The sequence below is a fragment of the Artibeus jamaicensis genome, unplaced genomic scaffold (genome assembly GCF_021234435.1).
Source record: "Artibeus jamaicensis isolate MK-2021 breed Jamaican fruit bat unplaced genomic scaffold, CSHL_Jam_final contig_240, whole genome shotgun sequence".
Classification (NCBI taxonomy): Eukaryota; Metazoa; Chordata; class Mammalia; order Chiroptera; family Phyllostomidae; genus Artibeus; species Artibeus jamaicensis.
The window spans coordinates 25,428,152-25,500,240 of record NW_026521506.1 but is presented as its reverse complement, the minus strand read 5'-3'; the positions used below and the strand labels follow the sequence as shown (position 1 = coordinate 25,500,240).

Below are 72,089 nucleotides of genomic sequence, written 5' to 3'. Positions count from 1 at the left end.
AGACCTCCCCTAAAATCACCACCTTTGGAAAATAGATAATACTCCTTAATATGAAAAACCCAGCACACATGTTCGTTCTTTCTTTCTCTCTTGTAGGGGTGTCCAACCTTTCCGTGTCTCTTGGTTACGCTGAAAGAAGAGTTGTCTTGAGCCACACATTAAATACATAAACACTAACAAAATCCAAAAAAATCTTGTCATGTTTTAAATAAATTTATGATTTTGTGTTGGGCCACATTCATAGCCATCCTGGACTAATGGGTTGGATATCCCTGCTGTGCCTTTCCCCACTCCGTTCTTTCCTCAGGCACATTTTCTTTGCCTTTCTTTCTCCTAATCTCCAAGGCCCCCTCTTTCACCTCTGTAACTCATTTACTTTGCCAGTGCAGCCCAGGTGGCTCACTTCCTCCATGGATCACTTCTACCTCTGTAACTTTCTAAATAAACTTCTGCTTGTATTTGCATCTTGGCTCTGAATTTCTTTTCCTCCCTCCCTCCCTCCCTCCCTCCCTCCCTCCCTCCCTCCCTCCCTCCCTCCCTCCCTCCCTCCCTCCCTCCCTTCCTTCCTTCCTTCCTTCCTTCCCTCCCTTCTTTCTTTCTCTGTCTCTCTCTTTTCCTTAAAGATCTTATTTATTTATTTTTAGAGAGAGGGGGAAGGGAGGGAGAAAGAGGAGAGAAACATTAATGTGAGAGAGAAAAATTAATTGGTTGCCTCTAATGTGCACTCTGACCAGGACTGAACGCACATCCAAGCATGTGCCCTGCTCTGGAATGGAACTGGCAACTTTTTTTTTGCAAAACAAGGCCCAACCAATTGAGACACACCAATCACGGCTGAATTCTTTCTTAGCCAGAATGCAAGTACCAAGATTACTGAATGGAAATCCAATCACCAGAAACATTTTGGTGCTGTTTTGCCACTACCAGAAGAATAAAGGCTACTAGTGAATTTCGATAAATATCTTCATGCCCTCCATAAATATGCTATTTTGTATTGTAACATTCTGTAAATGCCAGTCTTCCCATAGCCCTTCCAACAAAGTTCTCAAGTACTAACTTTCTGTGATTTTATTTTACATTTCTCTTATAAATGAACTAGAGCATTCTTTCTTAAGTTTGTGTCACATGTTGTACTGGGAACTATCTAATCATGCCCATGGTTGTTTGACTTTCTTTATTTAAAAGATTTTTATATATTAATGGAGATTAGCACTTAGTAAATGTGCTGCAAATATTTTCTCAAGTTTCTTATTTTTCTTTTGACTTCATTTACAGTGCTTTTTCACATGATTTTATTCATAAAGCTGCATGTATGAATCTTATTGTAGCTTTTGTGTTTCAAGACATAGAAAGATAAAGGTGATTTACAAGTCAGTAAGGAAAAGATGGGTCAATTAACAAATAGAAAATTACACAACTCAGGGGGAAAAGCAAGGATTCTGAGAATGCTGCAAAGCAGATGGTACCCACATCCACTTGCTCCCAGCCCCAAACCAGATTTACAGTTAAATTGCAGAGCAATCAACCTGAAAAACCAACTGAACAGCTAATATAAAATATTATAACCAAGGAGTACATAAGAAGCTACATAGAGACTGGTAAGAAGGGTTGAAATGCGGAGGGGGAAAGCTCCCACATGCAGGTGTAGTGGCAGCTGAGAAGCTGGAGAGACATGTGGTTGCAAAACTTCTTCCCCCTAGTAGGGAAGGGTCTTAACCCCACACAGGGATCCCCAACCCAGAGCAACAGAGACAGGAAGAGGAGACTGTAGTGTCTGGTGGTGGGAATCAGTGGGGATTCACCCCACCTGGAGATTCAGAGTGCACTCTCCCAGTGTAGTGCACTCATATTATTAAAGCACCAGCCTGGGGAGATCATGGTTTGGAATCCCACTGCTGGAAAGGTCATGCTGCCACACTCAGGTCCTGTGGAGAGGTCTGCTGGATACAGCCAGCAGGGACTTTATGGGGCCTTGGATTTTCTGGCAAGGCTTTAGGCAGAGACTCAGTGACATAACTGTATGGCTTGGGGAAGAGGAACCATCTTCCCCATCTCAAGGGCACAGTTGGAGCCCTTCCTCCACCTGCTGAGTTACTCGCCTACCCCATTCTGCTTTGTTTGAAAGTGCAGAGGAGCTGCACAAGGCTGAGACTTTCAGCCCTGTCCTGCAGTATCCAGGAGCATGGGAACCATGTCAAGCCGGAACTTTAGACCCCAGCCTACTGGGTTAGGATTCCCTGGGGAAGGGAGACTTTTTTTGCCCCCCAACTCCACACCCCACTGAGACCAGCCAAGCAGAAAGATTGGAGTGTGGCACAGAGCTGGGGTTTTGGGTCTTATCCTTCTTGTTTCTACTGTAGGCTGAGGAGCTTTACCAAGCTGGAATTTTCAGACTGTGTCTGACTGAGAGGCTTCTGTCCCAGAGCCAGATGGGCAAGTGCTGTGCTGCGTGGATATATTTCAGGGAGGCAAATCCAACCTGCTCTATAACTTCAGCTTGTGCTATCCCAGGAAGGGGAAGGAGTGCCTACCCCCTCCCAAGGTTTGGGGGCACCACAACAATGGGAGACTGTTTAGATCAGCCCTGCCAAGTCCCAAGTACCTCAGCTGGGAACATGTCTGCGGATGGAAAGGAGAATGACTCATAACAGAGACATTCAAAGTGTGAGACTCTCAGGTGATTATTATCTAGTAGGACCAGGACCAAGAGCTTAGCTTACCCCTGTAGGCTCCATTAGCATCATGCCGAATTGGAGACTCTTTTGATCTATCCTTCTGAACCCAGGAGGACTGATCTTGCTCCTACAAAGGGGATGGCTGGCTGTACCCATACTGAATCACCAGCAAGCCCCCTGGTGGAACTAGAGTTGGCATCTCTGGAAAAGAGTGAGGGGTTTGGCTTTCAAGAAGGTAATACTTTCCCCTCATTGAGTGCGTGACTGCATGACCTCCAAGTAGGGGACTCAGTAGCCCTATCTCAACTAGCCTGGCCTCATCCTACAGTCTCTCTTCAGAAGCCTCTTGAGGAAGACCAGGCAACCTCAGGGGGAGGCAGAGTAGCTGAAAGGTAGAGGCGGACCTCAAGGAGCCTCTGTTCTTTTACAGACCTGCCCTGGCTCTAAGCACAAAGAAGCCAACCCTTTTATACAGTTTGGCCTCCACCATGCACACCCAGGTCCAGTAGACAAACAGTGAAGTGTGGTAGCTACAGACAGGTAGCCCTAGGCCAGTTTACAGACAACATCTGACAGCGAGCTGTATCTGAATCCCATCCAAGTGGACCAGAACAACAAAACCAGTGGTGGGCTTCAGACCACAGCACAGTTTGACCCAACTAGCCACACAAGCAGAACATCCAAAGGGGGATTCCTGCAGGCATAAGACCCTGCTGGAAACAACCCCGCATGGCCCTGCACAGCGTTTCATACATGGTGATTGAGGTTTACTCTTACAGTCACTCAGCTTGAAGGATTAACTCCAATGATAAAAAACAAAAGGTAACTAGGGATAAATTTAATCAAGGAGGTAAAAGACCTGTACTCAGAAAACTATAGGACCCAGAAAAAAAACTGAGGAAGATACAAACAAGTGGAAGCATATACTGTGTTCATGGATTGGGAAAATTCAATGATCATTAAAATGTTCATTCTACCCAGAGCGATCTATAGATTTAATGCACTTCCTATTAAAATACCAATGGCATATATCACAAATCTAGAACAAATATTCCAAAAATTTATATGAAACCAAAACAGACCTCAAATAGCGTAGCAATCTTCAGAAAAAAGAACAAAGTTAGAGGAGTCACAATACCTGATAGCAAACTATACTATAAGGCCACTGTAATCAAAACAGCCTGGCACTGGCATAAGAACAGATACATAGATCATTGGAACAAATAGAGAACCCAGAAATAAACCCATGCTTTTATTGTTAATTAATGTTTGACAAAGGAAGCAAGAGCACACAATGGAGTGAAAAGAGTCTCATCAATAAGTTGTACTGGGAAATTGGACAGATAAGTGTCAAAAATGAAACTAGACCACAAAATTACACCACGCACATGAATAAATTCAAAATCAATAAAGTACTTAAACGTAAGTTGCAAAACTATCAAAATCTTAAAAGAAGACAGGCAGTAAAACCTCAGACATCTACCTGGCTGGTGTAGCTCAGTCGATTGAGCGCAGGCCTGCGAACCACACGATCACCGTTCGATTCCAGTTAGGGCACATGCCTAGGTTGCAGGACAGTTCCCAGCAGGGGACTCATGAGAAGCAACCATACATTGATATTTCTCTCCTTCCCTTCCCCTCTAAAGATAAATAAATAAAATTAAAAAAAAAACCTCAGACATCTTGCATAGTACTATTTTTGCTGATATATCTCCTGGCAAAGTAAACAAAGGAAAAATAAACAAATGGGACTACATCAAATTTAAAAGCTTTTGCATAGCTAAATAGTCTTTTTAAAATTTTTTAATTTAATTATTTTTCAACTACAGTATTCTGTCTTTTACTCCCAGCCCACCCCCCCATGCCCCCCACCTCCCTCCCATTTCCACCCCCCTTAGTTGTTGTCCATGTGTCCTTTATGCTAGTTCCTGTAAATCCTTCCCCTTTTTCCCCTGAAATTCTCTCCCCTCTCCCCTCTGGTCACTTTCCCCCTGTTCTCTATTTCAGTGTCATTGTTTTTATTTTGCTTGCTTGTTTGTTTTGTTGTTTAGCTTCATGTTAAAGGTGAGATCATATGGTATTTGTCTTTCACCGCCTGGCTTATTTCACTCAGCATAATGCTTTCCAGTTCCATCCATGTTGTTGCAAAGGGTAGTAGCTCCTTCTTTCTTTCTGCTGCATAGAATTCCATTGTGTATATGTACCACTATTTTTTGATCCATTCATTTACTGATGGGCACCTAGGTTGCTTCCAACTCTTGGCTATTGTAAATTGTGATGCTATGAACATTGGGATGCATAGGTTCTTTTGGATTGGTGTTTTAGGGTTCTTAGTATATAATCCCAGCAGTAGACTTGCTGGGTCAAAGGGCAGGTCCATTTTTAGTTTTCTGAGAAAATTCCATACTGTTTTCCATAATGGTTGTACCAATCTGCAATCCTACCAACAGTGAACTAGGGACCCCTTCTCCCCACAACCTCTCCAACATTTGTTGTTTGTTGCTTTGTTTATGATAGTCATTCTGACTAGTGTAAAGTAGTATCTCATGGTGGTTTTAATTTGCATCTCTCTGATAGCTAGCAATATTGAGCATCTTTGCATGTGTCTCTGGATCCTCTGTATGTACTCCTTGGAGAAGTGTCTGCTCAAGTCTTTTGCCCATTTTTTAATTGGGTTGGTTGTCTTCTTAGAGTGGAGTCATGTAAGTTTTTTGTATATTTTGGAGATTAAACCCTTGTCTGGGGTATCATTGGCAATTATGTTTTCCCATACAGTTGGTTGTCTTTTTATTTTAATACTGTTTTCTTTAGCCACACAGAAGCTTTTTATTTTGATGAGATCCCATTTGTTTATTCTTTCCTTTATGTCTCTTGCTCTAGGGGACATATCAGTACAAAAGTTGCTGTGTGAAATATCTGAGATTTTCATGCCAATGTTCCCCCTAGGACTTTAGTGGTGTCATGGCTTATACTTAAGTCTTTTATCCACCTTGAATTTATTTCGGTGTATGGTGTAAGATGGTGCTCAAGTTTCATTTTTTTGCACGTAGCTGTCCGGTTCTCCCAACACCATTTTTTGAAGAGGCTATTTTTAGTCCATTTTATGTTACTCTCTTCTTTGTCAAATATTAATTGACTTTAGAGAGTTGGGTTGATTTCTGGGCTCTCTGTTCTGTTCCATTGGTCTATGTGCCTGTTTTTATGCCAGTACCATGCTGTTTTGATTACAGTGGCCTTATAATACAGTTTGATATCAGGTATTGTGATCTCTCCTACTTTGTTCTTCTTTCTCAAAAGTGCAGCTGCTATTCAGGATCGTTTATGGTTCCATATAAATTTTTGAAGTGTTTGTTCTATGTCTGTGAAATGTGCCATTGGTACTTAAATTGGTATTGCATTGAATCTGTAAATTGCTTTGGGTAGCATGGACATTTTGATGATGTTAATTCTTCCAATCCATGAACACGGTATATGTTTCCATTTGTTTGTATCTTCCTTGATTTCTTCAGTGTTGTATAGTTTTCTGAGTACAGGTATTTATTGACCTGTGCCAGGCATTGTGCTAAACACTTTAGATAAATTAATTCATTTAGTTCATATATAAAACTTAACATAGGAAGTATTAGTTTCTCACTCCACAGGTGAGCTGCGGTGCAGGAAAGTAGGTAACGTCATCAAGTTTGCATAAGTAAAATCAGGGTGTTCAAAGGAGTGTCAGACTTCAGTAAGTGTTCAATAAGACACTATGTTTTATTGTTGATGTTGTTGTAAAACACACCAGAGTACATTCAGATCAGACTTGGTTTCTGAATTGTCATGAGCTTCAGATTAAATCCTGCTTCAGATAGCTATTCCCCATTTGTGATTCCAAAATTCTAAAGTAAAATTTCAAAGATAATAGGCCTGGCTCGTGTGACTCAGTGGATTGAGTGCTGGCATGAGAACCAAAGTGTCGCTGGTTTGATTCCCAGTTAGGGCATATGCCTGGGTTGCATCCTTGTCTTGTCCCTGATCTTAATGGAAAACATTTTGGTTTTTGTCCATTGAGTATGATGTTTGCTGTAGGTCTCTCATATATGGCCTTTATTATATTGAGGAATGCTCCCTCTATTCCCACTTTGCTGAGTGTTTTTATCATAAATGGGTGTTGTACCTTATCAAAAGCTTTTTCCCCATCTATTAATATGATCATGTGGTTTTTGTCTTTGCTTTTGTTTATGTGATATATTACATTTACTGATTTGCAAATATTTAACCATCCTTGCATCCCTGGGATGAATCCCACTTGGTCATGGTGTATGATCTTTTTAATATATTGTTGGATGCAATTTGCCAATATTTTGTTGAGGATTTTAGCGTCTATGTTCATCAGCGATATTGGCCTGAAGTTTTCTTTCTTTGTTCTGTCTCTATCTGGTTTTGGAATTAGGATGATGCTGGCTTCACAAAAAGACTTTGGGAGTTTTCCATCATTTTGGATTTTTTTGAATAGTCTGTGAAGAATAGGAGTTAGCTCTTCTTTAAATGCTTTGTAGAATTCTCCTGTGAAACCATCTGGCCAAGGGCTTTTGTGTAATGGGAGTTTTTTGATTACTGCTTCAATTTCTTTTGCTGTTATTGGTGTATTTAGATTTTCTGCTTCTTTTTCACTGAGTTTTGAAAGATTGTATTTTTCTAGAAATGTGTCCATTTCCCCTAGGTTTTCAAATTTCTTGGCATACAGTTCTTCATAGTAATTTCTTACAATCCCTTCTATTTCTGTGGGATCATTTGTAATCTCTTTCATTTCTGATTGTGTTTATTTGGATTCTCTCTCTTCTTTTCTTGATGAGTCTGCTTAAAGGCTTGTCTATTTTGTTTATCTTTTCAAAAAACCAGCCCCTGGATTCACTGATCCTTAGAATTGTGCTTTTAGTTTCTAAGTCATTTACTTTTGCTCTGATCTTGGTTATTTCCTTCCTTCTACTTGCTCTGGGCAGTCTTTGTTGTTGTTCCTCAAGTTCTTGTAGGAGTAGGGTTAGGTTGTTTGTTTGAAATGTTTCTATCTTCTTTAGGTAGGCCTGTATTGCTATGAACTTCCCTCTCAGGACTGCCTTCGCCGTGTCCCATAAGTTTTGGGTTGTTGTGAGTTCGTTTTCATTTATTTCCAAGAAATTTTTGATTTCGTCCCTAATTTCATTCTTGACCCATTTGTTGTTTAATAGCATACCATTCAGTCTCCATGTTTTTGAGTGTTTGAGTTTTTTTCCTTCTGGGTTGGTTTCCAGTTTCCGCCCCTTGTGGTCAGAGAAAATGCTTGGTATGATTTCAATTTTCTTGAATTTGTTGAGGCTCGTTTTGTGTCCTATCATATGGTCTACCTTTGAAAATGTTCCATGTGCCTTTGAATAGAATGTGTATTTGGCTTCTTTGGGATGAAGGGCTCTATATATATATCAGTTAATTCCATTTCATCTAGGGCATTGTTCAATGCCACAATATCTTTGTTGATATTTTGTTTGGAAGATCTGTCCATTTTTGACAGTGGAGTATTGAAATCCCCTACTATAATTGTGTTGCTGTCAATATCTTTCTTGAAGTCCTCTAAGATTTTCTATATATATTTGGGTGCTCCTATGTTGGGCAAATATATATTTACAATGTTTATGTCCTCTTGGTGGATTTTTCCCTTGAGTATAATGAAGTGACCTTCTGGGTCTCTCTTTATGGCCCTTTTTTTGAAGTCTATTTTCTCTGATATGAGTATTGCTATCCTGGCTTTTTTTTGTGTGTCCCTTTGCTTGGAAGATTTGTTTCCAGCCCTTCGCTTTTAGTTTGTGTAGGTCTTTTGTCCTGAGGTGGGTGTCTTGTAGGCAGCATATGTGTGGGTCATGCTTTCTTATCCATTCAGCTATTCTATGTCTTTTGATTGGAGCATTTAATCCATTTACATTTAATGTTATTATTGATAGGTACTTATTCATTGTCATTTTTGTACCTGTGTTCCTCTCAGACTCTCTTTACCTTCCTTAATGCAGTCCTTTTAGCATCTCTTGCAGAGCTGGTTTGGTGGAGGTGTATTCTTTTAGACTTGTTTTGTCTAGGAAGCTCTTTATTTGGCCTTCTATCTTGATTGAGAGCATTGTTGGGTAAAGCAGCCTTGGTTGCAGGCCTCTGGTTCTCATTATTTGGAATATTTCTTCCCATTCTCTTCTGGCTTGTAGTGTTTCCATTGAGAAGTCAGTAGCTAACGTTTTTTGTTTTTTTTTTTTATTTTTTAAAAGATTTAATTTATTTATCTTTAGAGGGGAAGGGAAGGAGAGAGGGAGAGAAAGAAACTTCAATGTATGGTTGCCTTTTGCGTGTCCTCTGCTAGGAACTGGCCTGCAGGGAACCAGCCTGCAACCCAGACATATGCCCTGACTGGGAATCGAACCACGATGCTCTGGTTCACAGGCCTGCGCTCAATCCACTGAGCTACGTCAGCCAGGGCTAGTAGCTAACCTTATAGCGGCTCCATTGTATGTTGCTTCTTTTTTCCTCCCTTGCTGACTTTAAGATTCTCTCTTTGTCTTGAAATTTTGCCATTTTAATGATGATGTGTCTTGAAGTGGGTCTCTTTGGGTTCCTCTTGATTGGGACTCTGTGATTCCTGGATTTGTTTGACTTTTTCTCTCATCAAAGTAGGGGAGTTTTCCCTCATTATTGTGTCAAATACGTTTTCTATCCCTTGTTCTTCTTCTTCTCCTTCTGGTATTCCTATTATTCAGATATTATTACGTTTCTTATTGTCTTGCATTTCTCTTACTCCCTGTTCATTCTTTCTGAGCCTCTTTTCATTTTCTTGCTCTTTCTGTGAGATGTTTTCTACTTTGTCCTCCAACTCGCTAATCTGATCCTCCGCCTCATCAATTCTACTTTTGAAACTTTCTACTGTGTTCTTCAATTCAGAAATTATATTCTTCATTTCCTCTTGTCCCTTGCTGATAGTTTCTATTTCCTTTCTCATGTTGATATAGTTTGCAGTGAGTTCATTGTAGCTCCCCTGTAGTTTCTGGTAGCTCATTGTGAGCTCTTTAAACTTCCTGATAACCAGTGCTTTGAATTTAATATCTCATAGTTGATTAGCCTCTATTTCATGTAACATTCTTTGTGCAGCTTCTGCTTTTTCTTTCATTTGGGGATTATTTCTTTGTCTTCCCTCTGTTTGTGAGACTCTTCTTGTTAGCCTCAGCTTCTAAAATTGATCTGATTCCCTGGGTTTATGTTGTGAACTTCTGTGGTATAATACCTGTGAATTTCAGTGGTGCAAACTCCGTCATATATCTTGATGTTCTCCATTGCCACCTACGTCTTTTTGTGTGTGTGTGTAATTAGTTGGAGGGGGAGGCAAAATGGTTTATGACAGCAGAAGAGTATTTTATGATATTTACAGTCACAGCCGGTAGAGAAGAGATACAAGATCTTTAGGCTATATATAGTGTTAACCGTATTCTTCAACCCAACTTGCCACTTTTATGAAAGGATGGACAAAAGATAAGCCTCTTGTTGAGGAGTGAAGGCTTGTGAGTTGGAACTAGAAAGCGGTGAGGTTGCAGTCAGTCAGATTTTGAGGTAAGGTGAGAGTAAGGAACAGTAAATAGTTGTAGTGTGTGAGCAAATAGAGTTAATCACTACAGTAATAGAATTCAGGGACCTGTATAATGGGCTAAGATCTGTGAGATGTGTTGTGGAGTATTTTCTGTTGTATAGATCAGCTATTATTTACACTAATATTAGAGCAGCCCTCATATAACAAACTCTATGTGATCTGTCTGAGTAGGGGGTATAGAGCTTTGGGTAGTGTGCTAAAGGGAAACAAGTGGCGTGGAGTATAGAGGATTAGCAAAACACTATGGAGGAAAGAACAGGGGAAACCTGTCTAATAATACAATATAACCACTCAAGACTAAGGACCCTATACAGAAAGAGGAGAAATACAGAGATACTATTAAAATATAAAAGAAGTGAGAATAATAAAAAAATAACAATACAAATATGCAGCAACTTGTGGCTTCTCTGCTGTAGCAAAGTAAAATTTGTTTCTCTGTCTCTACTGTTGGGAAGCCTCTTCTTTGGGTTGAGGATTCTTTTTTTTTTAAATTTATTTATTTATCTTTAGAGGGAAACAGAAGGAGAGAGGGAGAGAAATGTCAGTGTATGGTTGCTTCCTGTGTGTCTTCTGTTGGGACATGGCTTGCAACCCAGGCATGTGCCCTGACTGGGTATCAAACAGCGATCCTTTGGTTCTGAGGCCAACACTCAATCCCTCAATCCACTGAGCCACACCAGTCAGGGCCTGCTTTTGTTTTTGTTTTAGGTGTGGTCGTTAATAATTGTGAGTTTGCTGTCATTTTACTATACATGTTTTTGATCTTCTTTTTCTTAGATAAGTACCTTCCACATTTCCTATAATAAGGGCTTGGTGATGATGAACTCTTTGAACTTGACCTTATCTGACAAGCACTTTATCTGCCCTTCCATTCTAAATGAAAGCTTTGCTGTATAGAGCAATCTTGGATGTAGGTCCTTGCCTTTCATGACTTGGAATACTTCTTTCCAGCCCCTTCTTGCCTGCAAGGTCTCTTTTGAGAAATCAGCTGACAGTCTGATGAGAACTTCTTTGTAGATGACTGTCCCCTTATCTCTTGCTGCTTCTAGGATTCTGTCCTTCATTTTAATCTTGGCTAATGTCATTATGAGGTGCTTTGGTGTGTTCCTCCTTGGGTCCACCTTCTTTGGGAGTCTGTGAGCTTCCTGGACTTTCTGGAAGTCTATTTCCTTTGCCAGATTGGGGAAGTTCTCCTTTATTATTTGTTCAAATAATTTTCCACTTGTTGCTGTTAGTCTTCCCCTTCTGGTACCCCTATGATTTGGATGTTGGAATGTTTAAAGATGTCCTGGAGGTTACTACACCTCTGCTCATTTTTTCAAATTCTTATTTCTTCATTCTTTTCTGTTCAGTTATTTTTTTCTTCCTTTTGATCCACTCCATTGATTTGAGTCCCAGTTTCCTTCCCATCACTATTGGTTTTCTGTCCATTTTCCTTCATTTCACTTAGTGTAGCCTTCATTTGTTCATCTGATATGCGACCAAATTCAACCAATTCTATGAGCGTCCTGATCACCAGTGCTTTGAACTGTGCATCTAATAGGTTGGCTATGTCTTCCTCACTTAGTTACATTTGCTATGGAGCTTTGATTGGTTCTTCCGTTTGAGACATTTTTTCGTCTCCTTGTGCCTTTTACACTGTGGGGGGTGAAACCTTAGGTGTTTGCCTGGGAGGGGCAACCCACATCTGTGGGTCATGATGCTGTATGTGGGGGCGGGGTCTGAGAGGGTACAATGGTGCCAGCTCTGTCGGATTTCAGTCCATTTTGCCACTTTCCCCAAGCAACAGGGCTCTTCTGGTGCTGATTCCCGTGTGGGTGGGCTTGTATGCATTCTAGGACTCTGTGGGTCCCTCCAAGGAACTCTCCCTTGAGGCTGGGAGTCTCTCCCTGTGCCTCAACTCACACAGGTGTTTTTAATCGGTGTTTTGAGGCTTTATTGCCCAGTGCTGGAACCCTGGGTTGTGTGGTCTGTCTCAGTCCCCAATTTTGCCTGGTTTATCTACATGCAAATGTGGGACCTCCCGGTCAGCCAGCTGCTTTGCGTGCAGTGCCTTGCTTCACAATCACTGCCTCACTGGGTCTGCCCATTGCCACCCTGTGCCCAGGGTCTGCCACCCTCCACCTGCGCTCCCGGCGGGGCCCTCTCGCTGCCATTTTGCGCACCTGGTGCCACCACTTTTTGTGCTGTGGCCCCTCTCCACCCGGCTACCCGACTCTGCCCTGTCTACCAGTGTGGATGAAATTGTCTATTTCACCTCCTTGGTTGTCCGACTTCCATATAGTTCACTTTTCTGCCAGTTCTGTTTGTTATTTTGTTTCTAAATTGTTGTTGTCCTTGTTTTGGTTGTGTGAGGAGGCACACTGTGTCTACCTATGCCTCCATCTTGGCCAAAGTCCCCATTTCTTTTTTTTAAATAAATATTTTATTGTTATTCTATTACACTTGTTCCTCCATTACTTGATGGAGTTCTAGTTCCCATCCCAGAGAGACATGGCCACTTACCAGTCTTTTGATGTATTTCCAGTAAAAGCCCTATCTTCCTTATTGCTCACTATCTCTTATAAGCTTGCAAATTATGATCCCCTCATTGGAGTTACCATTTGTGTCCCTCATAACAAAAACCTTACAAAACCAGAGGCAAAATACAAAAATGTATAATATAAATCTGGCTTTTGTCCCTGTTGGTTACAGAATGCTACAAAAACCTGAGAGATGGGAATGTTCTTCTGTTATTTATAGTAAGCTCCTTTTGACCATCCTTGAGTTTATGCTGAGGAGTTGACTCAAGGTTGGGCCCCTTAGATAGTTTTGAGAGTGAAGGGATGGCCTTGCTAGAAAAACCAAGCATACAAATAGAAATTTGAACCTTTCAGCTCCAGCTCCAGGGAGATAAGTGGGTTTGGAGACTGAACTTAATGAAGTGGATAATAACATAATAAAATCCCTTAAAAACTCTGGACTCCCAGAACTAGCTAGTTGATGAATACTTTGATGTGCCACGAAGGTGACATGTCCTGAGTCCAAGGGAAGAGAACATTGAAGCTCCTTATCCAGGATCCTTCCAGACCTTGCCGCATGCATCTCTGATTTGGCTGCTCCCTAGTTGTAGCCTTTATAATAAAACTATAGGTTCTGGAAGTTCTAGAAATTGTTCTAGAAAATTAACAAATCTGAGATTGTAATGGGAGCCCCTGAATTTAGCCAGTTGGTAAGAAGTACCAGTGGCCCTAAGATTTTGTGAAGGGAAGGCAGTCTTCAGGAAGACTTTTCCCTTAACTTGTGAGAACTGGTATTAGCTCAGGGTAGTTGGCATCACAGTGAAATTGGATTGCAGGAGAGCCAAATGGTGTCAGAACAGTATCAATTTCTCATTGTGAACCACCTAACTAATTTTTTTCAAGATAGTTAATAGTTAAGAAAAAAATCAAAGAAACCAGGACACCCCAGAAGATGGGTGTTTGAGAGGCAGTGAGGCAACTGATCCATGTTTTTTTCTCACAATGATGTTTCTGTCCCTCTCTCTCTTCCTTTCCCTCTCTCTAAAATATAAAAAAATAAAATCTGATAAAAAAAGAAAACTTCCTAACTTATGAGGCTGGCTCACTGTACCTAGACTGCTTATATACATAATGTGAATCATGCTGAACGCCTACTTTTCTTCTGGAAGTCTGTAATTTTGCTATGTACCCATGTGACCATCCTACAATTAAAAACCTTCTCCGTCGAGTCTCTTAACAGGCTTCCCAGGGGGAAACATTACACACATGTTGCTGTATGTTTATTGTGTTCTGTGTGACTGCTCATGGGAGGGAGATAGGATAAGGAAGCCTGCATAGGGATTCCTCCAGATTCCGTCTATACCTTTTTCTCTAACGCTAATCTTTTCTTTTGACATTTTATTTTTCTATAAATTTTTAAATTGTTCAATTAAAACATTTTGTCCTCACTTTCCCCAATTACTCTCCTCCACCCTACCCACCCCCACCTTTCCCATTCAATCCTCCCCCCATGCTCCCACATTGTCTTTGTCCATGGGTCCTTTATACATGTTCCATGAGGACCCTTCACCTTCTGTTATGCTAATCTTAGAAAGGCTGTGTATCTTTACTATGTTGCTGTAAGAAATGTGTATACTGATTCTTATGATCTAGTTGACCCCCAATGCGCCATCTGATTTTTTATTTTTTTTATTTTTTATTTTTTATTTTTATTATTATTTTTTTAAAATTTCAACATGAATTTATTAAAATTTAGTTAAGGTTAGAGCGGTACTTTTTTTTTTTATTGATTATGCCATTACATTTGCTCTATTCCCCCCTCCCTTCCCCTCCACCCTGCATACCCCTCCCCCACCATTTCCCCCTTTAGTTCATGAACATGTGTCTCAAATTCTCTAGATTCTGTATTTCCCCTACTATTCTTACCCTCCCCCCTATCTATTTTCTATCTACTGTCTATATTACTTATTTTCTGTACCTTCTCCCCCCTTCCCCTCCTCCCACTCCCCTGTTGCTTACCCTCCCTGTGATCTTCATTTCTATGGTTCTGCTCCTGATCTAGCTATCCTCTTAGTTTGCTTTTGTTTTAGGTGTGGTTCTTAATAACTGTGAGTTTGCTGTCCTTTCACTGTTCATCTTTTTTTATCTTCTTTTTCTTAGGTAAGTCCCTTTAACATTTCATATAGTAAGGGCTTGGTGATGATGAACTCCTTGAACTTGACCTTATCTGAGAAGCACTTTATCTGTCCTTCCATTCTAAATGAAAGTTTTGCTGGGTAGAGCAATCTTGGTTGTAGATCTTTGGTTTTCATGACTTGGAATACCTCTGTCCAGCCCCTTCTTGCCTGTAAGGTCTCTTTTGAGAAATCAGCTGACAGTCTGATGGGAACTCCTTTGTAGGTGACTGTCCCCTTAGCTCTTGCTGCTTCTAGGATTCTCTCCTTCATTTTAATCTTGGCTAATGTAATTATGATGTGCCTTGGTGTGTTCCTTCCCGGGTCCAACTTCCTCGGGACTCTCTGAGCTTCCTGGATCTCTCGGAAGTCTATTTCCTTTGCCATCTTGGGGAAATTCTCCTTTATTATTTGTTCAAATAATTTTTCAACTGGTGGTTGTGCCTTTCCCCCTTCTGGTACCCCTATAATTTGGATGTTGGAACGTTTAAAGATGTCTTGGAGGTTCCCAAGCCTCTCCTCATTTTTCTGAATTCTTATTTCTTCATTCCTTTCTGCTTGATCATCTTTTTCTTCTGTCTGGTCCTCTCCCTTGATTTGAGTCCCAATTTTCTTTCCATCACTATTGGTATCTTTTGTATCAGCATTCATTTCAATTAATTTAGCTTCCATATGTTTCTCTAATTTGTGACTAAAATCCACCAGTTCTGTAAGGATCTTTATAACCAGTGTTTTGAACTGTGCATCTGAAAGACTGGCTATTTCTTCATCACTTAGGTCTATCGGTTCTGGGGCTCTGAGTTGTTCTAGAGCCATTTTTGGTTTATTTGTGCTGTTTAGTGAGCGGAGCGAAGCCTTGGTTGTTTACCAGGACGGGGCGACCCAGGTCGCTGGTTTGTGACGCTGTGTGTGGGGGCGGGGTCAGAGAGGGAGCGATGGCGTTCCTCTCCGCTAGCCCAGCGCATCCAGTCACTCAAACGCCTCGGGTTTGCTTATCCGGTCCTAATTTTGCGAGCCTGCTGCACCGCACGGGTTTCCCTTCTTACCGGTTTCTCCGCACGTAAATGCGCGCGACTGAGCGACCCACCGCGCCTATTCCCTGTGCGCTCCCGCAGCCAGCTCGCTGGCGAGCAGCCCTCGGTTGCCTGCGCGCCCCGCGCACCGCCCCGGGGATTTTTTCTTGCTAACCTGCTCTGCTTCTGGCCTCGCTCCTCGCACCGGTCCAGCCGAGTATCTAGTTGTCCTTTGGACTTCATATTGTCGATTTTCCGTGTGGCTTGGTTGTGACTGCTGTTAAAAATAGTTGTTCTTAGATTTGGTTGTGCACAGAGGCGAGGTGGACCCTCCACCTACTTCTCCATCTTGGCCTGATTTTTTAATATTAAGATGCCAAATTAGCCCTGGCTGGTATAGCTCAGTGGATTGAGCATGGGCCTGTGAACTAAACAACCGTGATTCAATTCCCAGTCAGGGCACGTGCCTGGGTTGCAGGCCAGTTCCCAGCAAGGGATGCACGAGAAGCAACCATACATTGATGTTTCTTTCCCTCTCTCCTTCCCTTCCCCTCTAAAGATAAATAAAATAAAATCTTTAAAAAAAAGATGTCAAATTATATAGGCAACATTTATTTTCTTCCTGGATTCAAGTAGGATTTTCACAACTGTGATTAAATATAATACATATTTACATTATAACTATTAGATGTGTTATAACTGTCACATTTTTTATTATTTTTATTTTTTTAAATATTTTATTTATTTGTCTTTAGAGGGGAAGGAGAGAGGGAGAGAAACATCAATATATGGTTGCCTCTAGTGCATCCCCTGCAGGCCAGTTCCCTGGCCTGCAACCCAGGCATGTGCTCTGACTGGGAATCGAACTGTGATCCTCTGGTTCACAGGCCCGATCTCAATCCACTGAGCTACACCAGCCAGGGCAATTGTCACGTTTTTTTAATTACTGAATTAGAACTATTAATGAATGAGGTTACATCTACAGAACATAACTCACAGCTTAGTAAGTAATTCTGACTTAGGACAAAAGGTCAACCTGATTTTTAAACAAAAACAATTCAATTTGGGGGGGAGGTTACCTTTCTCTAAAAAAGAAAATAAAAGAAAAGTAAAAGTACATTTGTTTCCTAAAATTGTTCCCAGTGAGACATTTTTGTTCTTTAGTGATGCATAAATCCTTTTTATACATTAACCTGTTATTACCAGTTAAAACAGCTTATATTTTATTTTTAATGGTGTTACTATCAAGTTCTAGGCTACTAAAAGCATATACTCATATTTTTTTTTTTAATATTAAATTTTATTTAGTTACTTTTCAAGTACATTTTTTTAAATCTATTTCTCCCATCCCACCCCCCCCCCCCGCCCGGTCTCCCCCCTCCCTCCCATTCCCCCCCCCCCAGTCCTCATCTCTGTGTCTTTCATACTTGTTCCTCAAAATCCCTCCCCCTTTTTCCCCTTAAGTTCCCTTCCCTCTCCCCTCTGGTCGCTGCCCACTTGTTCTCTATTTCAGTGTCTTTGTTTTTATTCTGTTTGCTTGTTTGTTTTATTCTTTAGCTTCCTGTCAAAGGCGAGATCATATGGTATTTTTCCTTCAATGCCTGGCCTATTTCACTCAGCATAATGCTTTCCAGTTCCATCCATGTTGTTGCAAAAGGTAGTAGCTCCTTCTTTCTCTCTGCTGCATAGAATTCCATGGTGTATATGTACCACAATTTTTTGATACATTCGTTTACTGATGGGCACCTAGGTTGCTTCCAACTCTTGGCTATTGTAAATTGTGCAGCTATGAACATTGTGGTGCATAGGTTCTTTGAAATTGATGTTTTATTATTCTTGGGATATAATCCTAGCAGTGGAATTGCTGGGTCAAAAGGCAGGTCAATTTTTATTTTTCTGAGAAAATTCCATACTGTTTTCCATAATGGTTGTACCAGTCTGCAATCCCACCAACAGTGAACTAAGGTCCCCTTTTCCCCACACCCTCTCCAACATTTGTTGTTTGTTGCTTTGTCTATTATAGCCATCCTGACTGGTGTAAAGTGGTATCTCATTGTGGTTTTAATTTGCATCTCTCTGATAGCTAACGATATTGAGCATCTCTTCATGTGTCTCTGGATATTCTGTATGTCCTCTTTAGAGAAGTGTCTGTTCAAGACCTTTTCCCATTTTTTAATTGGGTTCGATGTCTTCCTAGAGGGGAGTCGTGTAAGTTCTTTGTATATTTTGGAGATTAAACCTTTGTCTGAGGTATCATTGGCAAATATGTTTTCCCATACAGTTGGTTGTCTTGCTAATTCAATACTATTTTCTTTAGCCATGCAGAAGCTTTTTATTTTGATTAGATCCCATTTGTTTATTCTTTCCTTTATATTCCTTGCTCTAGGGGACATATCCGTAAAAATGTTGCTGCGTGGAATATCTGAGATTTTCTTGCCAATGTTCTCCTCTAGGACTTTAATGGTGTCACGGCTTATATTTAAGTCTTTTATCCACCTTGAATTTATTTTGGTGTATGGTGTAAGTTGGTGCTCAAGTTTCATTTTTTTTGCACGTAGCTGTCCAGTTCTCCCAACACCATTTGCTGAAGAGGCTGTCTTTACTCCATTTTCTGTTACTGCCCCCTTTGTCGAATATTAATTGACTGTAGAGGGTTGGGTTGATTTCTGGGCTCTCTGTTCTGTTCCATTGGTCTATGTGCCTGTTTTTATGCCAGTACCAGGCTGTTTTGATTACAGTGGCCTTATAATAAAGTTTGATATCAGGTATTGTGATCCCTCCTACTTTGTTCTTCTTTCTCAAAAGAGCAGCTGCTATTCGGGCTCGTTTATGATTCCATATAAATTTTTGAAGTGTTTGTTCTATGTCTGTGAAATACGCCATTGGTACTTTAATAGGTATTGCATTGAATCTGTATATTGCTTTGGGTAGTATGGACATTTTGATGATGTTAATTCTTCCAATCCATGAACACGGTATATGTTTCCATTTATTTGTGTCTTCCCTGATTTCTTTCTTCAGTGCTGTGTAGTTTTCTGCATACAGGTCTTTTACCTCTTTGGTTAGGTTTATTCCCAGATATTTTATTTTTCTTTTTGCTATATCGAATGGGATTTTTTCCTTGATTTCTGCTTCTGCTGATTCATTGTTTGTATACAAAAATGCCTTTGATTTCTGGATATTGACTTTGTATCCTGCTGTTTTGCCAAATTCATTAATTAGTTTGAGCAGTTTTTGGGTAGAGTCTATAGGATTTTCCATGTACACTATCATGTCATCTGCAAACAGTGACAGTTTTGTTTCCTCCTTTCCTATTTGGATGCCTTTTATTTCCTTTTCCTGCCTGATCACTGTGGCCAAAACTTCTAATACTATATTGAATAGAAGTGGTGAGAGTGGACATCCTTGTCTTGTTCCTGATCTTAGTGGAAAAGCTTTTAGTTTTTTCCCATTGAGTATGATATTGGCTGTAGGTCTCATAAATGGCCTTTATTATATTGAGGAATGTTCCCTCTATTCCCATTTTGCTGAGTATTTTTATCATAAATGGGTGTTGTACCTTATCGAAAGCTTTTTCTGCGTCTATTGATATGATCATGTGGTTTTTGTCTTTGCTTTTGTTTATGTGATGAATTACATTTACTGTTTTGTGAATGTTGAACCATCCTTGCATCCCTGGGATGGATCCCACTTGGTCATGGTGTATAATCTTTTGGATATATTGTTGGATGCGATTTGCCAATATTTTGTTGAGGATTTTAGTGTCTATGTTCATCAGCGATATTGGCCTGAAGTTTTCTTTCTTTGTTGTATCTCTATCTGGTTTTGGAATTAGGATGATGCTGGCTTCATAAAAGGAGTTTGGGAGTTTTCCATCCTTTTGTATTTTTTGGAATAGTCTGTGAAGAACGGGGGTTAGCTCTTCCTTAAATGCTTTGTAGAATTCTCCTGTGAATCCATCTGGTCCGGGGCTTTTGTGTGATGGGAGTTTTTTGATTACTGCTTCAATTTCTTTTGCTGTTATTGGTCTATTCAGGTGTTCTACTTCTTTTTCATTGAGTTTTGGGAGATTATATTTTTCTAGAAATGTGTCCATTTCCCCTAGGTTCTCAAAATTCTTGGCATACAGTTCTTCATAGTAATTTCTTACAATCCTTTCTATTTCTGTGGTATCAGTTGTAATCTCTCCTCTTTCATTTCTGATTGTGTTTATTTGTGTCCGTTCCCTTCTTTTCTGGATGAGCCTACTTAAAGGCTTGTCTATTTTGTTTATTTTTTCAAAGAACCAACTCCTGGATTCATTGATCTTTAGAATTGTCCTTTTAGTCTCTATGTCATTTAGTTCTGCTCTGATCTTAGTTATTTCCTTCCTTCTACTTGCTTTGGGCTGTTTTTGTTGTTGTTCCTCGAGTTCTTGCAGGCGTAGAGTAAGGTCATTTGTTTGAAATGTTTCTGTTTTTTTTTAGGTAGGCCTGTATTGCTATAAACTTCCCTCTCAGGACTGCCTTGGCTGTATCCCATAAGTTTTGGGCTGTTGTGAGATCATTTTCATTTGTTTCCAGAAACGTGTTGATTTCTACCCTAATTTCATTCTTGACCCATTTGTTGTTTAATAGCATACCATTCAGTCTCCATGATTTTGGGTGTTTTGGGTTTTTTCCTTTGGGGTTGGTTTCCAGTTTCAGTCCCTTATGGTCAGAGAAAATGCTTGGTATGATTTCAATATTCTTGAATTTGTTGAGGCTTGTTTTGTGCCCTATCATGTGGTCTATATTTGAGAATGTTCCATGTGCATTTCAAAAGAATGTGTGTTTAGCTTCTTTGGGGTGAAGAGCTCTGTATATATCAGTTAGGTCCATTTCATCAAGGGTGTTGTTTAATGCCGCAATGTCTTTGTTGATATTTTGTTTGGAAGATCTGTCCATTTTTGATAGTGGGGTGTTAAAATCCCCCACTATAATTGTGTTGCTGTCTATATCTTTCTTGAATTCCTCTAAGATTTTCCTTATATATTTTGGTGCTCCTATGTTGGGTGCATATATATTTATGATGTTAATGTCTTCTTGGTGGATTCTTCCCTTGAGTATTATGAAGTGACCTTGTGGGTCACTCTTTATGGCTCTTTTTTTGAAGTCTATTTTTTCTGATATGAGAATTGCTACCCCAGCTTTTTTTTTTCTTGTCCATTTGCTTGGAAAATTTGTTTCCATCCTTTCCCTTTTAGTCTGTGATGGTCTTTTGTCCTGAGGTGGGTCTCTTGTAGGCAGCATATGTGTGGGTCATACTTTCTTATCCATGACGCTATTCTGTGTCTTTTGATTGGAGCATTTAATCCATTTACATTTAAAGTTATTATTGATAGGTACTTATTCATTGCCATTTTTGTACCTGTGTTCCTCTCTGTCTGTCTCTTTTCCTTCCTTTCCTTAAAGCAGACCTTTTAGTATTTCTTGTAGAGCTGGCTTGGTGGCAGCAAATTCTTTTAGACTTCTTTTGTCTTGGAAGCTCTTTATTTGGCCTTCTATCTTGATTGAGAGCCTTGCTGGGTAAAGTAGCCTTGGTTGTAGGCCTCTGTTTCTCATTACTTGGAATATTTCTTGCCAATCTCTTCTTGCTTGGAGTGTTTCCATTGAGAAGTCAGTGGCTAACCTTATTGGGACGCCCTTGTATGTTATTTCTTTTTTTCTCCCTTGCTGCCTTTAAGATTCTCTCTTTGTCTTGGAATTTTGCCATTTTAATGATGATGTGTCTTGAAGTGGGCCTCTTTGGGTTCCTCTTGAATGGGACTCTGTGTGATTCCTGGATTTGTGTGACTTTTTCTTTTGTCAAATTAGGGAAATTTTCTCTCATTACTCTTTCAAATATGTTTTCTATCCCTTGTTCTTCTTCTTCTCCTTCTGGTATTCCTATTATTCGGATATTATTACGTTTCATATTGTCTTGCATTTCTCTTAATCTCTTCATTCTTTCTGAGCCTCTTTTCCCTTTCTTGTTCTTTCTGTGAGATGCTTTCTACTTTGTCCTCCAATTCACTCATCCGATCTTCTGTTTTTAATGCATCCACCCTATTTTTAATGCTTTCCACTGTGTTTTTTAATTCAGAAATTGTATTCTTCATTTCCTCTTGGCCCTTGCTAATAATTTCCATTTCCTTTTTCATGTTGATATAGTTCACAGTGAGATCATTGTAGCTTCCCTGTAGTTTCTGGTAGCTGATTGTGAGCTCTTTGAACTTCCTGATCACCAGTGCTTTGAATTCAGTATCTGATAGTTGACTTGCCTCTATTTCATCTAACATTCTTTCTGAGGATTCCTCCTTTCCTTTCATTTGGGGGTTGTTTCTTTGTCTTCCCATTGTTTGTGAGACTCTTCTTGTTAGCCTCAGCTTCTTAGATTAATCTGTTTTGACACCCTGGGTTTATGGTATGAACTTTTGTGGTGGAATGCCTGTGAATTTCAATGGTGCAGCCTCTTTTGGTTATCCTGTTGTTCTCTGCTTCCACCTACTCAAATATGCAGCAACTTGTGGCTTCTCTCCTACAACAATGTGCAATTTGTCTCTCTGACTCTACTATTGGGAGGCCTCTTCTATGGGTCCAGCTCTGGTCTTTTCATATTTTCAAGTAGATTGTGACTCTTGTGGGTAAAAGAAAGAAATGATAAGGAAAGAAATAAAAAGGAAGAAAGAAAAAATGGTAGGGGAATGGAAGAAAGAGCAATAAGTTTAGAAAGAAAAGAAAAAGAAATAAAACAGAAAATCCGGGAAAAGAGGACAAAAGTATGGAAAGATGAAACAGTAATAAAGTTTAAAAGAAATAACAGATTACTTTAAAAAGCAAAAAGATAAAGAAAAGGAATGGAGAAGGAAGAAAGGTAAAAAAAAAGAAAGAATAAAAATAAAATAAAGTAAAAAAACAAAAAATGCACAAACAAAAATAATCTCTCAAAAACAACCTCAGAAAAGGAAATGCCACTTGTTGGCTTCAAACTAGCCGAACCGGTTTTTCTGGTTGCAGTTAGCTGAGGGTCGATTGTTGTGATTTTTTTTCAGCCAGCCCCTCTCAGGATCCAGACACTTGGCGCCTCTCCCCCAGCTCCCTACAATGGGGAACTAGGACTTTCTCGCAGCGCTCCCCTCCCAGGGGTTACTGCCATAATCTGGTTTGCTGTGTTTGCAGGCACCTGCACCAGCCTAGTTGCCTGGTTCCCTCGGGATTGAGCACAGGCCTGCCCCCGTTCAGTTGGGAAGCCCCAGACCCTCTGCCCAATCCTGGGTTTGCTGCCAAGCTGGGTGTGAAGCAGACCAGGCTGCCGTGTCTACTGGATTCAGAGCCCCAGGCTGCACCTCTGAGTTCTCCTGGGCTGGCAACCACAGAGTCTTTGGTTGGGGCCCTTTGTCCTCCGCACCCCCTCTGTAAACTCTATCAAACAAGTCTCTCTTGGCCCCCCACCTTGCTTGGCCAGAAAGGGAGGGGGTTGAGGGTCTCAGCTCTTTTCCCAGGACCCCTCAGCACCCCGGGCTTCCAGATAGTCTGAGGGGGGAAGACTGGAAGCCGGGAGCCGATCTGAGGACTGGGCGCCGACCTAGAAACTCTGTGTGCTCATCATGGCACGCTGCGTGGTGTGTATTCCTTCTGCTCCTGTGTTTGTCTGGATCCCCTGTCCAACCTCTGGCAAAAAAACCCCCTAGGGATGTAGCAGCACCACGCCGGGTGCTGGACCCAGAACTGTGTGCAGGCTGAAATCTCCTCTGCTCCCCTCTGTTTGGGTCTCTGGCCGGTCCGGGCCCAAAAATCCTAGGGAGGGAGCTTTCTGGGCACTGAACGTTGGCCTAGGCACCCTCAGGCACTTGCCCAGACACACTGCGTGTGGAGCGACTAGTTCCCCAACTTGCGCGCAGGCTGAAGTTTCTTCCACACCTCTTTGCCTGGGCCACTCGGCCTGCCCGGCAGAAAAATCCCAGGGAGGGAGCCGTCCGGGTGCTGAACACTGTCCCAGGAGCCGTTGGGCTCTTGCCACTGGGTGCTGGTTCCCCTACCCTGCACCGGCTGTTTCTCCCTGCTCCGTCCCAGAGACTACTGTACCGCTGCTGTTTCCCTACCGTCTGGTTCCTCCGTGACTGATGAGGTTTCTGGTCTCTTATTTTCATATATGCTTGGCAACTGCTGGCTTGCTGGCCTCACCTCCTCCGATCGGATAGGTTTCTGTCTTTTTTGTACTAGGAACTGGTATCTGCTCCGTCCTAGTCCACCGCCATCTTGAAACCTCAGTCCATATTTTTCAATTATAACCACTTCATGCAATTCTCTCTCTACTTGGACAACTTCAAGGAGTGTAAAAATCCTTTGGTGGCCCCTTGGAGCTAACTTCCAGCAACCGTACCTCAGGATCAAGACAAAGCAAAACATGCCACTACCTTCTAAACCAGGGCTGTCAAACTCATTTTCACCAGGGGCCACATCAGCCTTGTGGTTGCCTTCAAAGGACCTAATGTAATTTCAACTCCTTAACAGTTAAGGAGAAGTTACATTTATACAGCCCTAAAATGATTTCGGCCCTTTGAAGGCAACCGCAAGGCTGATGTGGCCCATGGTGAAAATGAGTTTGATACCCCTGCTCTAAACTAAAGCAATTCTCTAGGTACAATTAGAAAATAAGCCCCAGCTGGTGTGGCTCAGTAGCTTGAGTGCCGGCCTGCTAACCAAAGGGTCACAGGTTTAATTGCTGGTCAGGGTACATGCCTGGGCTGCTGGCCAGGTCCTCAGTAAGGGGCATGCAAGGGGCAACCACACACTGATGTTTCTCTGCCTCTTTCTCCCTCCCTTCCCCTTTCTCTAAAAATAAATAAAATCTTTTTAAAAATACTGTTTAGAAAATGAGGTATTTTATCCTAACAAACTATAATCACTGATTTTTATTATCACAATCTCCTCTCTAAATACTTCCAAATGTATACTTCCACTCATGCTCTTTTTATGAGAACAAACTATGCTTCAGGGTGTTATGGGAAGAACTCAGGCAGAACACTGGAAGAAGCGAAGTGGTTCCTTTATTTATGCATGTGGACCCAGAGGAGGCAGTCGCCAAATTCTAGGCCTGGAACTGTGGGGTGCAGTTGCTTTTATAGGATAAGGAGCCAAAGGTTACTTCTGGCGCGAAAGTAAGGGGCAGAGCCTTACTTCTGGCGGGAAAGCAGCAAGCAGCTTACAGAAACAGGAAGCAAAAAAAAAAAAAAAAAGCCAAGTCATTCCCTGGGTGCTGTGCTATGTATCTTTTCTTAAAATGGCTGCCAACTTCCTCTAACAAGGGCCTGAAAAGAATTCATCACTGCTTCTGTGACTAAAAATTACAGTTGGTAAAGAAATGATAAGTAAACTATGCAAAGATAAGTTACAAGGCCATTCACTATAGCTGACATATGAGAGGTAATCTTAATACCAATTTTTAAATTTGCTACAATAAACATACCCATTAATGTAACCATGTAACAGGATATATAGGTTTAATGGGGTGTAGGCTGAGAGCTGCCCCCACAAGCCTAGGTTGGGGGACTGGGAAAAGCAGCTACAGTAGGATTGAGTTATTTTGCATATCAATAACAGCAGGGTAGCCTTGGAGATGGGTGTGACTTTGACCCCAGGAGGCAACTCTCCCAGTTATAGCACTCCTGGGAGAGCTTGGAAATGGTTTGCTCCACACCAGGGGGCCAGGCTTGCTCAGACTAATGATGGCAACCAAGAAAGGCAGAAGAAACCAGACTACTGGCAGATGTAGCTGATTATGGGAGGAGTCGGAAATGGGATTACAGAAGAAGATCCACGTTGGGATTTAAAGAGGCGTGGAAGTCTTGCTGGGGTTTAATCATGGGAGCAGAGATTTACCTCTAGTTTAGGAAAAGAATGAGGAAGGCCCACCGGCCCACCATGTGGATGAGATTTTGGATTAAGAACAGGAGTCTAGCTGAGCTATGGACTTCTATTTCTTTTCCTAAGATGCAGTACTCCTGACTGGCTTGGTTGGACAAAAGGGGGAGGCAGGACTGTGTTTGTGTTTGTGGGTGTTTTAAAGGGACTTTGGGGTTTAATGGCGACATTCCACCATTACTGTAAACTTGTGTAACTATGAATAAATAGTTCCTTTCTTTTTACCAAACTCTGGTATTAAGAGCCACAGTCCCTAACACAGTGGCAGGCAAACAACCATAGTAAAAAAAGACCCCAGGGGAGGGGGATTGTTTCTGTAAAAACCAGAACAATTGTTTTCATATGCAGAGCATATTCTTTTCTTTTTCTGTAGCCAAATTATAACCATAAAATTGCTTAATCAGCACAGAATCTGAATGGGTGGCACAATTAGAGAAAATAAATTCTCAATAACAAAGATACCCTGACATTCAAGAAGTGTATATACCAACAATTTAATTGTGGCTTTAGTTGAATGATGGGATTATAATTTATCCTAACTGTATTCTTTATATCCTTGTGATACCTGAATTGGTTATAAGTACTATAGTGGCCTGCCCAGGAGGGGAGCTAGCCACTGAATCAATAGGATGAATGTAATGGCTAATAGTCTGCCCAAGAGGGGGCTCGCAGCTGAGTCAACAGGATCAGGGAAAGTGAGTAACTAAGTAACTAAGGAGTAAGAACAAAGAAATTCGTATTAACTCTTATCAGAAGTTCCGCTTTCTTGCTTTCATACCAGAAGCATCAGTCTGAGTGTCAGACCACCCCTCACCCTATATAGACAATTGTTCCCCAATGACTGGGGCCCAGAATTTGGAGACTGACTGCTCTGGGCCCGCGCACACATGAAAATAAACTTCCACTCCATACATCCGAAAGCGGCTGAGTTGTTTTCTGTAATAGTACCTCTTTATTAGCAGGAAAAATAGCACTTTTTAAATAAGCTACAAATAAAACCAGTTATTAAAAGAAAAATCTAATTGTTACTACGTACAACATAAAATAAAGAATAACATAAAAATGTTAGGGATCCACATAATGAAAATTATGATTAGGACATAAGACTTGAATAAATGTCTCTAGAAGAGAAGAATAAATGTTGCAAACATGTTAATTCTGACCAAATGTATTTACAAATGAAATGCTATTACAATACCAAGTGAATTTTTAATCATTTTTCATTGTTATTCTATTACAGTTGTCCCAATTTTTCCCCCTTTGCCCTCCTTTGCCCACCCCCACCCCCACAGTCAACTCTCACACTGTTGTCCATGTCCATGGGTCATTCATACATACTCTTGTTACCGAACAAGAGGTCCGAGGGAGGGGCAATACAATATTCGGCCCACCTAGGGATGCCGAAAACTGCTATACAACAGGGGCCCCTCCCAAGGACAGTATACTAATATCTACTGGACTCTTCTGTCCACCGCCACTTGGAAAGATATCTCTCAATGCCAGAGATTTGTGAAAAGGAAACAAAATGTTTATTTAATGCTATTAGGCTTAATGCCACTACTAAAATATCAAAATCCTTTAGGGTATACACCTACACCCACACAGCGCTCCCTTCTCCCACTGTCCCAACTCCGGGTACCGTAAATCAGGAAAAGAGCACACGTCTGTGTTGCAGGCCACTGGCACCGTCAGCTGTGTCACCGTGCAGGCAGGATCTCTCTCTAGTTAATCCAAAGTACTGTAGTACCCTCTCATGGTCCACTGGCAAGAGTTCTTTGTACCCAGTTCCAGTCAAAGTCTCTCTTGTTTTCCAGGCCACGCGGCCAAAGGGGGCACCCCAAAGCCGTGTGGGCCTCTTCTACCAAAGCTGCAGGGTTTCTCACTCCACCAAAAGCGCGTGTCTTTCTTCTTCACCTGGCTGTAGGGATCTCCACTCTGGCAAAGCTGCGTGGTTTTCCCTTTCACCTGGGCAGTTATCCCCTCATGTCCCGGAGCCAGTCTTTTCCAAGCTCCCACACTCCGGCACTTCACTCAGGAGCGCAGCCCCTAGTTTCCTCCTGAGTCCCCCCTACTCCCTTCTCCCTGGCTCCAAACTTGGCCACTGCTATTTAACGTATCTATGAAACCAGTTAAAGGTTATAGATATGTTAAGTAATTATTCCAGGGGTTAGCTGCAAAACTGTTGCTATGCAAAATAGCTCTCAATGGCCCTGCTCCATTCGTCCCTTGGGGGGGGGTGGTGAGGGCATCTTACATGTCTCTCCAATATTCCTATACACTCTGAATTCTGGACACCATTCCAAATTCTTTTTTTGGGCCCCCCCCCCCTTGGCTGCACCCTGTATCACTCTGTCTAGTCCCTTTTCCTCTTTTCTGCCTCCTCCCATTATCTCCCCCCTCCCTCTGGTAACTTTAACTGTTTCCATACCTATGGTTCTATTTTGTTTGTTAGTTTTATTTTTGTTCATTAGATTCCTCTAGCAGAATTTTACAAAGTGATTCTTAAATTCAAGTTAATGATGAATTGGAGAATAGTAGCTAAGCAAATACTGAGAAAGAATAAGAAATATTACTATAAACAAGGAGGGAATAGGCCAGGGGTCAACAAGTATAGCCAATGAGTCAAATCTGGCTAGGGGCAGATTTTGCATTCATTACCTATGGTTGATTCTCCAAATGAATAATTACAACAATAATTTCTATAACGACTGTGTGGCCCACAAGGCTAAAGTATGTACTATCTGGACTATTATAGAAAATATTGCCCTGCCCAGTGTGGCTCAGTGGATTGAGGAATGGCCTGCATGCGAACCAAAGGGTCGCCCATTTGATTCCCACTCAGGGCACATGCCTAGGTTGCGGGCCAAGTCCCCAGTAGGGGGTGCGAGAGATGCAGTCACACATTGCTGTTTCTCTCCCTCTCTTTCCCCCTCCCTTCCCCTCTCTCTAAAAATAAATAAATGAAATCTTGTTTTTTTTAAAGAAAATGTTTGCTAACCATTATAACAGACATTTCAATTATGCTGTCATGCCCATAGTTTCTTCTCTAAAGGAGTTCATGAAGATTAAGAGAACGCAAATGTACAAGGTACTACAACCCATGTGTACAAGAAAATCTACAAGTAGAGAAATAAAGGTTGGAGAAACCAATTAATAGGAAAAGCATGAAGAGTGGAAAGGAGCTTTAAAAATACTGATGCCCAGAGCCACTCTAGACCAATTAAATCACAATGTATTGCTCTCTTTATTTTTAAAATCTATTTTATTGATTATGCTAATATAGTTGTCCCATTTTCCCTTCACTCCCCTCCCCCTGCATACCCCTCCCCCCACATTCTCCTCCTTTAATTCATGTATCATACATATAAGTTCTCTGCCTTCTACGTTTCCCATACTATTCTTATCCTTCCCCTATTTTCTATCTACCTGCTATGCTACTTATTCTCTGTATCTTTTCCCCCTCTCTTCCCCTATCTCCCCAACTCCCCTGGAGTTGATAACCCTCTATGTGATCTCCATTTCTGTGGTTCTGTTCCTGTTCTAGTTGTCTGCTTAGTTTGCTTTTGTTTTTGTTTTATTGTATTGTATTTATCTTTAAAGGGAAACAGAAGGAGAGAGGGAGAGAAATGTCAGTGTATGGTTACTTCCTGTGTGTCTCCTGCTGGGACGTGGCCTGCAACCCAGGTATGTGCCCTGACTGGGTATCAAACTACGATCCTTTGGTTCCGAGGCCAACACTCAATCCCTCAATCCACTGAGCCACACCAGCCAGGGCCTGCTTTTGTTTTTGTTTTAGGTGTGGTCGTTAATAATTGTGAGTTTGCTGTCATTTTACTATACATGTTTTTGATCTTCTTTTTCTTAGATAAGTACCTTCCACATTTCCTATAATAAGGGCTTGGTGATGATGAACTTTTTGAACTTGACCTTATATGAGAAGCACTTTATCTGCCCTTCCATTCTAAATGAAAGCTTTGCTGTATAGAGCAATCTTGGATTTAGGTCTTTGGGTTTCATGACTTGGAATACTTCTTTCCAGCCCCTTCTTGCCTGCAAGGTCTCTTTTGAGAAATCAGCTGACAGTCTCATGGGAACTTCTTTGTAGGTGACTGTCCCCTTATCTCTTGCTGTTTCTAGGATTCTCTCCTTCATTTTAATCTTGGCAAATGTCATTATGAGGTGCCTTGGTGTGTTCCTCCTTGGGTCCACCTTCTTTGGGAGTCTGTGAGCTTCCTGGACTTTCTGGAAGTCTATTTCCTTTGCCAGATTGGGGAAGTTCTCCTTTATTATTTGTTCAAATAATTTTCCACTTGTTGCTGTTAGTCTTTCCCTTCTGGTACCCCTATGATTTGGATGTTGGAACATTTAAAGATGTCCTAGAGGTTCCTAAGCCTCTCCTCGTTTAAAAAAATTCTTGTTTCTTCATTCTTTTCTGGTTGGACGTTTCTTCCTTCTGATCCACGCTGTTGATTTGAGTCCAGGTTCCTTCCCATCACTATTGGTTTTCTGTCCATTTTCCTTTATTTCACTTAGCATAGCCTTCATTTGTTCATCTAATGTGCGACTAAATTCAACCAATTCTGTGAGCATCCTAATTACCAGTGTTTTGAACTGTGCATCTGATAGGTTGGCTACATCTTTGTTGCTTGCTTAGTTGTATTTTCTCTGAAGCTTTGATCTGTTCTTTTGTTTGGGCCATTTTTTGGGCTCTGTGTGCCTGCTATGTGTGAGGAGCAGAGCCTTATATGTTCACCCAGGCAGGGTAATCCGTGTTGCTGCATTGTGACACTAAACGTGGAGGAGGGGTCATAGAGGAAACATTGCGCTTGCTCCATTCTCTGCCAGATTTCAGTCACTTCCGCTACTTCTTTCACCGCTTCCCAGAAGCAAATCAGGCCCTTCTGATGCTGATTCCTGGGTGGGCAGGCTTGTGTATGTTCTAGGACCCTGTGGGTCTCTCCAACGAACTTTCCAGTGAGGCTGAAAGTTTCTCCTGCTGGCTCCTCAACTCCCACAGGTGTTTTCAATCGGCAGTTTGAGGCTTTATTTCCCCGCACTTGGACCCTGTGTTGTGCGGTCTGTCCCACTCCCCAGTTTTACCCAGTTTATCTGCACGCGAATGTGGGACCACCTGGTCCTCCAGCGCCACCTTGTAGGCCAGCTCCAGCCTTGTGGGCCGGGCGCTGTCTCACAATATGCCACCTTGCTGGGTCCACTAGCTACAGCCTTGTGAGTCCGGGTCTGCCAGCTGCTGCTTTGCCGGTAGTTCTCTCTGCCCCTCTTACTGGCCTGGACGAATGTGTCTTTTTTAACTCCTTGGTTTTTGGACTTCCATACAGTTCAATTTTGTGTCAGTTCTGGTTGTTTTTTAAATTTTTGTTGTACTTCTTTTGGTTGTGCGAGGAGGTATAGTGTGTCTACTTATGCCTCCATCTTGGCTGGAAGTGCTCTGATTTATTTTTAAAGTTGTCACCTAGATTCTAATATACAGCTCTAATAGAGAACCACTGAGCTAGGAGGGAAGCAAGTACAGAGTGGCTGAGTGATGTCAGTAGTGTAGCAACATGAGTGTTGATCCCAAAATACCTGCTGTTAAGGTGGCCAGAGCTGCTTGAATCCAGTTCCCATATTCAATATCATTCTTATATTTAGATTCCCATTAGATCCTCATCTTCCTCCTTGTTCTACATGTATACACATTATAGACCACTATTAATGAGGTAGAATAAATGATTCATTTCTTCAGACCAAAAGAGCCAACTGAGTTTAGAAATTTGTATCAGATATATACTAGTATGAAATAGACCCTCAGCAGAAATATGAAACATTTGGAATTGTTAGGGTGTGACTATAGAGTGAAAATCACACACAACTTACTCCATATACCAGGATGAAACATTTTGTTTTTAGAATTCCAGGTTGTGTTGTGGGAAATCTACTAATCATACAATTGCCTTTGTGACTAATACATGTACCCATTTAGGATAAAATTCTGAGGCAACTGGTAGTGGCTGTATTATACCACTTCCAAAGAAATAAGTAATGCAGAGTTTGAAAGTTGTTGTTTTTTTTTGCAGTCATGTGCAAATTCTGATATAGCCACGAGGTGGTAAACCTGGAATGCATGATTTTGCCTGTTATAGTCAGACATGGTGCTCAGTTATCATTTAACAAGTATGGAATACCATGAATTAGAACATAGGTCTTAAAATTTGAGAACCATTGAACTAAGTATGTCAGCTCAGATCCCTACCAAAAGTACACCTACTTCTTTCTAAAGATTACCACCCTTGTCCATTGTCCCAGCTACAGCACAGCTCTTCATGACCACGTTTTTTTTTTTTCTTCACATTATCCAGTATTGCATCCTTTCCACTGAGTACAGTTGATGGGACCAAGCTATACATTGCCAGCAGCCTATGACATGTCTAAGCATGAAAAAGTGGGGGCACAAATAAAGATGAATCAGCACAATTAGGTTCTCAATCTTTGGAATTTTAAAAGAACAATGAGAACTAAGTTGTTAGCAGTAAAAGCTGAAACTAAAAGCCTCACCAAAGATAGGTTAATAGCAAAGCCAGTCATAAGGAAGAAGATGAGTGAAAAAACCCTAAATGATATGGAAGATGAATAGGAAGAAGAGCTAAATCAAGTCAATGAAACAGCAGAAAAGGTCCACAAACTCCACTTGTTTAAGTTCATAGAGTTGCCACAGATGCAATTCCATGCCACACTATCGTTAAGATTCTTATGAAATTCTGATCTTCCTTACTGTAGGTATTTTATGTACGGGGCCCAGAACGGACTACCCCAAGAAGTGCCTCTCTGGTATACAAATTGTTTTTAACTGAAGACAATTTTATCTTCAACCTCAAGAGAAACCTGTGTCTGTCCCTTTAACTACCTAGAACTTGAATTAGAGGCCTTGCCCATAAGAAGGCATCATCAGCCAGTCTTTTTGACGCACCTATATGGCAGGGCAAACATCTATTTATTAAACATCTGCTCTCCTTAGCATCCTGCAATGACCCTTCAAAGACCCCAAGGCATATAACCTCTTTCCTAGCTCGGGATGTCTTGTATCTGCATTCCCCTTTCTATCTCTGAATCTCTCCTGTGTGATGGGTCTCTGACTTTCTCACGTATGTGACGTTTCCATACATATGTGTGCCTTAAATTTGGTTTCCATACTAATGTATGCCTTAAATTTGGTTATTCCCATGTCTTTGGATTATTAGAACCTCTGGTGTAGAGGAAAGTGTTCTTCCTCCACACTTACTATGTGTCTCTATATGTAAACATTTATTTCTTGAGCTAAGCCTGTTTCTTACCTCTTGAAACCAGATATCGTATGTAATTTAGAAAATTGTATAGAGCTGTGCTACAAAAACAAACCTTCAATAGGACTGTGAAATATTTAGACCTGGTTGTTATTTGGTGGTGGGGTAGTGAACAGATATACTGCATCACAATCTAGGCCAAAATGTTAAGAGCCTATAGGAACTGTGGCAAAGTTATCATCATGGATCCACACATCCAGTGAAGGTGTTTTGGTACAACTACAAAAGCAGAAAACATTCAAGTAGTCAAGGAAAGTCACAGATAGGTGGGTGCTTCTGCAATTGGCAGGTAAATTTCTAAAGTGATGTCATAACATAAGTTCAGATTATAGCATCTGGCTGTGCTTAGTTACTTTCCTACATTTCTGTTTAACTAATAGTTTAAAATTTATAGATAGATGCATATTTAGAAATCAATGTATGAGATGATGGGCATATGTGCTTAGTGGTCAAGATGTAGAAATGCAATACAAACACATGTGAATCAAGTGATAGCCACTTACAGTCCTATCTAAGGCAAACTGTCCCATCCACAGTTCTAGTAAAGAGGCAGTCCTAGAAAGCAATGGATTTTAAAATGTGACCTGTCCTGTCATTCAGAGCAGAATGTACCACCAGTGGGACACACTATACCCAAGTGTGGTGTCACCGAATGACTCAGAAAGTGACTACCAAAGCAGAGGTGAGGTAAGCCACTAAAATTCTTGAACTGAGAAATAGTTTCTGAAATGCAAAAAGAGTGAGGCCCAAGATTTTTCATCTTAAAGGACAAATTTTGGGAGATATATCCAAGGACATTGTAGCAATAAGCAAGGTTTAGTGATTGTCTGAATGGGTGGGGTAGGATAAAATGGCACCCGGACTACAATCAAAATGGCACCCAGACTACAATCCGGAAAAGATGGTGACGTCAAACCAGAGAGCCGGAAGGGCGGGCTTTGCCAAAAAACGGATATCCGCATAGCAACCTGAGCCCAAAGAAAGCCACCAATGATATATTGCCACTTTGTTCAAAGAGGACCAATCCCCAGCTCCCATGAAGAGAGCCAACCAAAATAAAACCCTGCCACATTCCCTGCTTGGGCGGGACTTTTCTGACCCCACTCTGTGGACTGGAGAACATGGCCTGGTTGCTTGAACCCCAATAAAGCTCTATAATGCCTAACTTTATGGCTGATTGGCATTTCTTCCTTGGCAGAGCCTAAGAAAACTGGAAAGTTTGAGTGATGAGTACTGGAAAGTTTATGAGGAAGCAGAATACAAACAGAGCTAGAAGGTAAACTAAAACTTGAGTAAGGAATGAGGAAGGTAAAAAGAAGCAGAGACAAAGAGGAATTTAGATATGTGATGTATAGCAGGATGTCTAGTTAATACTGTATTGAATACTGAAAATTTCCTAAGAGTGTAGGTTTCAGGTGCTCTCATCACACACAAAAAATGGTAAGTACACCAGACAATACCATTTGACTAATTATTTCACTATGAAGATCAAATATCATGTTGTATAGTCAAAATGTATACTTTTTTACTTTTAAAAATGACGTTAAAGGTGGTATACTGCATGAATGACACAAAACCTGGTTGCAAATATTTCCAGATCTGTCTTAGAACCATTTCCAATCCTCAAACCATTCTCTTCAGAAAGGAAACAGAATTTTCTTTATTTTTAAAAAGATTTTATTTATTTATTTTAGACAGAGGGGAAGGGACAGAGAAAAACACTGATGTGAGAAACACTGACTGGTTGCCTCTCACATGTGCCTGGACCAGGGACAGAACCTACAACCCAGGCATGTGCTGTGACCAGGGATTGAACCAGACACCTTTTGCCTTGTGGACCTGCACCCAACCAACTGAGCCACACCAGTTAGGGCTATTTTCTTCATTTTTTAATTGTTTCTATTCAAATACAATTTTTTCTTTATTTGGGATCTTAGTCTACCTTAAAGGCTGGCCATACACAGCCATGGACGATCCCAACTGCCTGGCTGGCTCAACAGAAGTCTGTTTCTTGAAAATAAATAACAGAAATTGCTAACAGAATTCTAGCTATAACTGAAACTGACTGAGAAGGTGAGTTTTCCAGAATTGGTGAGGGTGTCACAGCAGGGAATAAGTAAGAATCTCCCAATGTTAGAATAGAATGATAATAGTCACTAGTGGTCCATGACATAGCTGTTAATTGGGCATTTAAAGTCGTCAAAGATGATATTGTGAGGAATCTGGCAACTGCTGCAATACAGCAACTTCAAAGTTTTTCTGTTAATGGCCAGTTAGTAAATATTTGAGGCTTTGCAGGCCATTTGGTCTCTGTCACAACCACCCTATTCTGCCACCAGTACCATAAAAGCAGCCAGAGACAATACATAAATAAATGTTTGGCTGTGTTCCAATAAAACTGAAATCAATCTTGTGTAATTTTTGCATATCATGAACTATTATTCTCTTTTTGGTTATTGTCAACCATTAAGAAATTTGAACACTATTGTTTGTTCATAGGATCTTAAAAACAAAAACAAAAAAACAAGCAGTGGGCCACACTTGGACTGTGGGCTATAGTTTGCTGCCCCTTCAAATACAGAAATGGAAGATTGCATCAAAGATGGTCATACAACTTCCTTTAAATTTGAAGATATTATGTTTAATATGTCCAAGGATATTCTGATGACTTGTGTGAATTTGCTGTTTAATGAGCTATTCTTACTGTTTTTTACCATTTTAGTCATTTTAAATGTACAGTGCAACAGTGTTAAATATATTCACATTGTTTAGTAAACATTCTCCAAATGTTTTTCATCTTGCAAAACTGAAACTCTATACCCATTAAAACACTTCCCATTTCCCCCCTCTCCCCCATCTCCGGCAACCATCAAATTTCTAAGAGACAGTGTGGGCCAAAGGAGACCTATCTACAGAAGGGGTTTACTCCACAGGATGCCAGTTTGCTCAGTGTTTCACAAAGTCTTATAAAATCATTTAATCCACAGTAAGAAATACAATTAGATTGGGCCGAAGATACACATACATACAAACATGTAGCTGGGACAAAACTTTCACAAAGTACTTACCCTTTGCCTGGTAGAGGCTAGTGTTTTCTTATTTACATTCTATATTAATCTATTTTTCCCTAATCTATTCTATTCTTATCTATACAACTCCATTCAAAACTGTGACCTAGTTTCAAATACTGTCCAGGTAGAGTATGAAACAGCCATGTTTCATACCACATTGAAAAAAGGTAACACTATAAATATGCCAAAATTACAAAGAAGAAAAAGCTATGAGTTTATAAAAGCATTTATAAAACACACCTTGTGGGCCTGTGGCACTAAAAAAAATTAAGCTAACAGCTCATAATCAGGTTCCTTGTAGAAAGATGGAAATACTGTGAATATTGGGCTGTATTTCCACTGGGCAACTATCAGCAGGAGCCAAGAAGTAAAAAGCCTCCTTTGGATGAAAGGTGCATGTTCCAGTGGACCACAATCCCAAACACTGCCTACTGTATTTCTCTTAAAAGCGTCAGTTTCTCTTTACCATTACATTGGCACTCTTACTTTCATTTTAAGAGTAATCTGTTTTCCAGTGTCTCTATCAAAAGTAGATAAACAAAAGAAAAGCCCAACACAAAACAAAACAAAACCAACAATAAAAAAGAAACCCAAAGCAGCGTTTCAAGAAAAAGGAAGGAAATAAATATCAGAACCATTTTACACATGTACCTGTGGAAGAAAAGGGGCCACACTAAACCTGACTAGCTCAGGGGAGGTCTGCGTAGTGGCCTTACAAACTCAGAGACTTACAGTAGCCATGTAACATGGTCTGAAATGAAAGCTTTCTAACTAAAAGCAGTTCATGGTGGGTAGTCGTGTCCTAAGCGGGTATTTTTTCTAATAAAAGTTAATCTTTACCTTAACTGAGCCTGTCTGTTGATTTTGCATCTATGCTAACAGACCTTAGGAATGTCAAACTTCCTTCTACCAGGCCCTCAAAGCACAGGCACAGCATCATGGGGAGATCACAAATCCCCTTGTTGTTACTCTTATCGTGTTAACTGTTGACTGTTAACTATGTTGTACCCAGTAGTGTAAGAAATATGTGTGTATCATTTTATTTTTTATCTGATCCCAGAGGTTTCCCCACTTTGTTTTCTCCCCCCTCCCTAATCTGTCACCAGTGGACTTCATGTAACCCCCTTACACCTCCCCTTTTGATTGCGATGTATAAAATAAGGTGTAAAACTGCCATTCTCCGGAGCATTTTTTCAATTCGTTGTAGTTTTGCTTCTCAGCAGTTGTCAGTTTGGCTCAAATAAATTCACAAAAATTCTCCACAGGTTTGAATGTTTCTTATGTTGACATACACCATCTGGACTCTGCAGGCATTTGCAAATTGCAACTCCTGAAATAAAGGATGGAAAAGCCTGTGATTAATGGATGTATTAGAAGCTAGAAGCAAAGTAGAGTGAGAGAAGCAGAGACTGGGTATAATAATCGTATTAATTGCAGAACATGAAAGTGAAGTCTCACGAACTGCTGCTGTTGGTATATGAATATGTAACTAAACTGGGATAAGTTGAGGCTAGTAAATTTATGTTCTCAGGAATTAGAATTGGGCTACCAAAAGTAATCATATTAGCAAAAGGAACTGAGGCTGAACGACACACAGGAAACTAACACAATGCAGAAATGAAGCTGTGATCAGTGGATTGAGTGCGTGCCTGCAAACTAAAGGGTCACCAGGTCATTTCTCAGTCAGGGAATATGCCTGGGCAAAAAAAAAAAAAAAAAAAAAAAAAAAAAAGAGGCCATGAGAGGCACAAGCAAGCAAATCTTATGACAAGGGTGAAGCCCTAAGTAAGCAGAGCCTTATAAATTAAAAACATGAGGTAGGAAAATAAGATAAAACAACATAGACAGGCAAACCAATAATTAATGGGAGAAATAAAACACAAAAGATACCCAAAAAGAGTAGCACAGTTATGCAAATGGCACTATCCTAAAATGAATATCCATAAACTCCTGCCTCTGAGTTTCCCAGAGGTTCTCTGGAGCCAGGTACCATCCTTTAAGAGTATAACCATATTAAGATCCCCTATATTTGGAATTTCATGTGATCTCAGACACCATTATTCCCAAGTGGCTAGCCAATAACCTGTCATTATCTCACTGAATTTGTTTCTAGCAATCAGAAGTGCCCAACCAAGCTCTGGCTGGTGTGGTTCAGTGAATTGAGTGCAGGCCTGTGAACCAAGGGGTTGCTGGTTGGATTCCCAGTCAGGGCACATGCTTGGGTTATGAGCCAGGTTCCCAGCAGGGGGTACATGAGAGGCAAATACATATTCATGTTTCTTTCTCTTTCTTCCACCCTTCTCCTCTCTCTAAAAATACAATCTTTAGCCCTGGCTGGTGTAGCTCAGTGGATTGAGCACAGGCCTGCAAACCAGAGAATCGTGGTTTGATTCCCAGTCAGGGCACATGCCTGGGTTGCAGGCCAGTTCCCAGCAGGGTACTCATGAGAGGCAACCATACATTGATGTTTCTCTCCCTCTCTCCTTTCCTTCCCCTCTAAACATAAATAAATAAAATCTTTAAAAAAAATTAATTCTCACCCAAGGATGTTTGCTGATTTTGAGAGAAAGTGGAAGGGAGGGACATGGATTGGTTACCTCCCATAGATGCCCCAACCAGGGATGGAACCTGAAACCTCTCAGTGCATGAGATGACACTACAACCAACTGAGCCACCCAGAGTAAAATTTAGATTTTATGTACATTAGAAGGTGACACTTTGAGAGACTTGGTATATGCTGTAGTCAAGCTGTATAGAACTACAAGATGTTTAGCTGTAGAGAGCTAAACCAGAGAGAATAAAGTAGACACATCATAGTGTTGCCCATGCCCAAAATTCTTCTAAAGGAAACTACTGCAAACAGGCTTGACTAAGAAAGCATTCTTGTGACCAACTATCCCTCCTCTGAATCTATGGTTGGTCAGATCAAAGGTAAGTAAGGATCAGAGGACAGACATCCACAAGCTGGTCAATAGCCTATGACATGTCATGACATGAAAGCTGTTCCCAAACAAGTATGAGGTAAGAAATTAGATTCAGCTTAAAATTGAGGAAAATAGAGGAACAGAAATTCAGCATCTGAAATAAATGAATGCATACATAATGAAAGAACATACCAGAAACAATTTAATTAAGATCAATATGTTAGTAAGCACAGGAGTCAGAAGCTAAAAATAAGCAGAAACAATCCATGGGCAATAGGATAAAGAGCAGAAAATAAGGAAGCCAGTTAGTACCAGGAAGAGACTCATGGATATGAGGAAAGTAGGATCGTGTAGTTATCTATGAAACTGTTACTTCCCAAAATGGTCAGGTATGATTCTTCTGGTTACCTTCTAGTTTTAGAGCAGTTAAATGGTTCTGGATATACCTATGATAGCTGAGTTGTATTAGTCTAAAGCAGTTTGGGATCATACAAAGGGGAAGAAAGACATTTGCATTTAGCACTCAATAGGGGAAAATGTCCTAGATCAGCCAAATAGCAACTGCAACCTCTACATTCTCAGGAAACTTAACAACCCAAGGCAATCAGATTCTCAATTTAATGACAACTGGGCAGCATGAAGAACAAGAGCTAAAGCACTTAATCTGCAGACAGAGACATGAGGTAGAATAAATGCCATGTCCACACAGCTTGCAAACAGTAAAGTTATGAATAAGAAAAAAATGTAAGGATTCAGTAGCTAGGAGGTAGAGGAAGTCAAAGTATAAGAAAATTAGTTGGTAGCAGATGCAACATATCAGGCAGAAAAACAGGAAAAAGGCTGAGTCACATTAATGATACCACAACAGTCAAATTCTGTAAACTTTAAATTAGATTGTTATTTTTTATTGTATTTTTCCCATTACCATTTATTCTCCTTATACTCCCTTCCCCCCCTGTAAACTTCTTAAACTGATTCAAATGAGCCCATTTCTTGCAATAAAATTTGCAAGGAAGACACTTTTGAAAAGGAATATAGGTGAAAAACTGCTCTAAGAAGTTACAAGGGGAGATGAGAGGCACAAACATGAGGAAGCCCAGAACGACTAAGCAGAAACTATGAGAGCAAAGGTTCTAAGAGGAAAATATCACAGATTTGGTATTGGCAAACTACAGCCCATGGGCCAAATCCAGCCACCACGTTTTTTTATAACCAGGGTATTTTTGAAACAGACACATTTTTCATTTATATATTATCTATGGCTGCTTTCATGCTACAATGGCAGAAGCCATATGGCCCACAAACCTGACAAAGATTGCCCCTCCAACCTCAAAACTCACTTTTGAACAGGGAAAAAAATAGTAAAAAAAAAAAAAATTATGACTTCGGGCAAGATGGAGGTGTAGGTGGATACATTGTGCCTCCTCGCACAACCAAAATAAGGATAAAAACAATTTAGAAACAAAATAACAACCAGAACTGACAGAAAATTGAACTGTATGGAAGTCAGACAACCAAAGAGGTAAAATAGACACATTCATCCAGACCAGTAGGCGTGGTGGAGTTGGGGCACTGAGCGGACAGGGGTTGCGGCACAAAAAGCTGTGGTACTAGGCCTGCAAGGCACCCCAGGCACATAAGACAGCAGCAGGTAGACCCTGGGCATGCTGGTGGCGGCTGGCAGACCCTGGGTGAGGGGTGGCAAAGGGCAGACCCAGTGAGACAGCAATTGTGAAGCAAGGCACTGCATGCAAGGCAGCTGGCTGACTGGGAGGTCCCACATTCGTGGGCAGATAAACCAGGTGAAACAGGAGCAAGACAGACTGCAACCCAGGGTCCCAGTGCCGGGAAATAAAGCCTTAAAACACCAATTGAAAACACCTGTGGGGGCTGACATGTAGGAGAAACTCCCAGCCTTACAGGAGAGTTCCCTGGAGAGACCCACAGGTTCCCAGAATGTACACAAGCCCGCCCACCCACCTCGAATCCACCAGAAAGGCTCAGTTTGCTCGGGGAAAGTAGCGGAAGTGACTGAAACTCAGCAGAGAGTGGAGCCAGCACCATTATTCCCTCTATGACCCCGCCCCCAAATACAGCATCATGACCCACAGATGTGGGTTGTCCCGCCCTGGAGAATACCTAAGGCTCCGCCCCTCATTATGTAACAGGCATGACAAGACAAAGAAAATAGCCCAAATGTAAGAACAGATCAAAGCTCCACAGCAAATACAATTAAGCAGCAAAGCCATAGCCAACGTATCAGAAGCACAGTTCAAATCACTAGTAATCAGGATGCTCACAGAATTGGTTGAATTTAGTCATAAATTAGATGAACAAATGAAGGCTACGCTAAGTGAAATAAAGAAAAATGTACAGGCAACCAATAGTGATGGAAAGGAAACTAGGACTCAGATCAATGAAGTGGACCAGAAGGAAGAAAGAAACAACCAAACAGAAAAGAAGGAAGAAACAAGAATTCAAAAAGATGAGGAGAGGCTTAGGAACCTCCAGAACATCTTTAAACGCTCCAACATCCGAATTATAGGGGTACCAGAAGGGGAAGAGGAACAGAAACAACTGGAAAAGTTATTTGAACAAACAATAAAGGAGAATTTCCCCAATGGTAAAGGAAATAGACTTTCAGGAAGTCCAGGAAGCTCAGAGAGTCCCAAAAAAGTTGGACCCAAGGAGGAACACACCAAGGCACATCATCATTACATTAGCCAAGATTAAAATGAAGGAGAGAATCCTAGAAGCAGCAAGAGATAAGGGGACAGTCACCTACAAAGGAGTTCCCATCAGACTGTCAGTGGATTTCTCAAAAGAGACCTTGTAGGCAAGAAGGGGCTGGAAAGAAGTATTTCAAGTCATGAAATGCAAGGACCTACATCCAAGATTGCTCTATCCAGCAAAGCTTTCATTTAGAATGGAAGGACAGATAAAGTGCTTCTCAGATAAGGTCAAGTTGAAGGAGTTCATCATCACCAAGCCCTTATTATATGAAATGTTAAAGGGACTTATCTAAGAAAAAGAAGATCAAAAACATGTATAGTAAAATGACAGCAACCTCACAATTATTAACAATCACACCTAAAACAAAAACAAAAACAAACTAAGGAAACAACTAGAACAGGAACATAAACACAGAAATGGAGATCACATGGAGGGATAGCAACAGGGGAGTGGGAAGAGGAGAGAGTGGGAGAAAGGTACAGAGAATAAGCAGCATAGATGGTGGGGAGAAAATAGATGAGAGGGTAAGAACAGTATGGAAAATGTAAAAACTAAAGAACTTAAGACACATGGACATGAACTAAAGGGAGGGAATGTGGGTGGGAGAGGGTGTGCAGGGTGGAGGGGAATGAAGGGGGGAAATGGGACAACTATAATAGCATAATCAATAAAATATATTTTAAAAAATCAAATGAAACAGAAAAATAAAATTTAAACCAGCAAATTTAGCTAACCTAATTCAAATCCTTGAAAAGTAGAAAATTTTACTCTACATATGTAAGGTAGGTTCATAGGTTCATTATTAGGAAATCTGTTAAATATAACAAATACAAGAAAAAGCTCAAAGAAAAAATTTACCTCCATATTCAACAATCACTTCCTTGACTAAGATACCCATTCCTTTATCCAGATCACATTTTAAGATTTCAATGGAAGGATTAATTTTTTCTAAATCTGAAAGATAAATTTAGGGTTTGACATGCAAATGATAAAAACTGCAGCACCCCCCCCATACCTTAATTGTTAAAATAGTGATTTATATCCAAAGTAACTTCTGTATTAGATTCACTTATGGGTAGAAGATATTTGCTGGTAAAGAAAGTAAACACTAGAGCTAATAATGTAAGTATAAGAACAAACAACAGATATATAAAGACAAAGTCACTATGGTAAGGAAGAGGAACCTCAAGGGATGGTAATAACATGGCCTATAAAGATTCTCTCCCTCCTTTAAGAACTCCAGCCAATGTCTACATAACTATTAGGTCATACACATAAAACACCAATCACAGGACACTTTCCTGTCCTGATTCAAGTATAGCTGTGTTATTGTTATTGTATTAGATGTAGTGTGAGTAAAACTTACCCTGAATGTTTGCTTTAATGTATCATTTCAAGTATTTTTGTTCTGAAGTCTTTGTATATGTATACCTTAGTGTGGGGATCACATGCTAAGTCCCATGGGCTGTATCCAGGCTGCTGCCTGTTTTGGTAAATAAAGTTTTACTGGAACACAGTCCTACCGACTTGTTTCCATATTGTCTATGACTCCTTTCCTGCTACAGAGCAGGGCAATGTATTGAAATTAGGGTAGAGTCATAATTAGGAAACATGAGTTGTAACTTTTTGGATACGTGAGAATAGCTAAATAGTAAAGTGGTTAATCAGAAAATGAATAAATTGGGAGAATCATATATGGTGTATGAATAACTACAATGAAGCATATAAAACATGGTTATTTCTGTACACATAAGCCCAATTTGTGAATATGCTTTCTTGGTGAACTTAATTTGAGTAGGAAAAAATTCAAAGGACAAATTGTCTACTCTGAGTTCCATACTTTCTAAAATTAGCTACAAATCCAAGTCCTACAGAAAAGAAAATGGGTTGGAAGGGAACAAGTATTTGTAAACATAGTACATTTAACCTATGCCAGGAGTTAGCAAACTTTCTGTGTAGAGGCAGATGGTAATACTTCAGGTTCTATGGGTCATCTGATCTTTGTTGCAATTACTCAACTATACTATAGCACAAAAGTTAGTGGTGGATAATAAAGAATGAGCATGGTGGTTCCAACGAAAATTTATTTACAGCCTTGGCTGGTGTGGCTCAGTGGATTGAGTGCTGGCCTGTGAACCAAAGGGTCACCCAGTCAGAGTACATGCCTGGGTTGTGGGCCAGGCCCCCAGTAGGGGGTGCACAAGAGTCAACCACACACTGATGTTTCTCTCACTCTTTCTCCCTCCCTTCCCCACTCTCTAAAAATAAATAATAAAATTTACTTATAAAAACAAGCAGCTGGCATGTGGAGCATAGCCTGCCAATCCCTCATCTATGCTAATTATCTGGACACTGCTACCTTACTAGCAATAACATTTATGAAAGTATTCATTGATAGGTTTTGTTGTTTTCCACATGATACAAACAGAGTAATTTTACCAGTACTGTCTGCTAACAGAATGCAATGTTTATATGGAATTCTAGCCAGGATATGCTTATCTGCACAGCAGGCTACATCAGCACCTGATGTACCTGCACCTGAATTAACATTCTGCAAGTGATGGGATTTTCAGTTGTAACTCCAGTTCTTATGATTCCTCTTTCTTTGGTGTAGAAAAAGCATAACCTGATAGAAACTGTCTAACATAAACATCATGAAGGAGAGTGGGGTGATAATATCATGAAAGGTGAGAAAAAAAGATAAACAAGTGGTGAATGGCTGTGTGGAATAGAAATAAATGCTAGTCCATGCTAAGTGGTCATCTCTTAAAGTTAAAGGGACCTACACATCCCTTGCACCATCTGTCTTGCACAACTAAATCTCCCTTTGAGAATGAACTCTTTACATGTGCACCTATGGTCTGAAAGAATACACTGATGAGGATTTCACAAGGAGGCAGTAAGTCCCAACAACTTAGAATTCACCTGCCACATTCTAGTGCTTTGAGTATAGTGAAGTAATTAAGATCTCTGAAGTATGACCCTGGCTGGTGTGGCTCAGTGGATTGAGTGCTGGCCAGCGAACCAAAGGGTCACTGGTTCGATTTCTAGTTGGGGAACATACCTGAGTTGCCAGTTTGGTCCCTGGTTGGGGGCATGTGAGGGGCAACCAATTGATGTTTCTCTCCCTGCCTTTCTCCCTCCCTTCCCCTCAGTTTAAAAAAAAAAAAGATCTCTAAAGTGCGGCATATATAGTTCCACCTCTGGCTCCCTGTGTTATGTGAGTGACATAACTTCTCTGTTCCTCAGTTTATTATCTGTAAAGTACAAACAATTTTACTTCTCAGAGTTATTGTTAAGTTAAAATGAGGTAACAAATATGTGTAAAGCACTCATCTAGAACATAAAAGGCACTTTTAAGTGAGAAGTGCTACTATTAATGTGACTTTAAAAAGGAAATTTTCAAAAGTTGTGCGTGGATGCTAGATGACTAACCTAAGGAGAAAGGAAACCCTTAACCTAAGGAAAAAATTAAACAGATCTGCTGTTACAGGAGGAGGATGGATAACAAGTATAGGTAAGTCCTAGGAAAAAAACTGGGGTTCAGTGAGCAAAAGCCACATTTATACAACCCATTTGTCCCATTCAGAGAAAGAGACAAGAGGACTTTTTATAAACAACATGCTAACATTCTTATCTGTATACATGAGCATTGTTATTTTAAAATATATTGTGCTGGAGGGCAGGGAATACAAGGATTACCTTTGTATCAACCTCCTTTGTATTCCAGGCTTCTCCTTAGGTAAAAGCCAATTTTTCTATCATTTGAGTTCCCTCTGTGGGCTAATCTACCTAATTCTATCAGTAGGAATTAGCCTAGTACTCCAGAGTCTATAACAAGAACATTATGCTCAGAAGATACTATCTCAAGACCATTCTCATGAGAAAAAGTGAACTTTATTACTTCCATGAAAAATGGCATGGAGTGATATGGCCTTCAGGTATTAACTCTGGATGGAGGCACTAGGAGCTTAAGATAGGAGTGGGTAGCCTCTGGTCCCAAGAAGGGCCATTTTATAGATGCTGCCTACTTTAATGATGGGACATTTCAATTCTCTCTGAGGCCTATTAGGGGTTAAAAGGAGGTTCCCTAAGGAGCCAGAAAAAGAATGCTAGTTGTTGGAAACTGCCCTGCATGCTTTTGGAAGCTATAACCCCTCATGGCTAAGGCTGAGCGAGCGACCTTCAGACCATAAGCCGCTAAGGAGACAAAGCTTACCTTCCTGGCAGAAGTGCTACTTCTCCTTTTACTTCATCCATAACTGGCCCCCAATGCTTGGTCAGTTAGCCAATGACAGGTAAGATTCCCCAAGGAGAAAACGACCTAAGACAGGCATGATCATGTGGAGGCCCCAGGGAAGGACTTGGGGTGCTATAGCAAAAGGGGGTGATGGACCCTTGCCCCTTGGCTTTGACATAGCCTGAGTTCTCATTGTGTCTTCAAGAAGTCTCCTAATGTCTTGGCTGCCTTACCACCCCCCCCCACCCCCACCTTAACTCAGGCCCGAGTTAAGCCTGAAACAATGCCAGTGGTGGGGGCCACCCTGTGTTGGAAAGAGTGGGTTCCCTAGGATGATCAGATCTAAGAAAGAATATGTAAAATCCTGTGAAACCTGCTTTGCTTAGAATGTTCTCAATTAAATGATAAGGGTCCAAGCAAGAAGTGAGTTTGTTCCTCCAAGTTTTATGGCTCTTTAGCTATCTGACCCTGACTCAAAATAGGCCCTCAGAGTTCTTTGTATGTTTGATTCTCACTGCCTGATAGTGATTAATGAGCTTTACCTGTATTCTTGTGCAAAATGAACCCAATAAAAGCCTGTCAAGGCAAGGGTCAGGACACTCTTTCCCTTAAGAGAGTGGCTAGACCTCTCTGAGGCACTCCCCACTTAAGGGAGTAGCTGTGCTGTCCCTTTTCCTCCACAGGGCTCAGTAGTCTGTGTGAATGTCTTGTTTCTCATCCATAATGCTGTGGACACTGCGGGTCAGTGTCTGCATCAGCTAGTCCAATTGGTTTAACAGGAGTGTAGTTCAGAAGACCCTGCTGCCTCTGAAATTACTAAGCCAAAGTGCCATATACTTGGCTGCCACTGAAACCATCAGCCTCTTGCTATGAGCTGACTTTTAACAAAATATATGCAGCTCCATAGTCTGATAAAGAAAAACTCTCAATAGCCTGTTTTGAAAGAAGAAACCCTCTCTTCAAGGTAAGTGTAATTAGTGTTATGTTGACATTATTTGTGACACGCAGCTTATGCTTCCTAGTTTAGTGGGAACCATTTCAGTTTTTCTGGTACTCAGCAGGGGTGATCACAAACTTGGAAAGAATATAATCTACTCCAATTATTTTGAGAAAAATGTATTATAGAGTAAATTGCAGGCTTTAAAAGTATTGGGCCCTAGAAATGATATTTTTAAGAGCCTCCCTGACAGAATTCAGGGCAAAGTCAGGCTTTCTTCCCTTAGTTACCTCAATCGCTGAGAGGACCCCTTCTCCCACTGCATGTTCATTCACATGGAAGATCTGGTGAATTCTCTGAAAATGCTTTTCAAAGATATCCTTTACAATTTAGCCTAATGAAGGGATACAAAAAGAAAAAAGATTACTTTGATCATCTTTGACTATCCCATACTCAGTGCTGGTATGGTAGTAAAAGGGAAAATGGAGAAACCAGGGGAAAATTTCATTTGCTATTGCAATAACAAAAATAAAGTACCTAGGAATAAATTTAAACAAGGAGGTAAAAGACTTTTCTCAGAAAACTACAGAACACTGAAGAAAGAAATCATGGAAGACACAAATAAGTGGGAGCATATACCCTCTTCTTGGGTTGGAAGAATTAACATCATTAAAATGTCCATACTACCCAAAGAATCTATAGATTCAACCCAGTCCCTATTAAAGTACCAATGGCATATTTCACTGATCTAGAACTTATACTCCAAAAATTTATATGGAACCATAAATGACCTGAATAGCATCAGCAATCTTGAGAAAAAAGAACAAATGTGGAGGGATCACAATACTTGACCTCAAACTGTATTACAAGGCCACTGTAATCCAAACAGCCTGGTACTGTCATAAGAACAGACACATAGATTAATGGAATAGAATAGAGAACCCAGAAATAAATCCATGTCTCTATAGTCAATTAATACTCGACAAAGGGAGCAGAAGCATCAAATGGAGTAAATATAGCCTCTTCAATAAATGGTCTGGAGAGAACTGGACTGGTATATGTCAAAAAAAAAAAAAAACAGAAAAAAGAAACAAAGAAAGAAACTGGACCACCAACTTACACCACACACCAGAATAAACTGAAAATGGATAAAAGACTTATATATAAGTTGCAATGCCATAAAAGTCCTAGAGGAAAACATAGGCCATAAAATTTCAGATATCCCACATGGCAATATTTTTGTCAACGTATCTCCTACAGCAAGGAAAATAAAGGAAAAAAACCCCAAAACAAATAGGACTACATCAAACTAAAAAGCTTCTGCACAGCTAAAGAAACCATCATGAAAATGAAAAGGAGCCCTGACTGGGGTTGCTCAGTGGACTGAGTGTTGGTCTGTGAACCAAAGGGTTGCTTGCTGGTTTGATTCCCAGTCAGGGTATATGCCTGGGTTAAGAGCCAGGTCCCCAGTTGGGGGCGCACAAGAGGCAACCACACACTGATGTTTCTCTCCCTCTCTTTCTCCCTTCCTTCCCATCTCTCTAAAAACAAACAAACAAATACATACATAAATACATAAATAAAAACAAAATGAAGAGGGAGCCAACTGTATGGAAGAACACATTTGCCAATGATTCATCAGACAAGGGTTTAATCTCTAAAATATATAAAGAACTTATACAACTGAATACCAGGAAGACAAAAAATCCAGTTAAGAAATGGGCAAAGAACCTGAATAGATACTTCTCTAAGGAGGACATACAGGCAGCCTACAGACATATGAAAAGATATTCATCACTAGCCATCAGAGAGATATAAATTAAAACCACAATGAGCTATCACCTCACATCTGTCAGAATGGCTATCATTTAATAAATCAACAAACAAGTGCTGGTGAGGATATGGAGAAAAGGGAACCCTGGCACAGTGTTGGTGGGAATGTGGACTGGGGCAGCCACTGTGGAAAACAGTATTGATTTTCCTCAAATAATTAAAAGTGGTTATACCCTATGAATCCCAAAACACCAGTTTGGAAGAACCTATGCACCCCAAAGTTCATAGCAGCACAATTTACAATAGGAAAGTGCTGGAAACAGACTAAGTGCCCATCAGCACATGAGTGGATCAAAAAAGAGTTGTACGTTTACACATTGGAGTACTATGCAGCAGAAAGAAAGAACTCCTACCTTTTACAACACACGGATGGAACTAGAGAGCATTATGCTAAGTGAAATAAGTTATTTGGTGAAAGATGAATACCATATGACCTCACTTACAAGAGGAATCTAATAAACAAAGTAAACTAAGCACCAAAACAGAATCAGAGACATAGAAGCATGAAACAGACTGACAGCAGCCAGATGAGAGTGGGGGAGGGGGATAACGGTGGAAAGAAGGGGAAGGGATTAGTCAAAGAACATGTATGAACAACCTGTGGACATGGACTGTGAGAATAGGGGGTGTGCTGGGCAGAGGAGGTTAAAGGGAGAAAAACTAGGACACGTATAATAGAATAACAATAAAAAGGGGGGAATGGGGAGTGGAGGGAAAATGCAAGGTGTTACATAGCCTACCCCAACTATTTTTTAATTTAATTGTTGTTCAAGTACAGTTTTCTGTCTTTTACTCCCATCCCAGCCCACCCCCCAGTACTATTTTTAATGCAACTTTCACACCAGGATGAAAAAATTTCTCCTAACAGTTATAATATGTTATGCATCTACTTGTTATTTATTTATTTTTCTACTCTCACAAGAATGAAAGTTCCATGATGGTAGAAATTCATTAATATCTAGAACAGTCTCTGACACTTAGTAAGCATTTAATCACGGTCTGTTGAAGGAAGGGAGCAAGTGTTACATTACAATCATCTCTTCTCTACCAGTACCTGGACAATCCCACCCAGACCACCAGCTTACCAAAGGCCTCTCAACTGCCTCAGAACATCCAGAGCAATGGTGATTCACTGTGGCTCGCTAGAACTCTCTGAACAAAAAGCCTCAGTATTAGTGACAGGTAGGCTTTAGTGTTGCTCTTGACCAATGACAAGTTCTGGCTGCCTAGGAATCTGCATTTTTAACAAACATCCCAGGTTATTTTATGCACAATAAAGTTTTACACCATGGAAATTTCCTTCATCAGAGAAGCACAATTTCAGAGGCTATTATAAAAATCTTTTAGTGTGGAATAAAAATGTTTCTGTCTCACATGGCCTTTCTGGACTTAGATATAGTCTAGAGGAAGTACAGTACTGTACTGTACTTCAAATAGAAGTACTGTTTAGATTCAAATCCATTTTTTACACCAACTAGCTATAATGTTGGGAAAGATATCCGATTCTTCTATCTGTAAAAAAATGGGAGAATGAGAACGGGAGAGATTAGGTTGATTACTGTCAGGTATAATTTGAATATTTTAAGACCTTTTTTCATATCATAATAGGAAAATGCCAGGTGTTTAAACACCTAGTGGTTATTAAGACTACCTTTCCTGCCCTTTCCAACTAAGTTGGCAAGCCCACCAAAGCCACTGACCACTTACCAAGACTTCAGAATGGTTTGACAACCACATGCAAGATGCTGATTTGAGTCTCTCCGAATTCTCTAGTAATCTCACTGGGGCAGGCAGGGCTCAATATACTTCTTTACCAGTGGCATGGGTTTTGATCGCATTTATTGGCACCTGTAAGATTGGGAGAAGGAAGAAGAAAACATGTAAGACAGACAGTCAAGGTTTGAAAACTTGTTTTAATTTTACTTTTACTACATTAGTCAAGTCATCCAACCCACACCACGAACCTCAGATTTCGCCTGTACTAAGCATTATTACTGGCATCACAAGTATGTTCTTTATCTGACAAAGGTTGCTACACTGTGTACAATTATTTAATAAGGATTTTTGTCTCCATTTTAAATAAGATAAAACTTTTATAACTTGGGTACAGAGTCACCAAGGAACTGTATAAAAGTGTTAGAATGCAGATGTGAACTCTGATGGTTACCTTTTTAGCTGCCTGCAAGTCCTTTCCTCTTTAGATCTCAATATTCCTGTATTTGAATGCAGGTAAACTTGATTTCTTAGAGGTCCTTCTATGTATGTCAGGCAATTATGACCTTTTGTTCTGTACTCCTGAATAAAAGAGCCCTGTAAAAATGAATGAAACATCCACCTAATAATCAAATGGCATTTGGTTCACATTGATGAAAAAAAGTAATAAAACCCTTGGCTCTGTACCAACGCCTGTTATTTACAATCTCAACTCCCACCAGGATTCACCTTACCCATATATGAAAAGTAATGGAACATATCTTTTCCCCTATTAACTGTCTGCATTACAAAAAGAATCACAAACAAGGAGCTATACAGGCCCTTGGTAGTCCTTTTTCTACAAGACTCAAACACTTAGGAGGAATAGCACTCTGAGACATGAGAGTCAACACAGGATAAGCCAAAGACAACCCCAAAGGGTGCTTCTTTCTAAAGAAGCACCTACTATGGCCTCTAGGTTTCCCAGTTCCTAGCTGCTTAGCATGAATAGCAACCCAGGATTCTGGCAATTCAGCAATGGCCAAAAGCCCAGGCTATTAATTATTATCATTAGGTGCTGGCAGCATCAGCTAGTACTTCTAGGTTTCCTGTACTCACTGTGAGGCAGGCACCCCTCAAATCCTAGAAAAGAATTTCTCAGGGATTATTTTTAACTATTTTACCCACCACCAGCAAAAAAAAGCACGTTCTTTTGTCTACTCATGATCAGGAGATCCCAGCAAAAAGCTCTCCCAGTACAGATCTGTGCTGCCAAAAATGTGTGTGTGTGTGGGGGGGGGGCAGGTTACCAGGGACAGGAGCCTTGATGGATTTGAGCCATCTGTTTTTTTTTAATTAAAGATCTTATTTATTTTATTTTTAGAGAGAGGGGAAGGAAAGGAGAGAGGGTGAGAAACATCAATGTGTGGTTACCTCTCGCACGCCCCCTTCTGGGGACCTGACCCACAACACAGGCATGTGCCCCAACTGGGAATTGCACCTGTGATCCTTTGCTTTGCAGGCCTGCACTCAATCCACTGAACTATACAAGTCAGGTGAGCCATCTCCTTATTGGATAGGGTAAAGCAGCCATTACTAGAGCAAAATCTGCATGCCCACAAGCATCTGCTGCCACTAGCAATTAAAGAAATATGTAGAGGGTCTAATTGGGAAATAAATGGTAAGTGTAAACTCTGATATGTGAAAATACCTACACTAAGAACCAAGAATAGAATAGTTGATACTTAGTACATTCCTCTCAAGAAAGAAATCTTATTTCCACCACTCCCTTCTCCTAGACCACCCAGCAATTTTCCAAACTAAATTGCCCCAGTTTCTAGCCCCCTCACCATCCCATTTATTCCACTTTTATTCAGGTCAGCAAAGTTGAAAATGAAAATAATTTCAATGTTTGCCTAATTTTGCAAGTCATAAAGGCACATTTTGGTTCACAGGCCAGTACTCAATACACTGAGCCATAAAGGCACATTTTTAAAAAATTCCAGAAATACATTAAAAGAAAGTAAAAATCCCAAAATCCCAGAAAGTGTAACACTTGGGACATTTTCTCCTAATTACTTTCATATGCATATATGAACATGAATTTTTCCCACAAAATTTAGATGAAACCATACTACTGTTCTGTAGCCTTTTTTCAATTAATATACCATCTATGTCTTTGCTCATGTGATCTGTTTTAAATATAATAATGTATTTTATGAATGTAAGCATTTATTACTAAGAGAACTACAAAGATGAGTATCCCTTTTGCCCTTGAGCTTAAATGAAGGGATGTTACCGAACAAGAGGTCTGAGGGGGGTTAATATTTGGCCCACCTAGGGATGCCAAAAACTGCTACAGAACAGGGGCCCCTCCCAAGGATAGAATACTAATATCTACTGGGCTCTTCTGTCCGCCGCCAATTGGAAAGACATCTCTCAATGCCAGAGATTTGTGAAAAGGAAACAAAATGTTTATCTAATGCTATTCAGGCCTAACGCCTCCACTAAAATATCAAAGTCTTTTAGGGTATACACCTACACCCACACAGTGCTCCCTTCTCCCACTGTCCCAACTCCGGGTACTGTAAATCAGGAAAAGAGCACACATCTGTGTTTCAGGCCGCTGGCACCATCAGCTGTGTCAGGCAGAATCTCTAGTTAATCCAAAAATCATGTGGCACCCTCTCACGGTCCACTGGCAAGAGTTCTTTGTACCCAGTTCCACTCAAAGTCTCTCCTGCTTTTCAGGCCATGCAGCCAAAGGGGGCACCCCAAAGCCACGTGGGCCTCTTCTATCAAAGCTGCAGGGGTTCGCACTCCACCAAAAGCATGTGGCTTTCTTCTTCACCTGCCTGCAGGGACCTCCATTCTGGCAAAGCTGCGTGGTTTTCCCTTTCACCTGGGCAAGAGGGGGTCCTCACTCTGCTGAAACCACTTGGCTCTCTCTCTTCAACGGCTGCAGGGGTCCTCACTCTGCCCCAAACTGCGTAGCTCTCCCTTCACCTGGGCAGTTATCCCCTCATGTCCCGGACTCAATCTTTTTCCAAGATCTCACACAGGCCCTGTTACTCAGGGGTGCAGCCCCTAGTTACATCCTGGGTAGAAGCCACTCCCTTCTTCCTGGCTCAAAACTTGGCCACAGCTATTGAACATATCTATGAAACCAGTTAAAGGTTATAGATATGTTCAATAATCATTCCAGAGGTTAGGTACAAAACTGTTGCTATGCAAAACAGCTCTTAATGGCCCTGCTTTATTGATCTCTTCCCCCTGGGCAGGGAGTGAGGACATCTTATATGTCTCTCCAATATTCCTATACACTTTGAATTCTGGACACCATTCCAAATCTTTTTTTGCCCCCCCCCCCCCTTGGCTGCACCCTGTATCAGGGATACAGACACAAAAAGGTAACATTCACCATTACTGTAAAGATCAATTACATTTCAGTTTGTGGTGCTTCCTAATTAACTGTACAGTTACTTTTAATAGAAAAGGTCCAAAAGAATGTTATTACATAATAGTTTAAATTAAAAATCTATTTGCTGCTGTGGCTGGTGTGGCTCAGTGGATTGAGTGCCAGCCTGCAAACCAAGGGGTCACCAGTTTGATTCCCAGTCAGGGCACATGCCTGGGTTGTGGGCCAGGTCCCCAGTGAGGGGCATGCAAGAGGCAACTGCACATAGGTGTTTCTTTCCCTCTTTCTCCTTTCTGAAAATAAATAAATGAAATCTTTTTTAAAAAATGCATTTGCTAAAAGTCCAAGGAGCTGTGCTAGTGCTGAGTATCACCTCAGTTGGCATTTGATGTGAATTCATTGTAAAGAACCACATGGAAGCCACTCAGAAAACCACTTGCTCCATAAGCCAGTGAAGTGAATGAAGTATAGGGCAGTACATTGTTGGAAGGATTCATTGACACTGTACCACTTCTTCCATCTTTTCTTTTCTATTATTTCCAGTAAACAACAATGAGCTGCAACCATTATCTCTCAGAAACAAAATGGTTTCTGATTGTGGGACTCTCATTTCCAAGCACATCTGCTTATACATAATTATGTTACAGTGGTATCCATGCCAACTTGGAAAATACAGATAAGAATCAAAAGGAACTATTTTTTCAGCACCATTGATACAGAGTGCAGCCAAGGGGGGGAGGCCCCCCAAAAAGATTTGGAATAGTGTCCAGAATTCAAAGTGTATAGGAATATTGGAGAGACATATAAGATGTCCTCACCCCCCACCCCAGGGGGAACAGACAAATAGAGCCAGGACCATTGAGAGCTGTTTTGCATAGCAACAGTTTTGCAGCTAACCTCTGGAATGATTATTGAACATATCTATAACCTTTAACTGGTTTCATAGATATGTTAAATAGCTGTGGCCAAGTTTTGAGCCAGGAAGAAGGGAGTGGCTTCTACCCAGGATGTAACTGGGGGCTGCACCCCTGAGTAACAGGGCCTGTGTGAGAGCTTGGAAAAGATGGGCTCCAGGACAGGAGACGTGGCAGTCATTGAAGGGAGAGCCACACAGTATGGGGCAAAGTGAGGACCCCTGCAGTCATGTAGGGGAGAGCCACGCGGTTTCAGCACAGTGAGGACCCCTCTTGGTGAGGTGAGAGAGGGAGCCACATGATTTTGGCAGAGTGCGGACCCCCTTTTTCCCAGGTGAAAGGGAAAACCAGGCAGCTTTGCCAGAATGGAGATCCCTGCAGCCAGGTGAAGAAGAAAGCCACATGCTTTTGGTGGAGTGAGAACCCCTGCAGCTTTGGTAGAAGAGGCCCACGCGGCTTTGGGGTGCCCCCTTTGGCCGCGTGCCTGGAAAGCAGGAGAGACTTTGAGTGGAACTGGGTACAAAGAACTCTTGCCAGTGGACCATGAGAGGGTGCCAGAGTACTTTGGATTAACTAGAGATTCTGCCTGACACAGCTGACGATACCAGTGGCCTGAAACACAGAGGTGTGCTCCTTTCCTGATTTACGGTACCCGGAGTTGGGACAGTGGGAGAAGGGAGCGCTGTGCGGGTGTAGGTGTATACCCTAAAGGACTTTGATATTTTAGTGGTGGCATTAGGCCTGAATAGCATTAAATAAACATTTTGTTTCCTTTTCACAAATCTCTGGCATTGAGAGATGTCTTTCCAATTGGCAGTGGACAGAAGAGCCCAGTAGGTATTAGAATTCTGTCCTTGGGAGGAGCCCCTGTTTTGTAGCAGTTTTTGGTATCCCTAGGTGGGCCAAATACTGCCTCCCCCTTGGATCTCTTTTTCAGTAACACCATATTGGGTCAGGTACAGATAAGATCCAAATGGGTGACAAAACAACTATTTTAAAAACAGGCAACAAAGATGAGTGAGTATGCAACAATGTAAATGTAGCAAAATGTTATTTATATCATCTAGGTGGTCGGTATGTCGGTTTTAACTGTACAATTGTCTGAAAATATTTGTATGCATGTTTGAAATTTTGCATATTGAAAGGCCGGTGAAAATCGAGTAAGCAGCTTCAAAAATAATGCTATAAGGCCTTTCCCTCCATTTTACTTCTACAATAAAACTCTGATATTTTCTCCATTTTGTTTTTTAGATCTAACTTTCTTGCATTGGACTTCGAGCTCTCCAACTTTTTAATGAAGTGAAATGAATCACAATATACTCACAGGCAGTTTACCAAGACAATGTGTAGTAGGTTAGGGAGGGCTAGAGAGGAGAACCCCAAACTCTTGGAAGTCCAGGCTCACTACCTGTGTAAATATGAATAAGTGATTATTTCAGAAACCTGTTGTAGACCGCTCTGCCTGGTTCTAGGAATTGTATCTCAACCCCTTGTGGCTAAGGGCGAGGGACGACCTTTGAAATGCCGGCCACAGGAGACAAAGCCTGTGTCTGGTAGCAAACGCTGCCTCAGTTCCTCTCCCTGCCCCCAAAGCTTGGTGGGAAGTTAATGACAGGTAAGACCCCTCACAGCGGCGGGGGGGGGGGCGGCAACCTAAGCCAGACTCGATCACCTGGGAGGCCTTCATGGAAGGACTTGAGGGGCTGCAACAAAGAGTAATGGACTCTTGCCCCCTGGCCTGTGTTCTCTGGGAGAAGCACTTCCTGGCTCTAATCCCCTTAAGCCTGAATAACTGATGGGGAGGTTGCAGCTCCTTGCCTTGCTAGAGTGTGTCCTGGGGAAAAATCTGGCATCACAAAGAATTCCAAAAAAATTCTGTGACATCTGCTCTGCTAAGAGTGTTTTCATTCATATGTTAAGGATTCCAGCAGGAAACCCTAAAACTCTCTTCCTGACAGACTCTGACTCATACTAAACCCTCAGATTTCTTTGAAATGTTATCTACTGTTTGATCCTTGCAGCCCTGTATTCCTGTGTATTACAACCCAATAAAAGGCCCCAGAGGAGGGGGCTTGAGGCCTTTTTCCCCTGAGAAACTGGCCACTGTTCATGGCCTTTTTCCTCTGGGAAAATGGCCACTTTCCCTCCCTAAGCAGATCATATCATGTCTCAGTTATGTTTACTCTCATCCGTGGCACACGTGGGCACTTGCGAGGAAAGTTGCTCCTACAGAAACCCTATTTATTCATTTAAAAATTAACATTCAGATTCTCTAAATACTTGCCTCATCCTACTTTTCTGTATTATTGTATTAACTCATTTTCTACAATATATTCTCATTGCAAATAGCTGTTTAAGGAGAGTGAGGGATAAAGCACCACGGCATGTGCTTCAAGTTAGGGTATAACAAAAGGGATTTCTATAGTTGAGCCTTAAAACTTGAAGTACACAGTACAACTGACTGACCATACAACCCTGGGGTGAGGCCTTACAATCTCCTACTTTGAAGTGTTTACTAGCTGGACCCTCTGTAAAATAGGAAAAAGACTTGTCATAAGCAATAATGAGTGAGGTAAATAAATGAGTTTCTAAGATGCTAAAAATATCATGGTGAATGGAGAGGGGAACGAAACCATCATTGTAGAGTGATTATCAAAAACAAGGTAGGCAATCTTTTTCTGCAAAGGGCCAGGCCTCATGGAACAGCATGTCTGATGTAGCTATTCAGCTCTGCTGTTGTTAACGAATGAGGCCACAGACAAAATATCAACAAATGGGCATGGTTGTGTTCCAATAGAGTTTTATTACAAAACCAAGCAGCCCATGGGCTGTATTTACCCACCCCTGATCTAGAATGTGGAGCCCAACCTAGGAACACCATTTGGAAGACGACTTGAGGAGAAGTGAAAAGGGGAAGAACCTATAACTAGGAACCATTTAGCAAACACTGGGCAGTGAGGATGAGGCTCCCAATCTGCCAGCTATCACTCAAATCCCACCAAGGAAGGGACTGTGAGCAGTAACAACAGTAGCAACATATGTAAATGCCAAGGACCAAATTCCAACCATAAGAAGAGCTTTATCTCAGGAGAAACTCTTGAGAATATATATACATAACTACAAAGAAATAGCAAGGTTCTGACCACATGCATTTTGAAAAAAGAATTGGTGCAGAGCTTGTGGAGATTACCTTAGTGGGCACACAATAAATGTTTGTTGGTGAGTTATGTATTTATTCATCCAATGAACATTTCTGAGGCCTACTAATGTGCCAGGCTGGGTTTTGGAGATGAAGACACTGTCATCCCTCAAGGACCTCACAGTCTGTTAATGTAGGAAGGGGAAGAGGAAAATACACAATTACAATACAACCTGGTAAGTGCTGTAACAGTTGTATTACAATGGCCAATAGAAAATTTCTTTCCAGGGGGTGCTGCTCCACGCTGCTGCTGGCTATAACATCAAGAGAGAAGGGAGGAACAAATTGTAGAAATCAAAGATTATATGCTTTTGGGCTACTTCAAAAATCCAGGTTCTTCCTAACTGCTGATCATAGATGAATTTAAGAACTAGACACTAGCATGATGTAAAATGGGACTCCCATAGTTAAGATGGGAATACCCTTCAGTGCCTCCTCTACAATACAAGCTTTACTCTTATTGTTCCATCTCGTTTTGCTTAATATACATCTACCAACCACCTTACCACACACATAAGCCTGATTTAACATCTGTAAGTAGCAAAATGCTGAAAATGGGAGTTTAGGACCTGCTGGATTAACCCAGTGTAAGAGGACAGTAAAAAAGCAGTAAGTAACAGCTTGCCTTGTACCTTTAAATCCAATAATCTCTACACTGAAAAAAAATTAAATTAGAATATTATTAAGTATAAAAGAGATAGTAAAATACAGTGTATGGCATGGGAATAATAATTTTTAAAGTTACTTAATAAATACAATTAAACAGATTCCCAATAAAGTCATTACATTGGTCTTGCCTACACTGTTCCATTCTGCCAATTGTCACCTCACACTGACAATGCTTTCAGTTTGTTCCTACTAGCAGCTTATATTGCCAAAAACCTTAGTGTTATCTATAAAAGTGGACACTATACTACACCCATATCCTCCCCCAGATCACTCATAAACATTCAAAATAAGATCAGTTCCTGAATGGTTGGGGAAGATGGCACTACTGTTTTGTGTCTTGTCTAATTTTGTTAGGGACAAAAATATTGCCATGTCTTCTCCCCCCACCCATAGCCAGGGAGCACCACTGATGTGCAGAACTCAAGAATGCTTTCCTTTTAGATAAAAATAAATGGCTATCTGACAGTGGGGTGGGCTGGGATGGGGGTAATAGGCAGAAAACTGTACTTGAGCAACAATTAAAATAAAAAAAAATTTTAATGGCTATTTACTTAAATAACAGACAAATGTTATCTCAGTTGGCTACCAAGAATCTGACATGTATTCCACTCAGCAGTTGTCTTTGGAATCACAAATCTTTCTCCAGACTCAATGTATACCCAGGAGTGTATGTGCAACAGATGACATTTGTCATTTTCAACAAGTGAGAAGGGGTAATAGATCCTTATACAGAGCACATAATATAGAGCTTTTACAAACAGATAACATTCAGACTCAAATTGAACAGTTCACAAAAGGAAATAAGCTAATAATTAACACTTGCAAGTCCAACCTCACCAATAACTATTAAGAGAAATGTATTATAAAATAAACACACCATTCTTGTACATATAAATTAGCAAAAAAAATTTTTTAACTACCTAAATTACTGAGTACAAAAAATGGACATAGTTTTTTGGAACACTACTGTGGCAAGTCCTTATAATGTTCAAACATTTTGATGAATAATTCTAAATCTCAAACTATATTCTATAAATAACTTGAAATAGATAAACAATAAAAACTAAATGAAAAGACATTCATTACATAATTCGAAGTTCTGAAACTCTTGAAATACTTCCATACAATAAAATATAAAACCATGAAATGACAATTATGAAGAATGTTTAATATAAAGAAATGCAGGTTATAATGTTAACACAAAATATAATATAAATAGTACAAATATACGAGCAACTGTAAAAAATGAAGAGAGAATTAAAAGAAGTGAATACATTTGTTAACACTTGTTATCTCTGGGTAGTGAAATTATGGATTTTTTCCCCATACTTGAAGGTTACTCTCAGGAAGAGCTGTAATGAATATTTACCAAGTTTCTAGATTGAGTGAACTATTTAAACATAAATGGAAGAAAAGTCACAAAAGACAGAGAAATTTAACCCCATGATTTAAAGGCAGCAAATAACCTATTGTATGTATTTATAACATTACAGAAATCTGAGTAAATAGCCTTTATTTACAGAATACATTCAAATAGATAACGACAAATGCTAAACTAAAACTCCTGCATAAAAATCAGACATGAGCTACCACCACATGAAACAAAATGAAACTGTTAAGAAATATATGCAGGGAAAAAGAATACAAACTCATTAATACGCAGAGAAATGCAAAAATAAAATAATACTGTTTTTACCCATAAAATGTTTTTTTAAAAAACCCAAACACTACTCAATGTTTGTGTGAGTGAGTAAAAATTGGTACAATTTTTTGTGAAAGAAATGTGGCAATACATGCTGAGTGTTAAAAATGTTCATACCCTTTGATGTAGTAATTCCACTTTGGTATTTATCCTAACCAAATAATAAAAGAAATGCAGGTATTTTCAGTCTTTTAGTATATGAAAAAAAGCAACAACCTTTTCTTTATTATTAGACATTTGTATTAACACACCAAAATATTAACAAGGGGTAAGAAAAATCTCTACTGCAGCAAATCACTGGTTGTCTCAAAGCATTAGACCAGCTGTCAATCAGACAAAACAAGAAGGGTGTGTCTAGCCTGCCACAGTCGGCCATTTTAAACATTCTGCAGAACAAAAAAAAGCAGATGACAAGGGTAGATCAGGATGGGCACTCCACCAGGCTCCAAATCAACAATTCTTTCCTTTATGTAAAGCCTTGGACAAATTACTTAATCTGTGTCACTCAAATCTGTCATTTATAAAAGATGAACAATGGTGTTGCAACTTCATAAGATCACTGAGAGTACTACTTGAGTTAAGGAATGTGTGAAAGCACACAGACTGGTAATCTGACATAGTCTACTTAAATTTAAGTGTAATTATAGGGAAACGGGACCAGAGAAGGAAAAGGAAAAGCATGAGATCACAGCTAGGATCATTGGAAAAACCTGTCTCCTCAATTTTGAATCCTGCACCCTTTCTACTACATATCTAAGTGCATCTTTTAGCAATTAACAATAGATCCTCAATGACAGTCTTCTGAGAGATATGATGGTACAGCTGACTTAAAAACAAACAAACAAACAAACAAACATCCCTCCAAATGAAACCCATGCTCAAAGTTGTACAGAAAAAAAAAGAATCTGGAGAAAAGGGTGTAAGCCCAGGTCACCCTCATATCCCTGATTACCATTTGCCCAAATCCCAGGTTTAAAGCAAAGTGCAAGAAGCATTTGAAAGCACAGCCAAAATCCTCACCCCAAGAGCGTTAAAGGGTACATAATCAGGGGCTGCTGACAACATAACAGTAGATTCTCACTGTACTGCAACTACTGTATTCTATTACTTTGAACACAGTATGGATAAAAGTGTTCAGAGACAAGTACAGCAGCCCAAGATCGGCAAGTCTGACAGAAAGCATCCCTATAGGGTACAGCCTGCAAGTGGTTGGTCTCCGGAAAATACTCTGGTTTTACGCATTTCTTACACAAACAGCCAGCTGCTGCAACCCTCTGGAGTCATCATTGCCTCCGCATTTTTTTTTCTTATTTTAATTTTATTTATTTATTTTCTTTCTACCAACTTTTTAAAAAATTATTTTTCAAGTACAGTTTTCTGTCTATTACTCCCATCCCAGCCCACCCCCCACAGTGCTCCCCACCTCCCTCCCATTTCCACCCCCCTTAGTTGTTGTCCCTGTGTCCCTTATACCCATTCCTCTAAATCCATTCCATTTTTTCCCCTTAAATTCCCTCCCCTCTCCCCTCTGGTCGCTTTCCCCTGTTCTCTATTTCAATATCTTTGTTTTTATTTTGCTTGTTTGTTTTGTTGTTTAGCTTCATGTTAAAGGTGAGATCATATGGTATTTGTCTTTCAACACCTGGCTTATTTCACTCAGCATAATGCTTTCCAGTTCCATCCAAGCTGTTGCAAAGGGTAGTAGCTCCTTCTTTCTCTCTGCTGCATAGAATTCCATGGTGTATATGTACCATAATTTTTTGATCCATTCATTTACCGAGAGGCACCTAGGTTGCTTCCAACTCTTGGCTATTGTAAATGGTGCTGCTATGAACATTGGGGTGCATAGGTTATTTGGGATTGGTGTTTTAGGGTTCTTAGGATATAATCCTAGCAGTGGAATTGCTGGGTTAAAAGGCAGGTCCATTTTTAGTTTTCTGATGCAAATTAAAACCACAATGAGATACCACTTTACACGGGTCAGAATGGCTATCATAAACAAAGCAACAAACAACAAATGTTGGAGAGGTTGTGGGGAAAAGGGGACCCTAGTTCACTGTTGGTGGGATTGCAGACTGGTACAACCATTATGGAAAACAGTATGGAATTTTCTCAGAAGCCTCCACATTTTTAAACCCACACTATTAATAGGCCAGTGACAGGCTAACATTCTGGGTTAATTTTTGGTGCAGTAGCCACAGCCCAGGGGAACTCCAACTCAGGCTACTCTCTTCATTCAACTATAAATGTACATCTGCTTCTCTAAAAGTCCTGCTGCCCCATGATGGCCAAAGATAACTTACTTCCCAGCTCGCCATTTTGCACTCTTATTTGCATGAACACAGCACGCCTCCCATCCCTCATTTGTTCAGAAATACGCTTGCACACCTCTCTATTACCGTTAAAGTCAACTGTCCATGTTCTCTCAAATTGGCATGCACACCCTCACGCTCCCTCCGAAAAGTGACTGCCAACTACTACCAACTTTGCTTTCTTAAACACGCCTTTGACCTTCTGCCTCTCTAAGTCTTGTGCATGCGTCCCCTCTCTTGTCAGGCCTCCTCAGATATCCCGGTCCGCTGCCCCACCTCCCCGAGTCTGTCAAATACATGCGCAACATCCCCAACTTTTCATATTCTTCATCTTCCCACCTCCGCTTTATACTGTGTATACATATATGCCTATATACATATGCCTGGTGATTATCTGGATGTGTTTCTCGACACAGTTGTATTCCAGAGCTCAAGGAGAGCCATCCTTCCCTAGAGGGGATAGGTGAGTTAAACTAGGGAAGTGGAATGAGGAAAAGACTGCGCTCCAGGTGACTTCAGCATATGACAAATCTAAATGGAATCCGCCAAGACCCTAAGGGAGAGGCTAGAATACTCTGGGACTCTGAAATAAGACCCACCACCCTCAACAAAAGCAAAGAAAGCTCTCATAATCAGATGAGCTTAATTCTAAAGTTAAGTCCTTTAAATACATATGCTACATATGAGGAACTCCAAGATTTTTCAACAGAGAATGTTACAAAAAACACTGATGCTCAGGTGCCTTGATCCTGGTTAGAGGAAAGGAGTCTGTATTCCTTTCACAATGGTAAGTACATGCTCAACACCCTTTTGTAGTCTAAGGCCCATACTGTCCCCAATTTGTTCCCTCTCATGAACAGGGAGAACACACAGAATTAAAGATCTCCCTGACCCCAGTTCCCTCCGCCCCCCATGTTCTTCCCTCCCGTCGATCCTTTACCTAGTGGCTGAATCGAGTATCGTAGAATGAATTTTTGGTACCGGCTATCCCAAGACGGGGAAGAGAGAGCAGCGTTACAGACTTCCCAGCGCCAGAGTGGCAGCAGCAGGCCAAAGTGGTAGCGGACAGCAGGCAGAGACCAGCCGCAGATCCTCCGACCGCAGTGCTGCTGGCAGAAAAGGGCTGTCTCCGCAGAATCTCCGCAGTGTGCTTCCAGCGCATGCGCTGAGAACGCCCTCTTCTCCACACCCCGCCCACCTACGGCTCTTCCAGGTTAACCTTCAGGCTTTCTTGGCCTCTTCCTCGGTGCCCAGGTTCCTAGCCCATCCTGCTTCTTTCACCTTCCCTCCTTTTGGTCACACTGATCTGCACTACCATTTCTCCTTTAGTCCATCCTTCCTTCATAAGTCCCTCTCCCATTCTTCTGAGCCCACTATTTCATTGCCCAGTCTCCTTGTTGGCTACTATTATTCGTTGATATCCTTACTGGCTTACCCTTCCATTCTTGGTTTTCCCTGCCAGTCCAAAGGCCAATGGGACCTCTTACTGCTCTCTTACGTGCTTGATGTTGCAAACTGTAAAAAAATATATATATATTAAAAAGATATTATATCATAATCTTTCCCAAAGCAGCTCTCAAGGTGGGCCGCACTGGCTAGTGTCAGGCAAAGAGAACTTTTTTTTTTTTAATTGTTGTTGAAATACAGTTGTCTCCATTTCCCCTTGACCATGCCCCCCCCCCCAGCCATCCCCACCTCCTACCCTCTATCCTACCCATGTTTGGCTTTGTCCATGTGTCCTTTATACATGTTCCTTGATGACCCTTCCCCCTAATCCCTCCAGTATCCCCTCTCACCTCCCCTCTGGTTACTGTCAGTTTGTTCTTAATGTCAATGCCTCTGGTTATATTTAGGCAAAGAGAACTCTTGATGATGAACCCATGAAAAAGATCCACAGACAGGACACCAAAATAGCCCTTGCACAAAACAAAAAAGGCAATGGTGTTCAATCAATTTGGAGCAAGTAGCAATATGCAATATCTTTTTCTTTCTCTTCATAACCCTGATATTGTCTGGACATTGAAATTACTCTTCAGCGTCCTTCACTGCTAGATACAAGGCTTATTTCTGTCTTTGAAGAATTCACATAGTAATTTTAAGAGGAGTGGCATCACTTATTCAACAGGATGTTGAATTCCTCTTTAGATGTGAGGAGGAGAGAATACAAGGTAATATTTGGTTCGCTAGATGTTTTATTTTGGTAGCTAGTTCTTCTTCCTTTCTAAGAAAGCCAGTTTGCAAATGTCAAAAACGGAGACTCACAAATCAATAAATCCGGAGACCCATAGTATATATACATAGTCATCCTCTCTAATTAACTTGTTAATAATGTCATATTAGCATTATTCAGAAAAATAATGGAAGCTCATGTTTTTCAGATAATGTGCACAAAAAGTTATACAACAATGTAAAAATTCAGAAAGAAAAAGATAAACAGAAATGCTTGATACAAAGAACATCTTCCCTAAATTAAAATAATTTATTTATTTTTTATTTTTTAGATTTTCATTTATTTATCTTTAAGAGGGGAAGGGAAGGAGAGAGGGAGAGAAACATCAATGTATGGTTGTCTTTTGTGTGTCCCCTGCTGGGAACTGGCCTGCAACCCAGATATGTGCCCTGACTGGGAATCGAACCGTGATCCCTTAGTTCGCAGGCCCACTCTCAATCCACTGAGCTATGCCAGGCAGGGCTAAAAGAATAATCTATTAAAAGGAGAGGACATTTACCCAGAATACAACACCATTATAAAAAATGCTTTTACTTTGTGTTATTTTTTGTTATAATGGTTTTATTCAGATATAATTCATGTCATACAATTCACCAAATTCAAATGTGAAATGCAATGGATTTTAGAATACTCGGAGTTGTATAACCATCACAATTTTAGAATTTTTCATTACCTCAAAAAGAAACCTGATGTCCATCAGCATTTTTTTGTGTTATTTCAATTTTTGTTTAAATATGTAATGGTTTAACATGAACTATTTTATAAGTGCAATAATGTGTTGTTTTAACTATTTTTTCATATTCCTAATTATCATCTTTGTCATTTTAATAGACAGTATTCCATTTTTTAAGCATTATAAAGTTGAGGTTAGCATATAATAATTCTTGCAGATGGAGTTACTTGCTCTTTCCACTTCTCTTCCTTTTGATAAAACTTTCTTAATGTACTATGGTCCCATCTGAAGAGAAATTCAAGAAGGAGCTTGTAAATCTTGAACCCTATAAAATACTTAGGATCTTAAGCCTACTTATTTGAACTTCCCAGTTCATAAGCACTTCCTTGGGAGAGATAAAGGAGAAATTTAGGGACCCCTACTGTATCCACCAATCTTGGGATAACATTCTGAGGCTCTATTTCCCTCTTTTCCCCTATCCTATATATTTCTTAGGAAAATGAACTTTTTTAGAGGGTGTGATGGTTAATTTTATGTGCCAACTTGGTAGGGCCATGGTGCCTAGATATGTGGTTAAACATTATTCTGGATGATTCTGTGGGGTGTTTTTGCATAAGATTAACACTTAGATGGGTACATTTTAAGTAAAGTAGATTGCTCTCTATACTGTGGGTGGGTCTCATTCCTCAGATGAAAGTATAATTAGGACAAAAAACTAATCTCTCAAACCAAGAGAGAATTCTGGCAGCAGAAAACCTTTGGACTTAACACCAGCTTTCCCCGGGACCTCAGCCTGACACTATTTGGAATTGAACTATAGCTCTGATTCTTCCCTGGGCCTCCAGCCTGCTAACCCACGTACATATAATCTCATGTTAATTCTACTTCTATGAAGAATCATTAGTAACACAGAGAATTTCCAGAAACATTTGAATACCCTGAATTCAGAGGTTGGGGTATTGATTACCTTTTGGAGAAATGGTAAAAAAAAAAAAATTCTATCTGTTCCTTGAATACAGCTTTGCTTTGCCAAATTGTGCATTGACTAAATCTGGCATGGGACTGGCTTTAACTCTGCAAAAGCTACCATTGCAAAGATGTAAAACAAATGAAGAAGTAAGAAGTACCCTTGTCTTCTTAAGAGTCCAATAATTTTTCTGTGATAGTACTAGTCTATTTTGGCAGAAAAAGAACTGGTCTGTTCTTTGTGACTTTGGCAACTCTCACACCTCCTCCAGTGGGAAAACAGAAACTGGAAAGATGGTATAGTAAGAAACACATGTTAATTAGGGCCTTGATTTCATTTCTGAATGTTTATAAGTTTGAATATATTAATACTTTGGCTAGTAGGCAAAGAAACAAGATTGAATTGATCTGATTGGACTCCTTGATAAATTATGCAGAGAATGGCCTCTTGCAGCAAAATTCAGCCCCTGGCTGGGGGTGGGAGATGGTTGTAGCGCAGGAGCCCCAAACTGGGGAGCTGCTTAAGTGTTTGTGATATTCAAAAAACAAACAAACAACAACCAAAACCAAAAACTAACGACTAAAAGATATGGACGTGCTGTTTATTACTCACATTATAGGGGAGTACACCGAGGGTGGTGGGTCAGTGCCAGAGAGACTGCACCCTCCAGAGTCTGAGGCTCATTATAAGGGGTCCCAGTCAAAGGAGGCACGTATCCTATGAATGACACTGAACTATGCTGCATCCGCCGTCATGAGAAACAGAGGTTCGGAGACTTTCAGAATTTTCAAGATGTTACTTTATTGGCCAAGTTTTACCTGCGCAGGGGCAAGCTCTCTGAATGTAGATGAGAGCTGCGCCCCGGCGCTTACAGCTATGTCCTTATATAGGGGTGTGCAAGCAAGCTTTGAACAGAAGCAGATGTGGCTGTTAGCTATTGGCTAGCTCTAAACAGCTGATTGCCTTTGGCTTATTAGGGAAATTCAAAAGGCTCTTTGTGTAGTTGGCGGTTAGCTCTTTTAGGAAGTAAAAATTTCCCTGTTTCTGTTCAGCCTAACTTTAGTTCCTGGTCAGCCTAACTTTATCCGGGGCTCGTTCAGGATTGTCCCTTTTCAACATCTGTTTTGGACCTCAACATTCCCCCTTTTCTTTTGGTCGTGGATCAAACCCTTGATTCCTCGTCTATGGGTAGGATTGTATAAGGTTGGGACAAACCATTAGCTTTCTTTAATAAATGCAAGGAGTTTGTTAAGAAGTAAGAGTCCTAGAGTTAGTATTAATATAAACAGTAAGAGGGGACCTGCTATAGCGGATATTAGCATTGTCAGCCAAGGGGAGGTTTTTCAATTCCTCCCCCCGGGGTCCAATGTCCCCTTGAGACTATTGTTTCACAACCCCAGCTTTTACAATAATAGTCACTAGCCCCTCCGCAGTCCCTTGTCCATTTGCTGGGTGGTTCTGGACACCCATATGCTCCTGAGTAGTATAAGTTCTTGTTCTTCTGAGATGCATCACAAGCAGGGCCTTTTCCTAAGGCCATCACAGTTTCTCCTCTGAGTGGTCCCTTATATCCTTCACTGCCCCATAGCCTGACACCCAACCGAGGAACAGTAGTCCCAAACACGCAAGAGAGTGAGCTTTAAGGGTTCATCTGGGTTCCTCTTGGCATGCCATTCTCTGGACGTCTCACCTGGGTCTTCTGCTGGCTTTATATGAGAAAGGTGTATCCAGTATGGTTTCTCAGCCACACGAACAGCAGTGGGGATGCTTAACAATACCTGGAAGGTCCAATCCACCGCGGCTCTAAGTTCTCCTGCCTGTGGTTAAGAATCCACACCCACTGTCCAGGATCAGGTGGCTCAGGTTTCTGCGTGCCGGCCGCTGGGGTTGGTGCTGATTGGCCTCGCAGTCTTCTCACCTCGGCCCAAATTTGTTGCAGCGCCTGCAGGGACTTGAGGAAGTTATGGTTAGACACTTCTATCTCCTCTCTAGCAAGACGAGGAATAAGGGGAACAGGCTGGCCAAACATGATTTCATAAGGTGTCCACTTATCCAGGTATGGGGTACATCTTACTCTAAACAGGGCGAAGGGGAGTAGCTCTACCCAGTTCTCGCCGATCTCTAATCTTAATTTGATTAAAGTTTCTTTGAGAGTCCTATTCATTCTTTCTACCTGGCCTGAGCTCTGGGGTCTATATATGCAGTGCAGCTTCCATGAAATTCCTAACCTAGTGGCTAACTCTTGTGAGACCTTTGAGATGAATGCTGGGCCATTGTCTGATCCCAGGGCTACTGGGATACTGTATCTTGGCACTATTTCCCTTACTAGGGTTTTGCCCAGCCTGAAAAAGTGTCTATTTTCCCATAGCTCTCCTGGTGTTTTTCCTCTGTATCTCACGAGGGGAGGTAGCCTTTTGTTCTGTGCGTTCACTCTTGCACAAATGCCTCACCTAGAGACTACGGAATGGATAATGTCTCTGATGTTGGGACCTACATAATATTTCTTAATAAGTTGTTCTAACTTGTTTTGCCCAAGGTGAGTGCTGGTATGCAAATCTTGGACTATTTCTCTGACTATCCCCTGGGACAGATAAAGCCTAGTATCAGGAAGTTCCATCCACCCCTGCTGATTTTCTGCCCCTTAAGCTTCATCCCTTCTTGCCATTCCTCTGGGGTGTACCTAGGATCCGGAGGTAGTGCTGGTTGAGGTAGTAAGGGGAGGAGGCTTCCCTGTCCCTGGGTAGCCGCCTCCCTAGCAGCTGAGTCTGCTAGATTGTTGCCTTTTATAATAGGGGAATCCCCTTTCTGGTGTCCTTTACAATGTATGATGGCAACTTTGGTGGGCAACCAAATGGCGTTCAAAAGCGCAAGAATCTCACCACGATTCTTAATGTCTTTTCCTCCTGCTGTTAAAAGGCCTCTCTCTTTGTAAATGGCCCCATGGATGTGGGCGGTGGCAAATGCATAGTGGCTGTCAGTGTAGATGTTAGCTACCTTTCCCTCTGCCATCTGCAAGGCCTTAGTCCAATCAACTCGGCCCTCTGTGCAGAGGTTCCGGCTGGTAATCCTTTTTGCCACAGGACCTTATCTTCTGTGGTTACTGTGGCCCCAGCACATCGCTGTCCATAATCGGGTACTGGCAGTAGGGTGGCTGGGTTTAAGGCCGTGGTCTTGAGGAACTGCACAGATGGTGGGTTGAGCAGTTGCGCCTGATACTGAGTCAATCAGGCATTGGATAGCCATCTATCAGGGAGTGATCGGAGCACTTGTTCTATGTAATGTTCACCAATCACTTGTATATCTTGACCTAAAGTCAACTTACTGGCCTCCTTGACCAGAATGGAGGTGGCTGCAAGGGTCTGTAGACACGTTGGCCATCCTGAGGCTACAGGGTCAAGCTTCTTGGACAGGTAGGCCACTGGCCTCTTCCATGGTCCCAGCTCTTGACTGAGTACTCCTAAGGCAACTCCCCTCTTCTCAGCTACGAATAACTGGAAAAGGTTGGCCATGTCTGGCAGGGCTAGAGCAGGGGCAGCTACCAGTGCCTCCTTGAGGGCTTGGAACGCCTTGTTGGGAACCTTACACCTGGCTTCTAGCTAAAAACATTGCATTGATTACAGGAACCTGTGCACTCCACAAAGCCAATCGGCTACAGGTACATGAGGTGTGCATGCGCTCCCCAAGCCAATCAGCTACAGGCACATGAGGTGTCCACGAGTACCAGTTGCACCCAAGTAATCAATAAGCGGGCCCTTCTTTGTCTCAAGCTAGCCAATAGCAAGCAACCTAATCTCCTTCCTCTCCCTCCCCCCCTATATATATACCCAGTTCGGAAAAATAAAGTTTGCAGCTTAATCAGAATCTTTTGTCTTGCTGCCATTCTTCGCGCCTCTTGTCCCCCCAACTCATTTGTTCTAGATAGGTGGTCGAGCCCCAGTTGATTGCTCCGCGGGCCGGAGCAAGTGGCGCCCAACGTGGGGGCCGATAGCTGCCGGAATAAAGCGCTGTCCCCGCCAGTGACTTCCCCGCACAGATTGGATCTCCGCGACTACTCCACCGCGAGACAGATCCAGGAGCCCCTCCCCTCCACGGCGAACTCGGCCAGGTAAGGCCCCCAATCATGGGACAAGCATGTTAACAAAATGATATTTTCATAAGTCAATTAAAGCAAACATTCAAGGTGCGAGGAACTCGAGTTAAGAAAAAGGATTTAGTTTTATTTTTTGACTTTATATTCAAAATGTGCCCCCTGGTTCCCCCAAGAGGGGACGATTGACCCGCAGTGTTGGAACCGGGTCGGAGATTGCCTTAATGACTATTATCGAGTCTTTGGCCCCCCAGACCGTCCCTATCACCGCCTTCAGTTATTTTAATCTTATTAAAGAAATCTTAGTCACTCATGGGCATTCTCCGGATATCCAGAGCCTCTGTAAAGAGGAACAAGAAGTTCTAAAAAATCAATCCTGGTCCCCCTTGAGGGCCCCTTCAGCCCAAAATCTCTGTAAAGAGGGACAAGAAATTTCAAAAAAATCAATCTCGGCCCCCTTCGAGGGCCCCCTCAATTTGCCCCTCAATTTCTATTAACATAGAGGAAGAGATTAAAAAAACCCCTAACCCTTCCCGTAATTCCTCAAATAACCATGTCGACCAATTAAACCCAGCAGAAGAGGCTGAACTCGAAAAAGAGGCAGCTTCTTACAATAACCTTGACTGGCCACCTCTCTCTTCTGCCCCCTTACTTAAAGATCTCCCAGCTTTTTGGCCGCCCCCCATGCACCCTCAAACCTACCGCCTGCGGCCACCCATATTCTGGCCCCCATTCTAAACAACCTCGAGCCACCAACAATCCACCAAAAACCCCTTCTCCAAAAAACCTCCATTCAAGAAGCCTTAATTCTCATTCGAGAAATCAAGGCCATGGCTAAAGAATTCACTGATGTGACTGTATCCACCCCCACTGAATTACTCGCTTTCCCCAAACCGTGGGGAGTAGACCTAGATACCCAGACTGCTGACATTGTAATAGCCACACATCAAGCTTTTAACATATCTAACCCTCACCTAGCCGAGGATTGCCGGTTATGTATGAGCCTAGGCACCCCCATGCCTTTAGCTATTCCTGTCAATATATCCACCCTTAATAAATCACAGCTACAATGTAACCCTAGTTTACCTTTTAGAGTCCAAGCTACAATATTCCCACCCTCCCAGTGCTTACAAGTGTTGGGGGCTGGGATAAGCCTGAAACAGGCTGATACAATCCGACCTGAAGGTTGCGCCTGAATAACAGGATGCTGCGGTTAGGAGCCATAGAACTCC

The 72,089-nt window shown here is 41.1% G+C and overlaps 1 long non-coding RNA gene across 6 annotated transcripts; it reads right to left on the bottom strand.

The window, feature by feature from the left end:
* Positions 1–34,951: 34,951 nt before the first annotated feature.
* On the bottom strand, positions 34,952–64,017 carry LOC119039710 (uncharacterized). 6 transcript variants are annotated; one of them, XR_005080670.2, is made up of 8 exons: positions 63,841–64,017; positions 58,391–58,471; positions 56,343–56,426; positions 51,162–51,304; positions 50,702–50,842; positions 47,452–47,555; positions 42,843–42,938; positions 34,952–37,657 (listed from the first exon to the last, which is right to left on the bottom strand). It is a non-coding gene; the product is annotated as an uncharacterized LOC119039710 (long non-coding RNA). The 6 variants fall into 6 exon arrangements; XR_008391053.1 differs by lacking the exon at positions 58,391–58,471 and adding an exon at positions 58,209–58,342; XR_008391056.1 differs by lacking the exon at positions 58,391–58,471 and adding an exon at positions 58,209–58,342 and having other exon boundaries at positions 51,162–51,289.
* Positions 64,018–72,089: the final 8,072 nt, after the last annotated feature.